The sequence below is a fragment of the Lolium perenne genome, chromosome 1 (assembly GCF_019359855.2).
Source record: "Lolium perenne isolate Kyuss_39 chromosome 1, Kyuss_2.0, whole genome shotgun sequence".
NCBI classification, from domain to species: domain Eukaryota; kingdom Viridiplantae; phylum Streptophyta; class Magnoliopsida; order Poales; family Poaceae; genus Lolium; species Lolium perenne.
Window position 1 is genome coordinate 156,493,064 of NC_067244.2, and position 72,089 is coordinate 156,565,152.

Consider the following 72,089-nt stretch of genomic DNA (forward strand, 5'->3'; position numbering starts at 1 on the left):
AATTCTGCCATTTGGTACCTCGAGGTTTCACATAGGTTTCATGTTTTACAATAGTTTCATTGAGGTTTGGTACAAGGTTATGTTGGTTTCACTTAGGATTCACTCGTCATAGATGGTTTCACAAAGTAGGTACATCGTTTGGTACAAGACATTCTGTTGTTTGGCGCATCGAGATTGCACATAGGTTTCATGTTTGACCATAGATTCATTAAGGTTTGGTATGAGGTTATATCGGTTTCACGAAGGATTCACTCATTTATAGACGGTTTCACAAAGTAGGCGCATCATTTGGTATGGGAAATTAAGTGTTTGGCGCATCATTTGGTTTCACTTATGATTCACTCGTTTATAGATGGTGTCTCAAAGTAGACGCATTGTTTGGTATGAGAAATTCAGTCGTTTGGTGCATCAAGGCTTCACAAATGATTTCATGTTTCACAATAGTTTCAGTGAGGTTTGGTACAAGGTTATATTGGTTTCACTAATGATTCACTCGTTATAGACATGTTCACAAAGTAGGTGCATCGGTTGGTACCAGAAATTCAATCATTTGGTGCATCGAGGTTTCACATAGGTTTCATGTTTCACAATAGTTTCATTGAGGTTTTGTACGAGGTTATACCAGTTTCAAGAAGGATTCGCTCGTTTATAGGCAGTTTCACAAAGTAGGCGCATCGTTTGGTATGTGAAATTCAGCCGTTTGACACATCGATGTTTCATAAAAGTTTCGCTCATGTTTGGTACAAGGTTATATTGGTTTCACTTATGATTCTCTCATTTATAGACGATTTCAATGAGTAGACACATTGTTTGGTACGAGAAATTCAGTAATTTGGCGTATCGATGTTTCATAAAGGTTTTCATGTTTCACAATAGTTTCATTGAGGTTTGGTACAAGGTTATGTTTGTTTCACTTATTATTAGCTCTCATAGATGGTTTTGCAAAGTAGGTGCATCGTTTCGTATGAGAAATTATGCCGTTTGGCACTGGTTTCAGATAGGTTTCTTGTTTGACAATAGTATCATTGAGATTTTGTATGAGGTTATATCGGTTTCACGAAGGATTCACTCATTTATAAACGGTTTCACAAAGTAGGCGCGTTGTTTGGTATGAGAAATCCAGTCGTTTGGCGCATCGTGGTTTCACAAAAGTTTCATGTTTCTCAATAATTTCACAGAGGTTTGGTACGAGATTATGTTGGTTTCACTTATGCTTCTGTCTTTTATAGATGATGTCACAATGTGGACCCATCGTCTGGTACGAGAAATTCAGTTATTTGGTGGATCGAGGGTTAGCAAAGGATTTCATCTTTCAAAATATTTTCATTGAGGTTTGCTAGGAGGTTATATTGGTTTCACTTATGATTCACTCGTTATAGACAGTTTCACAAAGTATGTACATCATTTGGTACGATAAAGTTAGTCGTTTGGTGCATCGAGATTTTACATAGGATTCATGTTTCACATAGTTTCATTGAAGTTCGGTACGAGGTTATACGGTTTCACGAAGGATTCACTCATTTATTTACGGTTTCACAAAGTAGGCGCATCGCTTGGTATGACAAATTTAGACGTTTGCCATACCGAGGTTTCACATATGTTAATGTTTCACAATAATTCAATTAGCTAGGTTTAGTACAAGGTTACATGGGTTTCACTAAGGATTCACTTGTTTATAGATGGTTTCACAAAGTAGGCGCATCGTTTGGTACGAGAAATTCATATGTTTGGCGCATCGTGGTTTCACCAAAGTTTCATCCTTCACAAAAAATTCACTGAGGTTTCATCCGAGGTTATATTGGTTTCACTTATGATTCATTCGTTATAGACGATTTCACAACGTAGACACATCATTTGGTACGATAAATTGAGTCAATTGGCGGATCAAGGGTTAGCAAAGGTTTCCATGCTTTATTGATGTTTTGTACGAGGTTATATTGGTTTCACTTATGGTTCACTCGTTATAGACGGTTTCACAAAGTACGTGCATCGTTTGGTACAAGAAATTTAATTATTTGGTGCTTCGGGGTTTCACATAGGTTCGAGGTTTCACATAGGTTTCATGTTTCACACTATTTTCATTTAGGTTTGGTACGAGGTTATATTGGTTTCACTTATGATTCAGTCGTTTATTGACGGTTTCACAAAGTAAACACATCATTTGGTACAAGATATTCAGTCGTTTGGCACATCGAGGTTTTATAGAGGTTTTCATGTTTCACGATAGTTTCATTAAGGTTTGGTACGAGTTTATACCGGTTTCACTCAGGATTCACTCATTAATGGATGGTTTCACAAAGTAGGCGCATCATATCGTATGAGAAATTCAGCCGTTTGGCACATCGAGATTTCACAAAAGTTTCATGTTTATCAGTAGGAATTCAGTCATTTAGCGCATGGAGCTTTCACAAAGGTTTCCATGTTTCTCAATAGTTTCATTGAGGTTTTGTACAAGGTTATATTGGTTTCACTTATGATTCACTCGTTATAAGCGGTTTCACAAAGTATGTGTGTCGTTTGGTACGAGAAATTCAGCTGTTTGGTACCCCGAGGTTTCACATAGGTTTTATGTTTCACAATAGTTTCGTTGAGGTTTGGTACAAGGTTATGTCGGCTTCATGAAAGATTCACTTGTTTATAGACGGTTTCACAAAGTACGTAGGAACATCGTTTGGTATGATAAATTCAGCCGTTTGGTGCATCGAGGTATCACATAAGTTTTTACATTTCTCAATAGTTTCAGTGAGGTTTGGTACGAGGTTATATTAATTGGTTTCACTTATGATTCACTCGTTTAGAGGGTTTCACAAAGTAGACACATTGTTTGGCAAGAGAAATTTAGCCGTTTGGCGCATCGAGGTTTCACAAAGAATTTTATGTTTCACAATAGTTTCAACGAGGTTTGGTACAAGACTATATTGGTTTCACTAATGATTCACTCATTATAGACGGGTTCACAAAGTAGGTGCATCGTTTGGTACGAGAAATTCAACCATTCGGTGCAGCGCGGGTTCACATAGGTTTCATGTTTCACAACCGTTTCATTGAAGTTCGGTACGAGGTTATATCGGTTTCACAAAGGATTCACTCGTTTATAAGCGGTTTTACAAAGTAGGCGCATCGTTTCGTATGAGAAATTCAGTCATTTTGCTCAACAAGGTTTCATGAAAGTTTCACTGATGTTTGGTACAAGGTTATATTGGTTTCACTTATGATTCACTCATTCCTAGACGGTTTCACAAAGTAGAGGCATCGTTTCGTACGGGAAATTTAGTAGAGGCATCAAGGTTTCACTACGGTTTTCATGTTTCACAATAGTTTCATTGGGGTTTGGTAAAAGGTTATGCTGGTTTCACTTATGATTCAATCGTCATAGATGGTTTCACAAATTAGGTACATCGTTTGGTACGAGAAATTCTGCCGTTTGGCGCATCAAGGTTTCACATAAATTTCATGTTTGACAATAGTTTCATTGAGTTTTGGTACGAGGTTATATCGGTTTCACGAAGGATTCACTCATTTATAGATGGTTTCACAAAGTAGGCGCATCATTTGGTATATGAAATTAAGACGTTTGGCGCATCGAGGTTTCATAAAAGTTTCACGTTTCTCAATAGTTTGAGGTAGGTTTGGTAGACGGTTATATTGGTTTCACTTTTGATTCGCTCATTTATAGATGGTTTCACAAAGTAGATGCATCGTTTCGTACGAGGAGTTCAGTCATTTGGCGCAGCGAGGTTTCAAGAATTTCATGTTTCAAAATATTTTCATTGAGATTTAGTACAAAGTTATATTGGTTTCACTTATAATTCACTCGTTATAGACGGTTTCACAGATTAAGTGCATCGTTTCGTACGAGATATTCAGTCGTTTGGTGCATCGAGATTTCACATAGATTTCATGTTTCACAGTAGTTTCATTGAGGTTTGGTACAAGGTTATATCGTTTTCACGAAGGATTCACTCATTTATAAACGGTTTCACAAAGTAGACGCATCGTTTGATATGAGAAATTTAGCCGTTTGGAACATCGAGGTTTCATAAAAGTTTGAAGTTTCTCAATAGTTTCACTGATGTTTGGTACGAGGTTATATTGGTTTTACTTATGATTCACTCCTTTATATACGGTTTCAGAAAGTAGAAGTATTGTTTGGTACGAGAAATTCAGTCATTTGGCGCATCAAGATTTCACAAATGATTTCATGTTTCACAATAGTTTCATTTAGGTTTGGTATAAGGTTATATTGGTTTCACTAATGATTCACTCGTTATAGACAGGTTCACAAAGTAGGTGCATCGGTTGGTACAAGAAATTCAATCATTTGGTGCATCGAGGTTTCACATAGGTTTCATGTTTCACAATAGTTTCATTGAGGTTTTGTACGAGGTTATACCAGTTTCAAGAAGGATTCGCTCGTTTATAGGCAGTTTCACAAAGTAGGCGCATCGTTTGGTATGTGAAATTCAGCCGTTTGACACATCGATGTTTCATAAAAGTTTCGCTCATGTTTGGTACAAGGTTATATTGGTTTCACTTATGATTCTCTCATTTATAGACGATTTCAATGAGTAGACACATTGTTTGGTACGAGAAATTCAGTAATTTGGCGTATCGATGTTTCATAAAGGTTTTCATGTTTCACAATAGTTTCATTGAGGTTTGGTACAAGGTTATGTTTGTTTCACTTATTATTAACTCTCATAGATGGTTTTGCAAAGTAGGTGCATCGTTTCGTATGAGAAATTATGCCGTTTGGCACTGGTTTCAGATAGGTTTCTTGTTTGACAATAGTATCATTGAGATTTTGTACGAGGTTATATCGGTTTCACGAAGGATTCACTCATTTATAAACGGTTTCACAAAGTAGGCGCATCGTTTGGTATGAGAAATCCAGTCGTTTGGCGCATCGTGGTTTCACAAAAGTTTCATGTTTCTCAATAATTTCACAGAGGTTTGGTACGAGATTATGTTGGTTTCACTTATGCTTCTGTCTTTTATAGATGATGTCACAATGTGGACCCATTGTCTGGTACGAGAAATTCAGTTATTTGGTGGATCGAGGGTTAGCAAAGGATTCATCTTTCAAAATATTTTCATTGAGGTTTGCTTGGAGGTTATATTGGTTTCACTTATGATTCACTCGTTATAGACAGTTTCACAAAGTATGTACATCATTTGGTACGATAAAGTTAGTCGTTTGGTGCATCGAGATTTTACATAGGATTCATGTTTCACATAGTTTCATTGAAGTTCGGTACGAGGTTATACGGTTTCATGAAGGATTCGCTCATTTATTTACGGTTTCACAAAGTAGGCGCATCGCTTGGTATGACAAATTTAGACGTTTTCCATACCGAGGTTTCACATATGTTAATGTTTCACAATAATTCAATTAGCTAGGTTTAGTACAATGTTACATGGGTTTCACTAAGGATTCACTTGTTTATAGATGGTTTCACAAAGTAGGCGCATCGTTTGGTACGAGAAATTCATATGTTTGGCGCATCGTGGTTTCACCAAAGTTTCATCCTTCACAAAAAATTCACTGAGGTTTCATCCGAGGTTATATTGGCTTCACTTATGATTCATTCGTTATAGACGATTTCACAATGTAGACGCATCATTTGGTACGATAAATTGAGTCAATTGGCGGATCAAGGGTTAGCAAAGGTTTCCATGTTTTATTGACGTTTTGTACGAGGGTATATTGGTTTCACTTATGATTCACTCGTTATAGACGGTTTCACAAAGTACGTGCATCGTTTGAGACAAGAAATTTAATTATTTGGTGCTTCGGGGTTTCACATAGGTTCGAGGTTTCACATAGGTTTCATGTTTACCAATATTTTCATTTAGGTTTGGTACGAGGTTATATTGGTTTCACTTATGATTCAGTCGTTTATTGACGGTTTCACATAGTAAACACATCATTTGGTACAAGATATTCAGTCGTTTGGCACATCGAGGTTTTATAGAGGTTTTCATGTTTCACGATAGTTTCATTGAGGTTTGGTACGAGGTTATACCGGTTTCACTCAGGATTCACTCGTTAATAGATGGTTTCATAAAGTAGGCGCATCATATCGCATGAGAAATTCAGCCGTTTGGCACATCGAGGTTTCACAAGAGTTTCATGTTTATCAGTAGGAATTCAGTCATTTAGCGCATGGAGGTTTCACAAAGGTTTCCATGTTTCTCAATAGTTTTATTGAGGTTTTTTACAAGGTTATATTGGTTTCACTTATGATTCACTCGTTATAAGCGGTTTCACAAAGTAGGTGTGTCGTTTGGTACGAGAAATTCAGCCGTTTGGCACCCCGAGGTTTCACATAGGTTTTATGTTTCACAATAGTTTCGTTGAGGTTTTATACAAGGTTATGTCGGCTTCATGAAAGATTCACTTGTTTATAGACGGTTTCACAAAGTACGTAGGCACATCGTTTGGTATGATAAATTTAGCCGTTTGTTGCATCGAGGTTTCATAGAAGTTTTTACATTTCTCAATAGTTTCAGTGAGGTTACGTACGAGGTTATATTAATTGGTTTCACTTATGATTCACTCGTTTTGAGGGTTTCACAAAGTAGACACATTGTTCGGTAAGAGAAATTTAGCCGTTTGGCGCATCGAGGTTTCACAAAGAATTTTATGTTTCACAATAGTTTCAACGAGGTTTGGTACAAGACTATATTGGTTTCACTAATGATTCACTCATTATAGACGGGTTCACAAAGTAGGTGCATCGTTTGGTACGAGAAATTCAACCATTTGGTGCATCGCGGGTTCACATAGGTTTCATGTTTCACAACCGTTTCATTGAAGTTCGGTACGAGGTTATATCGGTTTCACAAAGGATTCACTCGATTATAAGAGGTTTTACAAAGTAGGCGCATCATTTCGTATGAGAAATTCAGACGTTTTGCTCAACAAGGTTTCATTAAAGTTTCACTAATGTTTGGTAAAAGGTTATATTGGTTTCACTTATGATTCACTCGTTCCTAGACGGTTTCACAAAGTAGAGGCATCGTTTCGTACGGGAAATTTAGTAGAGGCATCAAGGTTTCACTACGGTTTTCATGTTTCACAATAGTTTCATTGGGGTTTGGTAAAAGGTTATGCTGGTTTCACTTATGATTCAATCATCATAGATGGTTTCACAAATTAGGTACATCGTTTGGTACGAGAAATTCTGCCATTTGGCGCATCAAGGTTTCACATACATTTCATGTTTGACAATAGTTTCATTGAGTTTTGGTACGAGGTTATATCGGTTTCACGAAGGATTCACTCATTTATAGATGGTTTCACAAAGTAGGCGCATCATTTGGTATATGAAATTAAGACGTTTGGCGCATCGAGGTTTCATAAAAGTTTCACGTTTCTCAATAGTTTCAGGTAGGTTTGGTAGAAGGTTATATTGGTTTCACTTTTGATTCGCTCATTTATAGATGGTTTCACAAAGTAGATGCCATCGTTTCGTACGAGGAGTTCAGTCATTTGGCGCAGCGAGGTTTCAAGAATTTCATGTTTCAAAATATTTTCATTGAGATTTAGTACAAAGTTATATTGGTTTCACTTATAATTCACTCGTTATAGACGGTTTCACAAATTAAGTGCATCGTTTCGTACGAGATATTCAGTCGTTTGGTGCATCGAGGTTTCACATAGATTTCATGTTTCACAGTAGTTTCATTGAGGTTTGGTACAAGGTTATATCGTTTTCACGAAGGATTCACTCATTTATAAACGGTTTCACAAAGTAGACGCATCGTTTGATATGAGAAATTTAGCCGTTTGGAACATCGAGGTTTCATAAAAGTTTCAAATTTCTCAATAGTTGCACTGATGTTTGGTACGAGGTTATATTGGTTTTACTTATGATTCACTCCTTTATAGATGGTTTCACAAAGTAGAAGTATTGTTTGGTACGAGAAATTCAGTCATTTGGCGCATCAAGATTTCACAAATGATTTCATGTTTCACAATAGTTTCATTGAGGTTTGGTATAAGGTTATATTGGTTTCACTTATTATTCACTCGTTATAGACGTTTTCACAAAGTAGGTGCATCATATTTAGCCGTTTGGTGCATCGAGGTTTCACATAGGTTTTATGTATCACAATAGTTTCATGAACTTCATGATTTGTCCATGCTTACCCCATGTACATTCATGTTGTTTTACATTTTACGTTACTCCCACTTAAGAATAAATTTCATGAACCTACATCCCTCTTTCGTTATGCTATGCAAACACCAGTGAATCATTATATTTTCATTTATCGAACAAAATAGTGAAATATGCATGTATTCGTAGTGAACCATAGACCATACATTATAGAAACCTATGTGAAACTACTGAAACTTAGATCAGCCATTTTCTATAAAAAAAAGGGAAACACTCAACAACAACTAGTGAAACCTAAATCATCCTATTTCAAAAACATATTGAAACATTTATCATCCATTATAACCGAAAATAATGAAACTTATATGGGAACAATGGGTAACATAGGCCATTCTTTTTTTAAGCAAATGGAGACATGCCAAGAGCACAATGGAACATACACACTCGACACTCCGACGAAACATGATTGAGCAATATCTACAATTGGTACTTAAATGAAACATGAATTTTGCTTAAAAACTTAAAATTTTAGAATTATTTGGGTTTCGCTAATGTCGCACCCAAGTTTGTGGTATGCCCCATCAAGGTTTCACATTGGCTTCATGTTTTATTTAGAATTTCAATAAGGTTTTAGAGAAGTGATGGGTTCCACTATTGTTTTAGTGAAGTTTCTAGCTAGTTGGTTTCAGAATTATTTGGTATTGCTAATGTCTCACTATCAAAAAATAGTTGGTTTTCAGTTTTAGAAAAAATATTTGTTTCACCTATGCTCTAGTGAAGTTCCTAATTGGTTTCGCTAGGGTCTCGCATAGGAGTCGACACAAGCGGGGAAAAATATGTACTCAACAGGCAACTAGGATAAATCGTAGCTCGATATGTTATTTGCACAAGCAAAAACAGCTCACAAATAGACGTGTAGAGCACTTACATGATTCAGACCAGAATTGTTCCATACATATACTGACATGTGTTTCATAATTTCATAGAAATATCCAAGTACAGAAATGCACCAAAATAGTTCAGCTGGATGTCACAAAATGCAAGTGGTTGACACTGAAACTGAACCATGTTAACAACCGTTTCAGATAAGTCAAGCAAGTTCCCCGAAAGAATTTGTAAATGACAAAGGTTGAAACAACATTATGAAATCATACATAAAGCACATCTCGTGTTGGTGCTCAAATCTAGTTGCACAAGGGAAGATAATGCAAGAAAAACAATAGTGCAATCACCATACTATCATTTCTAATATATTCGCCACCATCTGTCGCCAAGATATCTGGGGCTGTCCTGGACACTCCTGGCTGCTTGCTCTTGTCGCCACGCGCTGAACATGACAAGTTGCTAGCCCAGATCTGTTGTGGTGCCATGCAACTTCCATGCATCGTCTTTAGCAACTGCACCACATTTAGACGCAACATCCTCATATGCCAATACGAAGTCTGCACCTTGCCAACGTTTTTTGCCTGCGGGGAAATAGAATCCGAGAACATGGCAATCGTAAATTCTAGGAAATCCGGATGTGAGAAATTGGTTTCACTTATGATTCACTCATTCCTAGACGGTTTCACAAAGTAGAGGCATCGTTTCGTACGGGAAATTTAGTAGAGGCATCAAGGTTTCACTACGGTTTTCATGTTTCACAATAGATTCATTGGGGTTTGGTAAAAGGTTATGCTGGTTTCACTTATGATTCAATCGTCATAGATGGTTTCACAAATTAGGTACATCGTTTGGTACGAGAAATTCTGCCATTTGGCGCATCAAGGTTTCACATAAATTTCATGTTTGACAATAGTTTCATTGAGTTTTGGTACGAGGTTATATCGGTTTCACGAAGGATTCACTCATTTATAGATGGTTTCACAAAGTAGGCGCATCATTTGGTATATGAAATTAAGACGTTTGGCGCATCGAGGTTTCATAAAAGTTTCACGTTTCTCAATAGTTTGAGGTAGGTTTGGTAGACGGTTATATTGGTTTCACTTTTGATTCGCTCATTTATAGATGGTTTCACAAAGTAGATGCATCATTTCGTACGAGGAGTTCAGTCATTTGGCGCAGCGAGGTTTCAAGAATTTCATGTTTCAAAATATTTTCATTGAGATTTAGTACAAAGTTATATTGGTTTCACTTATAATTCACTCGTTATAGACGGTTTCACAGATTAAGTGCATCGTTTCGTACGAGATATTCAGTCGTTTGGTGCATCGAGATTTCACATAGATTTCATGTTTCACAGTAGTTTCATTGAGGTTTGGTACAAGGTTATATCGTTTTCACGAAGGATTCACTCATTTATAAACGGTTTCACAAAGTAGACACATCGTTTGATATGAGAAATTTAGCCGTTTGGAACATCGAGGTTTCATAAAAGTTTGAAGTTTCTCAATAGTTTCACTGATGTTTGGTACGAGGTTATATTGGTTTTACTTATGATTCACTCCTTTATATACGGTTTCAGAAAGTAGAAGTATTGTTTGGTACGAGAAATTCAGTCATTTGGCGCATCAAGATTTCACAAATGATTTCATGTTTCACAATAGTTTCATTTAGGTTTGGTATAAGGTTATATTGGTTTCACTAATGATTCACTCGTTATAGACAGGTTCACAAAGTAGGTGCATCGGTTGGTACCAGAAATTCAATCATTTGGTGCATCGAGGTTTCACATAGGTTTCATGTTTCACAATAGTTTCATTGAGGTTTTGTACGAGGTTATACCAGTTTCAAGAAGGATTCGCTCGTTTATAGGCAGTTTCACAAAGTAGGCGCATCGTTTGGTATGTGAAATTCAGCCGTTTGACACATCGATGTTTCATAAAAGTTTCGCTCATGTTTGGTACAAGGTTATATTGGTTTCACTTATGATTCTCTCATTTATAGACGATTTCAATGAGTAGACACATTGTTTGGTACGAGAAATTCAGTAATTTGGCGTATCGATGTTTCATAAAGGTTTTCATGTTTCACAATAGTTTCATTGAGGTTTGGTACAAGGTTATGTTTGTTTCACTTATTATTAACTCTCATAGATGGTTTTGCAAAGTAGGTGCATCGTTTCGTATGAGAAATTATGCCGTTTGGCACTGGTTTCAGATAGGTTTCTTGTTTGACAATAGTATCATTGAGATTTTGTACGAGGTTATATCGGTTTCACGAAGGATTCACTCATTTATAAACGGTTTCACAAAGTAGGCGCGTCGTTTGGTATGAGAAATCCAGTCGTTTGGCGCATCGTGGTTTCACAAAAGTTTCATGTTTCTCAATAATTTCACAGAGGTTTGGTACGAGATTATGTTGGTTTCACTTATGCTTCTGTCTTTTATAGATGATGTCACAATGTGGACCCATCGTCTGGTACGAGAAATTCAGTTATTTGGTGGATCGAGGGTTAGCAAAGGATTCATCTTTCAAAATATTTTCATTGAGGTTTGCTAGGAGGTTATATTGGTTTCACTTATGATTCACTCGTTATAGACAGTTTCACAAAGTATGTACATCATTTGGTACGATAAAGTTAGTCGTTTGGTGCATCGAGATTTTACATAGGATTCATGTTTCACATAGTTTCATTGAAGTTCGGTACGAGGTTATACGGTTTCATGAAGGATTCGCTCATTTATTTACGGTTTCACAAAGTAGGCGCATCGCTTGGTATGACAAATTTAGACGTTTTCCATACCGAGGTTTCACATATGTTAATGTTTCACAATAATTCAATTAGCTAGGTTTAGTACAATGTTACATGGGTTTCACTAAGGATTCACTTGTTTATAGATGGTTTCACAAAGTAGGCGCATCGTTTGGTACGAGAAATTCATATGTTTGGCGCATCGTGGTTTCACCAAAGTTTCATCCTTCACAAAAAATTCACTGAGGTTTCATCCGAGGTTATATTGGCTTCACTTATGATTCATTCGTTATAGACGATTTCACAACGTAGACGCATCATTTGGTACGATAAATTGAGTCAATTGGCGGATCAAGGGTTAGCAAAGGTTTCCATGTTTTATTGATGTTTTGTACGAGGGTATATTGGTTTCACTTATGATTCACTCGTTATAGACGGTTTCACAAAGTACGTGCATCGTTTGAGACAAGAAATTTAATTATTTGGTGCTTCGGGGTTTCACATAGGTTCGAGGTTTCACATAGGTTTCATGTTTACCAATATTTTCATTTAGGTTTGGTACGAGGTTATATTGGTTTCACTTATGATTCAGTCGTTTATTGACGGTTTCACATAGTAAACACATCATTTGGTACAAGATATTCAGTCGTTTGGCACATCGAGGTTTTATAGAGGTTTTCATGTTTCACGATAGTTTCATTGAGGTTTGGTACGAGGTTATACCGGTTTCACTCAGGATTCACTCGTTAATAGATGGTTTCACAAAGTAGGCGCATCATATCGCATGAGAAATTCAGCCGTTTGGCACATCGAGGTTTCACAAGAGTTTCATGTTTATCAGTAGGAATTCAGTCATTTAGCGCATGGAGGTTTCACAAAGGTTTCCATGTTTCTCAATAGTTTTATTGAGGTTTTTTACAAGGTTATATTGGTTTCACTTATGATTCACTCGTTATAAGCGGTTTCACAAAGTAGGTGTGTCGTTTGGTACGAGAAATTCAGCCGTTTGGCACCCCGAGGTTTCACATAGGTTTTATGTTTCACAATAGTTTCGTTGAGGTTTTGTACAAGGTTATGTCGGCTTCATGAAAGATTCACTTGTTTATAGACGGTTTCACAAAGTACGTAGGCACATCGTTTGGTATGATAAATTTAGCCGTTTGTTGCATCGAGGTTTCATAGAAGTTTTTACATTTCTCAATAGTTTCAGTGAGGTTACGTACGAGGTTATATTAATTGGTTTCACTTATAATTCACTCGTTTAGAGGGTTTCACAAAGTAGACACATTGTTTGGTAAGAAAAATTTAGCCGTTTGGCGCATCGAGGTTTCACAAAGAATTTTATGTTTCACAATAGTTTCAACGAGGTTTGGTACAAGACTATATTGGTTTCACTAATGATTCACTCATTATAGACGGGTTCACAAAGTAGGTGCATCGTTTGGTACGAGAAATTCAACCATTTGGTGCATCGCGGGTTCACATAGGTTTCATGTTTCACAACCGTTTCATTGAAGTTCGGTACGAGGTTATATCGGTTTCACAAAGGATTCACTCGATTATAAGAGGTTTTACAAAGTAGGCGCATCATTTCGTATGAGAAATTCAGACGTTTTGCTCAACAAGGTTTCATTAAAGTTTCACTGATGTTTGGTAAAAGGTTATATTGGTTTCACTTATGATTCACTCGTTCCTAGACGGTTTCACAAAGTAGAGGCATCGTTTCGTACGGGAAATTTAGTAGAGGCATCAAGGTTTCACTACGGTTTTCATGTTTCACAATAGTTTCATTGGGGTTTGGTAAAAGGTTATGCTGGTTTCACTTATGATTCAATCGTCATAGATGGTTTCACAAATTAGGTACATCGTTTGGTACGAGAAATTCTGCCATTTGGCGCATCAAGGTTTCACATACATTTCATGTTTGACAATAGTTTCATTGAGTTTTGGTACGAGGTTATATCGGTTTCACGAAGGATTCACTCATTTATAGATGGTTTCACAAAGTAGGCGCATCGTTTGGTATATGAAATTAAGACGTTTGGCGCATCGAGGTTTCATAAAAGTTTCACGTTTCTCAATAGTTTCAGGTAGGTTTGGTAGAAGGTTATATTGGTTTCACTTTTGATTCGCTCATTTATAGATGGTTTCACAAAGTAGATGCCATCGTTTCGTACGAGGAGTTCAGTCATTTGGCGCAGCGAGGTTTCAAGAATTTCATGTTTCAAAATATTTTCATTGAGATTTAGTACAAAGTTATATTGGTTTCACTTATAATTCACTCGTTATAGACGGTTTCACAAATTAAGTGCATCGTTTCGTACGAGATATTCAGTCGTTTGGTGCATCGAGGTTTCACATAGATTTCATGTTTCACAGTAGTTTCATTGAGGTTTGGTACAAGGTTATATCGTTTTCACGAAGGATTCACTCATTTATAAACGGTTTCGCAAAGTAGACGCATCGTTTGATATGAGAAATTTAGCCGTTTGGAACATCGAGGTTTCATAAAAGTTTCAAGTTTCTCAATAGTTGCACTGATGTTTGGTACGAGGTTATATTGGTTTTACTTATGATTCACTCCTTTATAGACGGTTTCACAAAGTAGAAGTATTGTTTGGTACGAGAAATTCAGTCATTTGGCGCATCAAGATTTCACAAATGATTTCATGTTTCACAATAGTTTCATTGAGGTTTGGTATAAGGTTATATTGGTTTCACTTATTATTCACTTGTTATAGACGTTTTCACAAAGTAGGTGCATCATATTTAGCCGTTTGGTGCATCGAGGTTTCACATAGGTTTTATGTATCACAATAGTTTCATGAACTTCATGATTTGTCCATGCTTACCCCATGTACATTCATGTTGTTTTACATTTTACGTTACTCCCACTTAAGAATAAATTTCATGAACCTACATCCCTCTTTCGTTATGCTATGCAAACACCAGTGAATCATTATATTTTCATTTATCGAACAAAATAGTGAAATATGCATGTATTCGTAGTGAACCATAGACCATACATTATAGAAACCTATGTGAAACTACTGAAACTTAGATCAGCCATTTTCTATAAAAAAAAGGGAAACACTCAACAACAACTAGTGAAACCTAAATCATCCTATTTCAAAAACATATTGAAACATTTATCATCCATTATAACCGAAAATAATGAAACTTATATGGGAACAATGGGTAACATAGGCCATTCTTTTTTTAAGCAAATGGAGACATGCCAAGAGCACAATGGAACATACACACTCGACACTCCGACGAAACATGATTGAGCAATATCTACAATTGGTACTTAAATGAAACATGAATTTTGCTTAAAAACTTAAAATTTTAGAATTATTTGGGTTTCGCTAATGTCGCACCCAAGTTTGTGGTATGCTCCATCAAGGTTTCACATTGGCTTCATGTTTTATTTAGAATTTCAATAAGGTTTTAGAGAAGTGATGGGTTCCACTATTGTTTTAGTGAAGTTTCTAGCTAGTTTGTTTCAGAATTATTTGGTATTGCTAATGTCTCACTATCAAAAAATAGTTGGTTTTCAGTTTTAGAAAAAATATTTGTTTCACCTATGCTCTAGTGAAGTTCCTAATTGGTTTCGCTAGGGTCTCGCATAGGAGTCGACACAAGCGGGGAAAAATATGTACTCAACAGGCAACTAGGATAAATCGTAGCTCGATATGTTATTTGCACAAGCAAAAACAGCTCACAAATAGACGTGTAGAGCACTTACATGATTCAGACCAGAATTGTTCCATACATATACTGACATGTGTTTCATAATTTCATAGAAATATCCAAGTACAGAAATGCACCAAAATAGTTCAGCTGGATGTCACAAAATGCAAGTGGTTGACACTGAAACTGAACCATGTTAACAACCGTTTCAGATAAGTCAAGGAAGTTCCCCGAAAGAATTTGTAAATGACAAAGGTTGAAACAACATTATGAAATCATACATAAAGCACATCTCGTGTTGGTGCTCAAATCTAGTTACACAAGGGAAGATAATGCAAGAAAAACAATAGTGCAATCACCATACTATCATTTCTAATATATTCGCCACCATCTGTCGCCAAGATATCTGGGGCTGTCCTGGACACTCCTGGCTGCTTGCTCTTGTCGCCACGCGCTGAACATGACAAGTTGCTAGCCCAGATCTGTTGTGGTGCCATGCAACTTCCATGCATCGTCTTTAGCAACTGCACCACATTTAGACGCAACATCCTCATATGCCAATACGAAGTCTGCACCTTGCCAACGTTTTTTGCCTGCGGGGAAATAGAATCCGAGAACATGGCAATCGTAAATTCTAGGAAATCCGGATGTGAGAAATTAGGGAAATTAAGTTTCCTGTAATATTTCACGATACATTTCTCTGGGAAGTTTACTTCAGTTTAACATATAACTCAGTTTCACTAACTTTGTTTTTATCAAACTCACTTAGGTTTCACAGAAGTATTTTCAAAATATTCCTGAAAAAATAGCATACCAATTTAGTTTCTGTTTGTGGGAAATGTTACATATGTTTCACAGTTTTTCCAGTAGTACAATCTTTTTAATCTTTTTAATACGGTTCCCCTTTTCAACTGGTCCTAAAAAAAAGTAAAGAAAGATTTCCCAAACTATGAGATAAGTTCAACAGAACTGAACCATACAACAATGAGATTTAGAAGTCCAGAAATATTTTACTCGAATAGTTCAATCAGTTCACATGGAATCAAGTTCTAGTAATATTCCACACAAAATTTAAACGGAAGCAGATCAGAAATAATTGGAAGATTCCACAATGTTGTTTAGAAATATGCGTGTGAAGCTTCATTTATTGTTCATAAATCCATTCTCATACAATAAACTTTCATTTGTTTTAAGAAGTTTCAGTTCCAAAAATATTCAGATAGCAAGATCCACAAAACATGGATGAAGTTCTTTGGAAAAGATGAGATTAGAAGGTACGAGGAGCAACTAACAAAGAAAGTAGAGGACTTCAAAGAGAACTAAATATCTATTTCCTACCAATAATATATACGAGTGGACACCATAAATGAAATCTAACTTTCCCTTAATCTGAATTCTGAAAGTTGTTCATGGCATATCTGTTATACACTACACATCTCGACCTGCTTCGCCAAATCAAGAAAAAGTGCACATTATGAAGATCAGAAGGAAATCATCTAACTATTTCTTCGTGTGAAAAATACTGGTTCTGCCTATAAGTATACACATTCTCACAAAACAAACATCTGTTTAAACTGAACATCCTGGAACAGCGGCACTGATTTGGTGATATCTTTGGTACTTGTTTAGTGCCTAAATTCATCTGATAAACCAGTCGACTGCAGTTTCGAAAATAAAGTTAGTCATAAATCTAATCATGCATTTGATCCTCTGTGTCAATTTCCAGTTTGAGTTGCAACGGTAGAAACTAGATATGAATTTAACAGGCATTACATTTGCTGTATGAACTTCTTACATCAAGGGCCCCCTTAAATCAAAAGGAGCAGGAAGCAGTCGCCTCCAAGAACTGATCATCTGCATGAGAGCTGAACATCGAAGGTGGGGCGTACATAACGGACCAGGGTTAGGTAGCGATGAAGTGAGACCGGGGGTGTTTTGAGTCGGGGATGCCGGATCTGGAGGTGGCCGGCGCCGCCGGTAGGATATATTTGACCCCGGGACGCCGGATCCGGAGGCTACCGTCCGGATCTCGAGGGCGCTCGCCGCCGGAACCGGAGACTACCGGTCGGACCAGCAGGGGCAGACGACGGGCCTGGAGCATCCATGTAGGAGGCCCTATCTTCGCTGCCGCGGACGGTAGAGGGTGGATTTCCGCCGCCGCATGCTCAAGATCTCTCCAATGGCCAGATGAACGAGAGTCACAGAGTAGACAACGGATATTTTCAATGGAAGGGGGCGTGGATCGGTGGATGGGCCCAGATGCTTGGCGTATCTGACAGGCGTCAGGTCGTCGCTGTCAGTATTTGCTAATTTCTCCCACAGTATCGAAACGATAAGCAGTACATCCCATTATACCAGAAAACGGAGCGCGGATCTAAAAGCAAAGCTGGAGGGTCGATGTGACGCCGGCACATACCGGCGCCGGTAAAATCGCCGCTCTCCTGCGCTTAATCAAGGCTCCGTCTTTCCCCGTACGTACATTCCGAAGTGATAAGCCACGCACACCAAGATGTCAAACTAATTAGTTGCATTGGATCTGATTGTTGATTGATCGCGTGTCGCTCGTGTGGGGTAAACCAAACCTTAGCCAGCAAGGCCCTCCCCCACCCCTTCTTTCCCTCTCAGCACCGCTAGAAGAGCCCATCAGAAACCGGTGTTTGGCTGCCAAGGACGGTGGCGACGAGGACCTTGATGCTTTGACTTCCTACGAATATCGTCGGCACTTGGTCGTGTGGGCGGCAAAGGGGCGGAGCTAGGTTAGGGATCGCAGCGCAGTGGCGCCCAGTCGACTTCGGCGCAGATATGGAGACAACAACCTTGAGCCGCGTTGGTTCCACCCTACTCGCCAAATCGTGGCGTCCTCGTCGGGTCTGAAGCCTAGTTGGGATGTTGGGTCGAGGGCTTGTCGGGAGAAATCTCTGGTTGGCGGTGGCGGTCACAACATCAGTGACCTTGAGGACACCATTTTCCTCCTTGGAGGCGCCGTCTTGGGAATGCGGATGGTGGACGTGTGGCGTGTGATTTGTGGTGTGCTTGCAGCAACACTTGTCGTGTCTTCTTGTGGTGATCTTGTCCTAAACCTTGTGTCTTCCCGGCTGGCCAGTGTTGTGGCTGGCGGTGACGTTCGTGGGGTCTTGCAACGAGGTGTTCTATTTGGTTCGGTCACTGGCAAGTCGCATGCACATCCGTGCTCTTGGGGAAGCTGCTCTATATCTGACAATGTGGCGCCTTTCGATCCGGGTGAGAAGGCATGGGCTTTTTCGGAGGTGGAGGTGGATGTCCACAGGGCTACAACACACCCGGACCTAACGAAGGCGAGATCTTGGTGGCATGCTTCCTGGTGTTTCCCTTGCACACATTATGACTGTCCCAGTGGATCAAGCCCTCGAAGCTCAAGCTCCGTTTCTTTGTCTCTTCTACATTGCTTATTGTCCGCTATCTTGTTACGTAGATTTTCATTACATAAGATTCTATAAATTAATAAATACAATAAGAATATGATAGTAGTACCACATAATGCATGCATCGCGGAGATAAAACCATAGTAGTCCAGTCCGTATGGCCGTACCTGCTGAGTCCAAGGAGTGGCGAGCACCTACACTGCCGCTGGGCCCAGCATCTGTGGTCCCACGTGCAGCCTCAGGCCACCGCCGAGCCCGTGCCGTATGGGCGGTTGATACAGGTAGGCGAATAAATACCAGTACTACAGTAGAGGACACGGACAAGTGTACTAGTGAGAGCAAACAGAAGCAGCAGCCAGCAGAGCGTTCGTTGCTCAGCCTAGAGCTGAACCGACACACGAACTCTCTGTCTGTCACGGTGGAGCCTACTGCCGCTGAGCTGAAAAAGCTACTGTGATCAGTGTATAGTGCACTGCACTGCACACAATCCATGGCCGCTGACCTGAAACGTCTGATGCGTTGGCATTAGGCGAAATGACATTGTGACCAGCAAACTCTTCAACTGTTAAATGGAAGCTTGTTGGTCCTAGCTAGTAATTCTAGGGAGTATGCTGTTACAATTTACAAGTTACAAGCACCGTGAAGTTCAACCAAGGAGAGCTTTATGGGACGTGTTAAGGAGATACTCCGTCTCAGTTTACTAGTCTTCTCCGTATTTCTTCGTATCAGTTTACTAGTTTTTCCCGTATCTATACGTCACCAATTTAACCTATATAATTTAAATTATATAATAAAAAATTATACCACTAAAAAATAGAACATCTAAACTTTCTAATGAAATAATTTTTATAACATATAACTAATGCTAATTTAATCAAACTGGCGACCTAGGGGGACTCAAATGATGGATATGCAAGCATGATAACTTATATGTTGTTCTATATCTCCATGAATTTAAGAACTTTTGCTTGCATTGTATTATTTGGTCTACGTATCGGAAATGATAATATTCGAGATTATGCAGGATTATACACGAAAGATTCTTTTTTGGCTCTCTCTTTAGCCCTATGTCTCTTATCCCTAGGAGGCCTTCCTCCACTAGGTACACATACACGCCTAATAAATTGTGAGAGAAGTAATAGTAAATACAATGTAGAAACGCATGAGAAGATGTTGAAGTTGACATTTGCAATGACGAGTTTGTTTTTGTTTTGGGGGCATAGACACTAACGACATGTTTCTTTACTCATTGTCCGGTCCGCAGATGTTGTGTGGTGCTTTTGATCTTCGCGATGTATATCTTCGGTAGATTTCTGTTTATAATATTGAAATAAACATGTATGCATCACTTTGATACAGATGCTGGGCTCCGTTCGATCTCTTTTGGAAAAAAAAACTCACATTTGCTTTTTCCGAATGAATAAATATTGATTTTCAATAGATAAGAGAGCAAAAATGTACCATTCGTCTGTTCGGCTAATTCGGTTCTACTACTACGTACCAATCACAACAATGTATTGTAACCGGAAGTTTAAGCAAGAAAAACGAAGAGATATTTTTTATTGCTGAACTGTTCTTCACCAGAATCTTGCACGGACGCAGAGCCCTTACCTCGGATCCATCCTTGCATTGCATGCACAAGCTGGGCTGCCAATTCATGAGCTCAAGCACATCTTGTGATCGATCTAGAAGACGGCACGGCCAGATCAGCTGATGATCTCACTGCCTGGTGCTGCCGAACTCGGCGTCGTACACGGCGGAGAGCTCGAAGTCGTCGTCGAAGGCGACCGGCACGTTGAGGTCGAAGGGCCCGAAGCTGTCGCCGCATTTCGCCGGAGAGGGCGCGCCCGCGCCGCCGAACGGCGTGTGCGCACGCTTGTGGCCGCCCAGGGCCTGGCCGGACCCGAACACGCGGAAGCAGAACGGGCACTCGTGGACGACCGGGGCGTGGGCGTCGTAAGCCTGGCCCGCCGCCGGTGGCACGCAGCCGCCCTTGCCCTTCTTGACGCTGGCGCGGTGGCCGCCCAGGGCCTGGTACGACCGGAACACCTTCCTGCACGCGCCGCACTGGTGCCTGCCGCTGCGCGGGCGCGCGGCCGTCGCCTTGCCGTAGCGCGCCTTGCCAGCCACGTCGTACTCCTCCTCGTCCAGCAAGTTGACCCTGCTGTCGTCTTGCTCGGCCTCCCAGCTCGCCCTGGCCCAGTGGGGCTCTTCCGGCTCGGATCTGGACCGCGTCCACGAGTCCCGAGACAGCATCACCAGCGACATGGCCACGTCCTCCTCCCGCGTCGCGTCCGACACGCTGCTCGCCGGCTCGGGATCCGGCGCCGCGCGCCGGCGCGCACGCTTCGAGCGACGGCGGCAGACGCCGAACCCCGCGCCGACGCGCGGGGACTCGGTGTCGCTCTCGCCGTCCTGCACGACCGACGACTCGCCGGCCGCCGCGGCGACCACGGAACCAGAGAACTCAGGTGCGCCTACCTTGGGATCCTCCCGCAGGAAGCAGGACAGCCTGCTCGGCTGTGTTAGCTTACCATCAATGTCCGTCGACGAGGTGGAGGCGAAGGAGACCGGCGGGGACTGCTGCCGCTGCTGCTGCGGTGGCGAGTACGCAGCGGCGGTGGCAGCGGCGGCTGCCGCCGCCATGACATGGGAGCGCATGTGGCCGCCGAGCGCGCGGCCGTTCTGGAACCGCCGGAAGCAGAGCTTGCAGGTGTGCCTGTCCATCGCCAACCAAAGCAAAGGCGATGGAGCAGCAGAGATCAGACGCTGCAATGCTTGCAGCCGCGAGCAGCCGATCGATCGCTTTGCTTGCTTGTGTCCTCCTCACTTGCTTTTCTTGCTCGACGCTGGCTTTCGGTTGATCCACCGGAATAGATTTATGGGAAAGATGGAGGTAGAAGAAGCGTGAGAGGCGGAGGCAGTGGGGGAACTTAAAAGGAGTAGTAGGTGACAAGCATGCCTCCCTCCACCTCCGCCAAGAAGAAGAAGAGGAAGAAACAAGTGGGGGAGGCGGTGAGAAAGTTTGCTTAAGCAGCACACTTAAATACGCAGCAACTGCAATGCAATGAAGCAAAAAAATGGCAGAATTTGATGGCATTTCACGTTGCAGAAGAAGGCCTTGATGAGGATTAGTGAACTGAAGATCCGCAAACTTAACTGCTGAGACCAGAACGGCCCACCTGTAAGCGCCACATAATCGAAACGAAAAGTTGGATTGTAAAACTGGCAAGATCAAGAAGATCGTCAGCTTTTGGAAGATCTTCAAGTCACACAGGCCTTGGGAGTATGTATATTGCTGGTGGGAGTTACAGTACGCCCTTAACAATTCCATACGTTTGACCTTTATTTTAGCAGGGAATTAAGGAGTGATAGGCTGTCAAACGCACCTTCATCACTGAACAAATTGGGCCTAGTTATTGATTAGTTATTTTTAGGAGAGAAGTTACTTATTCGTTGTGTCGTGTGGAGTACTCTACATTGCTGTTTTGCAGGTGCATTGGATCTGACCGGGATTTGTGTTATGCTGCCATCATGGCGAGCCAGAAACAGAGCGGGGTTAATCCTGGAGATGCTGACATGCTGTCAAATCTGAAATCGTCCAATTCAATTCCTTCTCCATTTGCTCAAAATGTCTATCTTGGTATCACGATTTGGCTACATATATTGATTTCCTTAAAATTGTCAGGTTCTGCTTCTCTTTGTGTGAGGCATGCTTGCGGAATGGGTAAAGATCACCGCGGCATGTGGCTGTACACAGCTGCACATCCTCTACTACTGCAGATCGATCCAATGTTGCTCATGATGCACTGCTGGTACAGGCAGGGCATACAGACTACTATAGTCGATACACATATACAGTTACTTACATCTGAACTGATGAGGTCTAAGACCCAATTTGTGGCCCAATCTTGCGAAATCGACCCAAAATCAAAAGGGGAAAAGTGGAGGAACGAAGAACGAGACGAACACGATGAACACACACGCACCCAAACCCGATACAATCGATTTACACTCCCATGGCTCGACAAACCACGCCGGTAGAATCACACTAGGAGAGACCAAGAGGTTGAATCCCGGTGTGAGAGATCGGTGTTGTAGACGAACACTTGTGCGGGAGAGAGAGTGGTTAAACTAGAATCTCACACACAACTATTAATCTCAACAAGAGTAGCCTTGATGAAACACAGGAGATAATCCCCAATATGAGCTAAGCTCTAAGAATTATCCAAGTCTATGTCTAACCCTAGCAAATGAGGAGTACGGGGATACAAATAGCTCAGATCTGAGTCAAGGGTAATTTGGGCAAAGGCTAAATAAGTTACAACTGCTAGATAGCGAATGGACGGTTCAGATTTGAAGACATTCGCGCACGGGCGGTACCAATGGGCGGAGGTACCGGTGGAGGTACCGGAAAAACGTCCATTTCGAACCAAAGTTTCCAGGGTACTTGGACCCTGAGGCGGTACCGGCCGGTACCTTGGCCGGTGGTACCGGCCTCCTCATCCTTCCCGCGGGGCAGCCTTGGAGGCTCCGCTCGGCGCCCGCCGGTAGTACCGGCCAGGAGGGGCCGGTACTACCGGTCTTCCCTCCACGCGCGCGGCCAAGGGTGGAGGCTCCGGCCCCTCATGGCCTGGAGGCTCCGGCCTCCTTCTCCCTGGAGGCTCCACCCTCCTCTTCTCTTTCTCTTGTTCCTTTCTCTTCCTTTCTTCTTCTTCCTTCTTTCTTTCTTCTTCTTTTAGTCCATAAGCTTTAGCTTCTTCTCCCTTGATGAATGGTGTCTCCTCTCCCTCGTATCCTTGATGATCTTGTACCTAATAACACATAGAGTGTCGGCATGAGGTAGCATTCCGTCCAACGGTGTGTCAAGGTCAAGAGTAGCGAGGATAGAGTTCACCTTATCGTGTAGCGCTTTAACTCGGGCTCGTGTCATCGGTCCACTTGGGGGACTTGTTGGTCTTGGTGTAGCGACGTCGGTGACCGGGGCTACATCATCTCCCCCCCCCCCTTGGGAAAGAGTCGTCCTCGACTCTTGCATCTCCTCATCTCCATGATAGGGTGACAAGTCCGAGACGTTGAACGTGTTGCTCACCAAGTACTTGGATGTCGGTATGTCGATGACGTAAGCGTTGTCGTTGATGCGTTTGAGGACTTTGAAGGGGCCATCTCCTCTTGGCTTGAGCTTGGAGTTGCGCTCATGAGGGAACCGTTCCTTCCGGAGGTGGATCCAAACGAGGTCTCCTTCTTCGAATATCCTTGCCTTCTTCTTGGCGTTGATGCGGTTGGCTTGACGAAGGACATGTTCTTGTATGGTTGCCCTTGTCTCTTCATGTAGTTTCTTGACGGCGGCGGTGCGCTTGTCGAAGTCCATGTTGATGCGCTCGTGGAGGGGAAGCGGAAGTATGTCGAGTGCCGTGTAAGGTTCGAAGCCATAGATGACCAAGAAGGGGCTCCTTGACGTAGTCTTGTGCTTGGCGCGGTTGTAGGCGAACTCCGCGTGGGGAAGGCACTCCTCCCATGACTTCAAGTTCTTCTTCACGAGGATGCGTAGGAGGGTGGAGAGGCTTCGATTGACCACTTCCGTTTGGCCGTCCGTTTGCGGGTGCGATGATGATGAGAACAAGAGCTTGACTCCAAACTTCGCCATGAGCGACTTCCAAAGATAACTCATGAACTTGACGTCTCGATCCGACACAATGCTTTGTGGTACTCCATGTAGGCGAACGATTTCCCTGAAAAACAATGAAGCAATGTGTGAAGCATCGTCGCTCTTATGGCAAGGTATGAAATGAGCCATCTTAGAGAATCTATCCACTACAACAAATATGGAATCATGACCATGCTTAGTGCGAGGCAAGCCTAGAACGAAATCCATGCTAATATCGGTCCATGGTGCATAAGGAATAGGCAATGGCATGTAAAGACCATAAGGGTTGGAGGTAGACTTAGCTTGTAAGCATGTTGTGCACCGACGGCAAAGGCGCTCCACATCTCGCTTCATCTTTGGCCAATAGTAGTGGGTTGAGAGCATGGCATATGTCTTGTCACGGCCAAAGTGGCCCATAAGACCTCCTCCATGAGACTCTTGCAAAAGCAATTTTCGAAGCGAAGACTCGGGAATGCAAATCTTGTTAGCTTTGAACAAATAGCCATCATGCAAATAGAAATCATCCACTCCTCGCTCAACGGAGCACTTCTCAAAAATGGGAGCAAAGAAAGAATCGGAAGGATAGAGTTCTTTGATCTCTTCAAGTCCCAAAACATGAAAATCCAAACGAGTTAGCAAAAGGGTGTTTTTGCGGGAAAGAGCATCCGCCACAACATTGTCCTTGCCCTTCTTGTATTTGATTACATATGGGAAGGACTCAATGAACTCGACCCATTTTGCATGTCGTTTGTTCAAGTTGTGTTGGCTCTTCAAATATTTCAAGGACTCATGGTCGGAATGAATGATAAACTCTTTTGGCCAAAGGTAATGTTGCCAAACTTCAAGAACACGAACCAAAGCGTAGAGCTCCTTGTCATATATAGGATAGTTGAGGCGTGCGCCATCCAACTTCTCACTATAATATGCCACGGGTTTGCCCTCTTGCATAAGAACGCCGCCAATACCAAGCCCACTTGCATCACACTCAATCTCAAAAGTTTTTGCAAAATTTGGAAGAACAAGGAGGGAGCTTCGGTAAGGCGTTTCTTCAACTCATCAAAAGCATTTTGTTGGGCCTTGCCCCAAACAAACGGAACATTCTTCTTGGTAAGCTCATTCAAAGGGCAAGCGATGGTGCTAAAGTCTTTCACAAAGCGGCGATAAAACCGGCAAGTCCATGGAAGCTTCGGACTTGGCCAACATTTGTAGGGGTAGGCCAATTATGGATGGCCTCCACCTTGGAAGAATCAACTTCAATCCCATTAGCGGAAACCACAAAACCAAGAAAAACCAATTTGTTTTGAGCAAAGGTGCATTTGGGGAGGTTAGCATAAAGCTTTTCATTGCGCAAGATGCACAAGACCTCTCTCACATGTTGCACATGGTCCTCGAGGTTTTTGCTATAAATAAGAATATCATCGAAGTAGACAACCACGCTCTTGCCAATGAGAGGACGCAAGATGTGATTCATGAGGCGCATGAAAGTAGATGGTGCATTGGAAAGACCGAAAGGCATAACGAGCCATTCATAGAGACCAAGTTTGGTCTTGAATGCCGTTTTCCATTCGTCACCAATAGCCATGCGGATTTGATGGTAACCACTACGCAAATCGACTTTAGAGAAAATCGTGGCACCACTAAGTTCATCAAGCATGTCATCTAAACGCGGAATGGGATGGCGGTAACGGACGGTAATGGCATTGATGGGGCGACAATCCATACACATCCGTTGCGTCTCATCCGGTTTAGGCACGAGGATCACGGGAACCGCACAAGGGCTAAGGCTTTCACGGACATACCCTTTGGCGAGGAGATCTTGAATTTGACGGTTGATCTCCTTGGTCTCTTCGGGGTTGGTGCGATAGGCGGCACGGTTTGGAAGCGGAGCGCCGGGTATGAGGTCGATGCGGTGTTCTATGCCGCGGAGTGGTGGTAGTCCATGAGGGAGCTCGTCGGGGAAAACGTCTTGAAATTCCTGCAAAAGAGACAACAAAGACGGAGGAATGTTGGTTAAGTCGTTAGTTTCCGATGACGGTCCCTTGCAAATTAGCACGTAGTGCAATATGGTGGATGGGTTTGCTTGTACTTCTCTCCACTCGCTTTTGGTGGCTAGGAGGACGCTCGTTCGCTCACTCATATATGGCTTGTGGCGCTCACTCTCCATTTGGTGGGTCGCTCCCTCACCTCTCAACTCACTATGGTGGGTGCGGAGTTGTGCCCTCGCTAAAGCCTTCGCATTATCCGCGATGATTTGGCTAGGAGTCATCGGGCGCAACTCGAACTTTTTGTCGTTGACCTTGAAGGTGTAAGTGTTGGAGAGTCCATCATGTATAGCCTTCTTGTCATATTGCCAAGGGCGGCCAAGCAACATGTGGCACACCGTCATGGGTACCACGTCACACTCGATGGTGTCCTCATAAGGGCCGATCTTGAAGTTGACGGTGACGGTATGTTGTATCTTGACGTTGCCCTTATCACTCAACCATTGGATATGGTAAGGGTGAGGATGCTTGCGGAGAGTGAGGTGGAGCTTCTCACACAACTCGGTGCTCGCAAGGTTGTGGCAACTTCCACCATCGATGATGACCTTGATAGACTTGCCACCAATTCCGGCACGGGTTTGGAAGATGTTGCACCGTTGTTCTTCCATATCATGAGGTTGTGTGGTTAGCACCCTTGTGACCACAAGTGAGGGACTTGGGTCATGCTCACATAAGAGAGGATCTTCTCCACTTTCTTGCTCATAAGCTTCTTCACTTTCCACGGCGGCTTGCACAAGGGCTTCATATTCATCCTCATCAAGAGTCTCGATGTCACCATTCTCCATAGTGATCATGACCTTGGTGTTCTTGCACTCAAACGACTTGTGACCTTGGGTGCCACACTTGAAGCAAGTGACACTAGAGGGTCCCGTGGATGCCTTAGAGGAAGCGGTGGAGGAGACCGTTTGCTTCATTCGACTTTGGATAGTCGTCTTCTTGGAAGGTGTAGAGGATGCGTCGGCCTTGGCACTTGTAGCATAAGGAGTTGATGTAGTAGGAGGAGTCGATGTAGCGAGCTTGGAGGAGAAATAGGACTTGGCCTTGGAGTACTTGATGTCCTCAATCACTTGGCGCTCGGCCTTCGATGCTTGGTGGACTAACTCAACCATGTTGGAGTAGGGTTGGAACTCGACAATCCTCTTGATAGGATAAGTAAGGCCATTGAAGAAGCGAGCAATGGTTTGCTCCTCGGATTCTTGGATGTTGGCTCGCATCATAGTGAGCTCCATCTCCTTGTAGAACTCCTCAACGGTCTTGGTGCCTTGCTTCAACTTTTGGAGCTTGTTGAAGAGGTCGGTCATGTAGTGTGCGGGGACAAAACGAGCATGCATCTCCTTCTTCATATCTTCCCAAGTGTCAATGGGAGGTTCACCCTTCTCTTCTCGGAGAGTGAGGACTTGCTCCCACCAAGTGTTGGCGTAGTCTTCAAACTCGAGTGATGCCATAGCCACTTTCTTGGCACCGGAGTAGTTGTGGATGCGGAAGATCTTGTCCACCTTGAGTGCCCATGAGAGGTAAGCTTCGGCGTCGTCTTCACCTTTGAACTTGGGCATGTTGAACTTGAGCTTGCCATACATGTTCTCTTCATCCTCCAAGTTTCTTCGGCGAGGACGGATGCCTTCATCTCTTGCGGCTTGAGGTGGGAAAGGAGGTCTTCCCCGGCCAACCATAGCATTGGGTTGGCGTTGATAATGGACGCTAGCTTCACTTGGTTCACGGCGATGGTGTTGTGGAAGATCTTGTCGAGGTTGTTGACGAGGCTCATAGTTGGCTCTTTCATCTTGATCATGTTGTGGGTCTCCTCTTCCACGTTGGTCATGGCGAGGATGGCGTCGGAGATCTTGCCGAGGTTGAACTTGAGGACCTTGGTCTTGGGGTTGGTCGTCACGCCCATGGTGGGCATGGCGATCCGCTTGGTGACGATCTTGTTGTAGGACTTGGTCTTGTGGAGGACGCTCATGTGGACGAGCATGGCGATGTATTTCGCCGCGCCTAGAGTTGGAGCGAGAGTCTTCATGACGAGCATGTGGGCGATGAGGTCGATGATGGTCTTCATGCCTTGAAGAAGAGCTTGAGGACGAAAGGCCACCATGAGAGTAGTAATCTTGCGGCGAGCTTGATGATGATGAAGTAGAGCGGTGTCGGTGATGACGACCCAAGTTGGTGATGGCGCGCTCGAGGCTATCCATGCGCCGCTCCATGTTAGCATCATTGGCCACCATTTGGCCATTCAAGTTGTCCGTAGCTTCACGAAGGAGAGCCAAGTCTTGGTTCACGGCGGAGAAGTTGTGAGCCACTTCATCGTATTGCTCATCGATGCGCGTCTCGAAGAGGGCTAGTTGCTCCTTGAACTCTTGGCGTTGTGTCCATAGGTTGTGTTGAGTAGCCAACCTCTCGGTGTTGCGGAGTACTTCTCCATCCCGTGATTCATCTCCGTTCCTATCCATGATGGCAAGACAAGAACTATGTTGTGTATGTTAGTGGAAGGAGACTACCTCACAATCTTACCGTTGTGTGATAGTATCGAGGTGATCAATCAAACCGAGAGCGAAACCAATTGTATCGGGCACACACACAAAAACACACGCAAAAGCTAGCAAATATGGTGGTAGGTGAGTATGGTGGAAAGCCAAGAGACGAAATCCGAAATCAAGTTTGTTGTTAAGAGTGGGTAAAATCCAAATATCGAATGTCAAAGCGATGATCACTAAAACACGGAAAAAGATGTGGAACACACACACGAGATGAAAGGGGTTAGTGCGACCAAGGAATGAGCGGAAAGATGTAAGAAGCCCTTAACAAGGGTGCTCGGTGTCACACTAACACAATGAGAGACAAAGCTTTGGTTGCAACGGAGAGACAACAAGATTTACACGCGGCCTCTCTTCTCTTTTCTCTCTTTTGCTTAAAAGCTTTCCTCCTTTGTATTTGGTGGCACTTGACACTCGTTTGTATTTTGTGGCACTTGCACTCTTTTGCTCTTTTGTGTTTTGGCGGCTTTTGTCTCGCACTATGTTAGCTTAGCTTCGCCTTTGCTACTTTGCCACACGAGTTTTGCTTAAAAGCTTGACTCCACACTACACACACACCTCACAACGGGGCCACGTGCAATGTCTCGCAACACTAGTCAAGCAATGCCCGGGAGGTTAGATCGCAAAAGGGAAAAGGATTTGCAAGTTATACCTAGATGGGGCGTAGGCGGTGATGAACACTCAACTTGCAATATGGTGGGTGGATCAAGAGTACGTTTGCAAGCTCGGGGTGCCGAGAGTGTCGTCGCTTGCTTCGGAGCTGCGGGTTAGTGTTACACAAAAGGCACTCAAACCGAATAAGCAAACACAAGGTAGGCGAGAAAAAGTTGGGTCAAACTAGCTTGGCGGTGGTGGTAGTGGTATGCCGGTGGTCTTGCGGTGGCGTTGGTGGTGGCGGTGGTGGTGGCGGTGCCGCGGCGGTGGTTACCGGTGATTTGGGGGAACGGCGGTGTTGGCCGGTGGTGGAGAGGGGGTGGTGGTGTTGGTCGGCGGCGGTGGGAGGAGGGGAGTGGTGGCCGGCTTGGGGAGGCGAGCGGTGGTGGCGGCTGAGTGGTGGGCGGTAGTGGTGGGCGGTAGTGGAGGCTGGAGCCTCCACCCGTGCTCCCGCCTGGAGGTACCGCTCGGTGGTACCGCTCACGCTTCTTCCCCACACGTGAAGTTGCCTGTTCTTCCCTTTTCTCTCTCCTGTTCTTGAGGAGCTCAAACCAAATCAACCCAAAACGAAGGAAACGATGAAGTTTGTGGATAGAAAGTGGAGGAAGTAGTAGATCAACACTAATAACACCGAATCAATGGACCAAAACCACTCAAAACTCAACAAAATCGCAGATCGGTCAAAAGGCAAATTAGGGCTATTTTTTTGGGGATTTTTTGGGAAAATTTTTAGAGACGAAATTGGGTGGGTGGGGGGTCAAATTCGCGGTAACCTTGAGCTGCTGATACCATATGATGAGGTCTAAGACCCAATTTGTGGCCCAATCTTGCGAAATCGACCCAAAATCAAAAGGGGAAAAGTGGAGGAACGAAGAACGAGACGAACACGATGAACACACACGCACCCAAACCCGATACAATCGATTTACACTCCCATGGCTCGACAAACCACGCCGGTAGAATCACACTAGGAGAGACCAAGAGGTTGAATCCCGGTGTGAGAGATCGGTGTTGTAGACGAACACTTGTGCGGGAGAGAGAGTGGTTAAACTAGAATCTCACACACAACTATTAATCTCAACAAGAGTAGCCTTGATGAAACACAGGAGATAATCCCCAATATGAGCTAAGCTCTAAGAATTATCCAAGTCTATGTCTAACCCTAGCAAATGAGGAGTACGGGGATACAAATAGCTCAGATCTGAGTCAAGGGTAATTTGGGCAAAGGCTAAATAAGTTACAACTGCTAGATAGCGAATGGACGGTTCAGATTTGAAGACATTCGCGCACGGGCGGTACCAATGGGCGGAGGTACCGGTGGAGGTACCGGAAAAACGTCCATTTCGAACCAAAGTTTCCAGGGTACTTGGACCCCTGAGCGGTACCCCGGCCGGTACCTTGGCCGGTGGTACCGGCCTCCTCATCCTTCCCGCGGGGCAGCCTTGGAGGCTCCGCTCGGCGCCCGCCGGTAGTACCGGCCAGGAGGGGCCGGTACTACCGGTCTTCCCTCCACGCGCGCGGCCAAGGGTGGAGGCTCCGGCCCCTCATGGCCTGGAGGCTCCGGCCTCCTTTTCCCTGGAGGCTCCACCCTCCTCTTCTCTTTCTCTTGTTCCTTTCTCTTCCTTTCTTCTTCTTCCTTCTTTCTTTCTTCTTCTTTTAGTCCATAAGCTTTAGCTTCTTCTCCCTTGATGAATGGTGTCTCCTCTCCCTCGTATCCTTGATGATCCTTGTACCTAATAACACATAGAGTGTCGGCATGAGGTAGCATTCCGTCCAACGGTGTGTCAAGGTCAAGAGTAGCGAGGATAGAGTTCACCTTATCGTGTAGCGCTTTAACTCGGGCTCGTGTCATCGGTCCACTTGGGGGACTTGTTGGTCTTGGTGTAGCGACGTCGGTGACCGGGGCTACATCATGAACTGTCGCCGTCCAGATTAGACATTCTTTTTCTTCAAGGAAATAGAAATGTGTTAGGGTTAAAATCTACGCAAGTAACCTATTCCTGCTGTTCATCCTAACAAATGGGCGGCTACAATTTTTCTCCCAAGAGCATAATGCTCCTGCAAGTGGAAAATTAATTTTATGGATGTTAAAATTTTTTAGACATGTACTGTATATGTTTGTGTTGGTTGGTTGTTTGCAAATTTCTATGGAGAAAACACAAGTATTGTGACGCGTGCTAACAAGACAATTGAGCGATCAATTTGTTGCTTGTTTAGAGCACAAAACTTTGTCTTATTTTATTATGGAAACATGCATGTTGATTTTTCGCATGAAAACTTACACAAACACGGAAAATAGTAACAAAAACAAGTACACAGAAGTTTAGGATTTTTAAATTTCTTTTTATTTTTTCAAATTTACTATTCATCGAGAAGAAATGCTCCCAGAGCAACAACTCCATGCCCCATATGGACGGCTACAATTTTACAAGAGTAACTTTGATTGATGATATATTAACTTGGCCAATGGGAGTAGTTTTGTACATCTTTCTGAGAAGTCATAAATCCAACATGTAAAGTGGCTTTCGGGTGCGAATACGGCCCAAAACAACCTTCCTTGTTGTACATTGTGTCATGCTCGCATATACAAGACATGTATTTAGAAGAAATTCCAGCCGTACGGGACTATATATGGGAGGGGTAGAACATAGAGTAGATGCATGTCATCTCGAGGAGGGAGAATGATGGTGCATCAATCATCGTATTCTTCCATACACGTGACATGCCATGTGGGCATGTGTATGTGGGTGCCTTGTTGTTCGGAAAATCTTGTGAAGGCTGTCATCACATTTGGAGGATCCCAAATGCAGCTACGACTAGATTGAGGACTAGCGATCGCATTCGGGCTCGGCGAATGCGGCTTGAGAGGGATAAATGTAGAGGTAACAATTAATGAGAATATTGGTTCTCGTAATCTGTTTGTTTCTCTATAGTGAAGATTTATTAGACGAAGATGCTAGTGATCATCCGTTTGGTAGTGTAAAAGTGTCCAGACATCATCAAAAGGAACTTTATGTTGGTTCTATTGTTCGTAGGAGCACTAGAATTAACAAAAATAATAAAAAGATTCTAATGCAAGATTTGAAACGAATGATTTGAAATAGTGGGTTTTGAGGAGCTTGACAAGCATCTATTTGTTCAGGAAATGAGGAACAATGTTTGGTCTTTATTGTCTTATTGGAGACAGGAGCTCAAACTTTGATATTCATTTTCTCAAGCATATTGCTTCACATCGTATTGTTTACTACTCATGGGAGGTTAGTCACAAACACAACAAACCTCCAAATAAAACAGGTTGATATGGGAGACTATTGTGTTATATCTCATTTGCGATCTAGACATGATGGTATTTAGTGGATCTTGGTTCCAATATTTGGTGCAACCCAAGATTCACAATACGCAGAATTTCTATCAAAACTAGTAGGAACGTGTGAATCAGAATCACTTCCCATGTTGGTGGGAGAGAACTATAATATTATATGGAATAGAATAGGAAAAAATAATGATAATTTTAGTGCCTATTGGCCTTTTGTTTTAGCTCAATCATAGAAAGCCTATACCTAAGGAAAATAGTTCTCACTGGAAGGGAGTTCACTTGGGCCAATCACAAAGAGACTCCTACATATGAAAAACTTGATATTATTCATGTCAATGTGAAAAGGGAATAAAAGTTTCCATTAGTTTTAGTGTGTGCATTAACCCACTGGGGTCAGGTCATACACTGATACTTATCAGCTGTAGCCAACACCCTCATCTATGTAACAAGGCCCATTTTTCTTTTGAAATGTTCTGATTGCACCAAGATAGTTTTTATGAGATGTTGACATCTGGAGGGCTATTGTAACAACACATGATACACCTACTGACGGAGGCAAAAATAATATTAGACATGTCTCTCATTTCCTAAGGGGTTGGACAAAATCTTAAGCGGAAACTTAAAAAAAGTAAAAAAAAAGAGAGGTTGTTGGTGATCATTCATGAGTTAGACCCCAAGGCATCCGAATGGGATGCGATGAGGGACGCTAATGAGCATGTGACTAAACTTAGACGTGACGAAGAGACTAAGTGAGCTCAACGAGATAAGGCTAAACATGTTTAGAAAGGTGGTAATAATACAAAATATTTTCGTTGCATTGCTAATTAAAAGCAGAGAAAGAATCAGATATTTTAACTATAATAAGATGAAGGAGCCATAGTTCAAGAGCAAAACTTGAAAGATATGTAACCTACCCATTTCTAACTCCAATATTGTTGTTGCATGTGTTGTTAGCGAACTTCATGGCACATGCATGCTTCTCCGTCGCCCTCTCACAATCAATTTTGAGTCGCCCCATTGGTTTCTCAATAGAAGAGCAAATGTGTTAAAGGACCCAACTAAGAATATTTTGCATAGCTAATGAATTCAACAAAAAAAAGTAAAATCCAACAATCAACATGTGAATGACCAATATTGTCTGTCTCGTAGTCGTAGTACGCAGTGATGAGTCATTTTCACTACATTTATTGGTATAGGCCATGTCTATTCATTACTTTTAAGAAAAAAAAAATCAAGAAGTTGTAATAATGTGCTCCCACTTAACAAGTTGGGGGCCATAAATGTAATATACACATCTCAAACAAGAAAATTAACCACGGACACGATCTTAGGGATGGTACCAATGAAAAGTTGATGTTGTGTCTTGTTTTAATTCCTTCCTTTCCATCTTTCATTTTGGTTGGATTGAACACACCAGAAAGACGTACTAGGACATGAACGAATGAAGGGAGGTGCCATCTATTTCCAGAGCCACGATTAATTAACATAATCTTCAATAAAGTCAATATAGGACGTGTTTGGATCCTTTTCACTCCTGGAAGACACTCCCAGAGCGGGAGGGACCTAGCTATGTTCAGGTTTGTAGAGTTGATAAAACCGAGATCTTCATCGCTCCTTGGATTTCAGTATAGCGAAGGCTTTCCGAATGGACCCATAGTCAGGCCATGATCCGAGTATTCCTCGCCATCATCAAATTCTTCTTTTCCACGCGTCTCCCCGGTCCGTAGTTCCAACTGATAGAGGTGGCCACGTACCTATTTTTTTAGAACATGTTCGTTAAAATATTATTAACTCTTGGTATGTACATACGTGTGCGAGAGTTTAAACACTTCTGATTGTGTGCCTATTGCTGCAGTAATTTCCATTGTTCTTTTCAAGGGTAACTTTCTAGATTTTCTTTGAAGAGGAGGTTGAGCTGCATCGAAGAGATGCACACAACTTTCTATTATTGGGTAACTTTGTACAGTAAAAAGAATTTCAGGAAAGAACGTTGAGCTTGTGGTCTCACCCATATTATTTTCGGTAACTTTGTAGATGAACGGAGAAATAGTTTTTGATTTGTGGGATGCAAATTATTCGTGTACAACACGAGCAGTGGGGGCTGGCTGCTGTTTTAGACTGGGCCAAGCGCACAAGGCATGCATTACCTGCTCAGTGCTCACTGCCGTATGCACAAGAAATGGCCTGGGCCCATGCAGAAGTCTCGAACATTCCCTCTGCCAGCGGCAGCGGTACCCTCGTACATCACCGCCGGACGCCGCGCCCGCGGTCGTCGTACGTAGGTGCGGGGAGATATGAATGCGAGTTGACAAAAAGTGTACTGTACAAATTATATATGGAACACACGATTTTATATCACTACGATCAGATGGCCGAGTTGGTCTAAGGCGCCAGATTAAGGTTCTGGTCCGAAAGGGCGTGGGTTCAAATCCCACTCTGGTCAATTCTTTTTTGTTGTTGTTTGCAAAAGGTGTTTAACAAGCTATCCATACAGTCATACCTGTAGGGCTATAACGCTCCTATTCTGTAAACACCGATTCTTTTTTGTTGTTGTTTGCAAAAGGTGTTTAACAAGCTATCCATACAGTCATACCTATAGGGCTACCACTCTGGTCAATTCTTTTTTGTTGTTGTTTGCAAAAGGTGTTTAACAAGCTATCCATACAGTCATACCTGTAGGGCTATAACGCTCCTATTCTGTAAACACCGATTCTTTTTTGTTGTTGTTTGCAAAAGGTGTTTAACAAGCTATCCATACAGTCATACCTATAGGGCTATAACGCTCCTATTCTGTAAACACCGACTGTTTTATCTTTTTTATATAAATTGTAAAAAAGAAAGTCAAGAACAATTTGTAAAAAAAAAGACGTACGACGCTCCTATTCTGTAAGCCTTTTGCCTTCACATCCATTCGTTCCATCTTCCTCCCTAGTCTCTGTCCATCTCTTTCACTTGCCCCTGCGCCTAAAGGAATGGCGTATGTCAGTTTTATTGCTTAGAACTGAAGAAGAGGTACACAAGGCACATACAGGTTCTTCCAACATGAAGTTCTTGCTAATTACAAGCACAAGTATGGAGTATAACTACTATACTATTTGGGAACAAACATCTTTTTTGTAAGAGTTTTGAATTATTTTTGAGATTAATGTGGAGGTAACACGTATGCTATTTGATAGTTTTATTCCCGTAGGGTTTCTTCTAGGTGCAGTTTTGGTGCCCTGTAGAAATTTTTTTCTAGGTACGATTTGGTCAGATCTCCTCCTTTTTGCTTTAGCGCTGTGTCCTATTGGTAGACTTAGGCATGTGTCTTTTGCTGTTTGGGATGGGTCCTGATCAGATTCAGGTTTTGTCTGGTATTACTCACCGCTTTGACCTCTTTTCTGACCTGTGTCTCTATGCGTGTCTCTCTCCTGATCCCCCCGTATTATCACGCCTCGCCGTGTTCTGCCTAAATTCTTCCCGGAACGAGCCCTTCCGTGGCCGGCGGCGCGCCACCGCTTCTTCCTCGGCGACTCCGCATGGTGTCCGCTTTGGCTCCGCCTCCTTCCTCTCTAGAATTCGTGTATGGAGGTCTCGAGCGCCGCTTCCTTTCTCCCTCCTGGCCTCACCTTTTCTCACAAGCATGAGAGGACGCCCCAAGGACAGAGACAACCCGATTCCGCGACGAGGAAGACCATGCGCGCTTGACAGGTACGCCTGCCTCATCCCTACATCGTGTTATTCTTTCTCCCCTTCTAATGTGCTTTGTTTCGCTCCCAGAATCGATGCCTGCTGCTCCTGATCGGTGAGCACTAACTTGCCTCCGGACCGCCCTGCTACCAAGGACGACGCCATGGGCAAGGTGGGGCGCACGGACGGATGAGGTCCCGGCGGCGGCCCTCAGGCTTGGCGCTCCATGAACGGGTATTCCTCCCGATGGGGATATAGTGGGAGTGGCTATGGCGGGCGTCTGGCCGCCGCTTCTCTGCCGCGACTTCAACCAGGGGTATAGTCGTTTTATCCAGGAGAGAGAAGAGGGGAGGCGGGGGGCATAAGGAGGGCGCTGTGTTGGCGAACAGAAGGATAATTCGCGTCCCCGCCCGAGTTTCCCCAATCCCCGACCTCTTCTATCCGAACCCGGAGATCTCAACTGCACAAGTAGCAGTGATGGGAGCAGCACACTGACAGGAGCGACATCGCGCCGAGTTTCCGAAGCCAGCCAAGGCATGGCGGCGGCGCGCCGACCTGGCCACCGCGCGACCTCGGGAGGAAGTTGGAGTGGCGGGTGGCGGCGATGCTGTCGGCACTGAGACCAGACGGCGAGTAGGGAGCAGCGACCTGGTTTTCCTAGATTGCATCTACACGATTCTCGCCGTGTCGCCGTGGTCGCCGTCGCTTCAGGGCATGTGGGTTACCTCCAATGCAGCGGTCCTACAATAGTCTCTTATCTCAGGTACACGTCGCCTCTCCCTTCCTCCACTATCCGCCTCTCCTTTCTCTGTTTTTCCCCTTCTTACATCCATCCATCAGGTTGCAGACGAGCAAGGAAGCGGATGCGGGCACGATGACGGGCTCCATCCACAAAGTCCCTGTCGACACCTTCACCATCCTCCCCCCGTCCTGAGTTGCTGCTTACCCCAAAATCTTCCCCGCCGGATCTCTCCCCTGCCGTGAGAGCCCCCTGGCCGGCGGCCGTGGCATCGGTCGGGTCCTCCTCTGTCTCTGAGGCTCTCCTGCCGTCCCGTGCTCTGGCTTCTCCCATACATCTCCTCACCTGGACGGCGGTCTGCGACCTGCTGGTTGGTTCGCTATGTGGGGACTGGATGGCCAGCAGCGCCGCCGCCTGCTCTGAGTCTGGGGGCGCGGCGTTTTGTCATTGTGTGGACCACCCGGACGACGACCAGGAGTCCAGGATGCATACAACTCTGTCGGCGAGGTGGTGTGCGAAAGACTCATGGCTGAACCGGTGGGTACGTGTATCACTGCTAGGACAATTCAGATAATTCGCGTAGCTAATACTTACTGGGATAACGATGGTCAAAGCATTGAGGCCCAGCGAGTGGCGGAGCTCCTCATGTGCTATTTTCCTTTACAATGTTTTACTATCAATGTGTGGAGAATAATTATTTATATGACATTCATTATTGATCCAAAACATATCTGATTTTGTAGATTCCATTATTTAAGTTGAATATGATTTAAAAAAAAACTATTTCTATCCTATACTTGGCTGTTGTAAATTTGATTATGTTCTTTTTGCATGTTGTGGTGTCGTATTTTAGACAACACAGAACATTTAACTTCCATTGTCTAAACGTGTTAACAATATATTGTATGCAGTTCGGTGCTAGGAAAAAAATTTAAGTACATGTGGATATATTTTCTATTAAACCCGCTGAGCATTATTGTATATGTATCACTATTTTTGTATGCAAGTTCTATGCTAGGAAAAAAAGCCTTCATTACAGGTACACATACTTGCTCTACTTCAAGATAGCTTTCCATTTCTCATCCAAGTTACTTTGTTAACTCATCTCTAGCTGAAGTGTTTGGGAGAAGCAAAAGAGTGTAGTCCTTGGAATTTTGATTGTCGGTTTACTCAAAGGACTTAATTCCTAAGTGTTTTCATGCCTTAGAACACTGAATGCATCATGTTCTCACATATGAGTTATTTGTTCAAACCAAGTTAGTTGTAGCAAATTAGCAGAAAGGGATACATTTACCTCAGATAAGTTTTCTTCAGAGTCCATTGCTATTCTTGCTATCCGGAGTAGCAACATGTTATCAAAATATTTTTTCGGGTGGAAGCTCTAGCTTTGTGTCCTCAAGAACAACATAATACTTGCAAAAAATAGGCAAAAACATCTAATATGTCAGCTCCCCCTGTACGCCTCTTTTCGTGGATCAAAAGGAAGTTGTAAATTTCCCGTTTTCATTAGCTAGATAAAAGTATATTGGTTCAACAAATAGCAAGTGATAAAAAGTCTCTCTTTTTTGGTCAAATAAATTTCTAAGTTCACGAGTTATTGCTTCTTTGGTTGCATTCAAAACCTGAATTTCTATGGTTTGACCTGCCTTTGGATATGCAAACAGCCTTCCTCAGAATTATGTCAAAGCATTTGAAAAGACAGAGATCAAAACACTGGACAACTTACATAAGAATTAGGTTTGGTCATATAGGCTGCCAGGTATATATTATACAGAACATCTTTACTCTAATTTCCATTTTTTAAATAACCACCGTTGTTCGATCAACTCACTACCCCACCTTTATGTCCGCATGGTCCAATCTTAGGTGTTGCACATGAGTGCTGCTGCCAAATCTGCTGCTGGCCATCTACTTGCTCTGTCATGGTTAGACTGTAACTGGGATAGATAAAATTATACAGCGCGGGAAATGTCCTGCACCGTGCTATTTGTCACATGTGATGCTATTGGGTAATATCTATCCCGGTTATAACTTCAGATATGCTTACACAATTGCCTATAACTTAGAGATTCAGTTAACTTGCAATTGCCTGTATATATATACGTTTTTATGTTCAGTTACTTTAACTACTCTGTCCAAAAATGTGATACTTTAGTCCCCTCCTTTTATAGCCATTACTTTGCATGGAACTTTGCAGTTATCCTCGCTGTCTCTTCCATCACGTGTTACAGTTTGAATCAACCATATCGTGCCATATCATCTACTCCGTATTTTGCTTACTAAGCTATGCAATCTTTATTCATACAATTAAAATGGAGGGTTGTGTGCCAGGTAACCATAATCGACCTATCCAGTCGATATATGCATCATCCCTGAAGCACGAAGAAAGACCCAATAATTTATTATGCATCCTGCCAATTTTTCAGTGTTACTACAATACATAACCGTTTGCACCTCTGGCAGCACACGTTGGAGATAATACTCTTCTTTCAGGGTACTTATCTAACATGACATACGATTTATTATCTATTTCATTTGCATTCTTTGATTATTTCATACCGTATTTCATTACCATTTTTGATAATTTATCTAAACTATGGAAATAACCATACTTGCAAAGTTATACTAGCAGCTAAATGTATACTCATTGTCCACAGTGCAGGAAATGAGAAGAAAACTTCAAGTGAACTATTCCCAGCTAAATAGATCACTGCATCTTGCGAGGTAAATTTGTTGGGACAGATTTCAACTGAACAGTATAGGCTGCGGTAGATCAAATAAAATTAATTCAATCCTCTTTCCCTTGCAGCAAATATAATTAATCTAGATCAACTGAACTCCAGCTAAAGGTCAAACAGGCAAGGGCCCAAATTGATGAACCAAGTAGTTTATGTGAAAAAATATATTTTGTCTCAAGGTGTGCCCACAAATCGTGGTGTAAAATATTAATCACCTATCTGCCGCTTTAGCTGGGTATGAATAGCACACAACTAATGTATTTGTTCATGCCCTAGCAGTGCCAAAGAGGGAAACAATCATCATCTTCTTTTTTGACGAGGACAGTGACACAAGGCACATACAGGTAGCAGAGCTGGAGAATAGCTAGATCACCTTCCTTCTGTTATCGTAGTGTAGGTCAGAAATATTAGATAATCTCTCCCCTTCCAATATAAATCCATCTACGATATAATCCAGTAAACAGGTGTCCTCTGGCTTACTATTGCTATAAACTAATGTGTGTCCCATATATGCATCAGCTTTGTTAATGTTTTTACTTATATCATCTGCTCATATTACCCCTGCAATAAGTTCAAGTTGTACAAAATATGCACACTCAAAAAGTGTAGCACCACGGGCGCGGCGTGCCGCTGCGCCATAAAGATGCAGTTTGGTTCAATGGATTGTAAGAGCTCATTGAACTCCTCGCATTTACGGATTGTTTTGAGCTACATTATTTTTGTCTTCTTGCTCAAAGGTCAAAAATGTTTCTTATTTTAGATTAAAATTGTCTTATTTCGATAATTTATCAGTCAATATTTGCAAGAGTTGCTCACTATGTATATGCTCTGGATCAGCTAAGGTAGTTATGTAATGAATAAACTTTTATTCGTCCAAGCCCTTATGATGATGCTCTTAAATTTAAATGCAGCAATTAGTTCCATATTTAGTGGAAGTGTATTTTTGAATGATCCTCACAACTGATGTTGATCAAGCAGTAGTAGAGTTAGCATCTTAAATTTTTTATTCTACAAATAGGAAACACAGTCTCAGTATCTTCGGTTTGTTCAGCAAAATATCTGAAGATTAATGTATGCCTATTTTGTAACATATAGAAGTGACTTATTTCCATTTCAAGATAAGCTTTTCCCAAAAGGTAAGATGCTAGGAGGTGCTACTTTATCTCATGTGTTGCTTTTCACGGTAAATTGCTTGCGGTGTTCAGTGTGCTTGCTGCCTCATCGGTAGAAATTTGCCTACCGTCCATTGTCTACTTCATAGAGAAATCATAGAGCGCTTGCGCTGCTTCGGTCAAAATTTGCTTCCCATCCATTGCATAATTGTTTCTGTAGAAACCACAGAGTGCTTATTATTGCCATACTTGCCTTTCTTCTGAACAAAATCTGTAGGCAAACAAAAATGTCATGCCTTTTCTTCTTACTCAGAATGGTGTATCCAGGCTAAAGTATTTGTTACTCAAAATTTGTAGGCATTCTATCCTGAATGGCAGGAAATAATGCGACTTCTGTATGACATTCACGTCGGCCATTTTTGTATTTGCAACTCCAGAAAACAATTAGTTATGCTATTTCATACATGTTAGAAAATGTTGATTTGTCACACTCTACCTGTTCCTATTTAATTTGTTTGTCCCTGATGTTTCCAATTCGATTGAAAAGATTTTTCCAGGCTGGAGCCCAATTTTTTCTCACAAATGCAAGTAATTGCTTAGGTAAAAATTATTCTTCATGGCTCAAATAGAAATAACATATCTTCATTAATTCCTGATATCATCATACTAACTGTCCTTAGAAGCTGAGAACACGAAGGCGTATTGTAACTTGAGAAGATGCATCTCTTGGCAATGTTATGCACTGCTTGAGATACAGTCGTCACCACTTATTTGTCTCACATGAATAACATCTATTGGAAAGTAAAGTCGGGAGAGAAACTTCTGCAACGGAGTTTTTTTTTTGCCAATTGCTGAATCCGGTATATATTTTGTCAACTGTTCTCCAACCATTTAGTGCCATGTCATTCTGCAATTGGATCCAAGTGGTTCATAATAAGCTCGACAAGGTGCTTTCATACTAGATAGCTATCCTTTCATTAGTTCAATGTCTCTGCCACATGTGTACCCCATAGATGAAGTTTCGGGAACTGTGACAACTTAGTTCTCTAACAACACATCAGCGTCTTAAGAAAGTATCTAGGAGGCTTTTTTCGAGGGAGTATGATAGTCAACCTAAACTAAAAAATAATTAGAACTACTTAACCCATCCTTGAAAATACAGTGTTTTCTTTTAAGTTGGGATGCTTGCAAGTTTATCCCTGAATTGGGCCAGCCGACTGTTTAGACTATGTGATTGATCATTTTGATTTATATGATCCCCAAAAAAGCTACATATCAGTGGATCATTCTTTTCGGATCTGCTTTAGTCTAAAGATTGTTCTAGCAGAGGTGGTGCCACCGCCGGAGAACTTTCCTTTGTTCGCCTATACTGCTCTCCCATTTAGCATGTTATTGCATCGCATCGATCGGAATATAGTCAATATACTTCTATCTGGTGAGAATGTGACCGCTTTGGTGCTTGGTTTATTTTATTGTGTCATCTGTATCCTTAATACCATGTGTTTTATGTTGTGATAATTTGATTGCTCCATGTGGATTTGTAGACGTTGTTGGATTGGTGAACAAGGTCACTTGTGTTTTGCCCCCTTCTGGTAATGCTAGGAGCCAGAAACGTCAAGTGTATATCACAGATGTTAGGTGTGTGTTGCTGCTACTTTTATATCTACTTTTCCAACAACATACTTGCCTCTTTTGATTGTTATCTGATTTATGTTTATGTTGCTTCATGAAGCGAGCTTGCTATTGTTACCCTTTGTGGGGAGCACGCTGATTTGTTTGATGCTGATGGGCTGATAGAGGCATCGGATGAGGAGCCTATTATCATTTTATTTGTTGGCATGACAGTTAGTCATTGCTCAGGTGCCGCACTCTCTCTTTCTAGCACTATTTTCTGTTATCTTTCGCTTTTTTATTTGTTTCCTTTCTTTTTGGTCTATGCAAACTGTAGTATTTATTGCTCTGCAGGTTTATAGGCCTTCAAGTGTACATCTGTTACAAGATGGCATGTTAATCTGCCAATTCTAGAGATAGCTGATGTTCGGGAGAGGCATGTTTATCAAGGAATCAGTTCCTGCTGCGTGTCAGGATTGTTGTTTGTTTGGTGACATGTGTATTTTCCGTGTGTTACAGATCGAAACATCTACCGTGGTGCATTGAGCTGCACAGTGCAAATCAAAGTCGTTCTAAGCCGACCGTATCATCAATCGAGGAGATAGCGGCCTTTGAGCCGAATGATATCATGGTATGTTCAGAGTACTATGGTGAATATTTTTCTCCCCTGCATTCTCTGGTTAAATCTGTTGTTAATCGTGTTTAGGGTGAGTGTTATAAGATATCCAGTATAATTACCGATGTTTTCATAACCAAGGGTTGGTATTATATAAGCTGCAAAGAATATTGGAAAATGGTTACTTTAGAGGATGGAGTATACAAATGTCCTTGGTGTCCCACTATTATACATCTGCCCAGGTATAGTGCACCTGATTTCCATGTCCTCCGTTTTTCGTGATGTATATTGCTTACTTTATTTTACCCTTTTTATGTTCTGTTTGTTAGACACTAATTCTTATTTTTTTATGTCATTGCTCTGCCAGGTATAGGCTCATTGTTGGAGCAGTTGACACTGGTTCTACAGATCCTCTCGCTGCCAAATTTACGGACCTTTATTTGTTTGGGCCTCGTGAGGAAACGGTCGTCCAAAAAGAGGATCTTCATTTGTTTGGACCTCCTGAGGAAACTGTCGTCCGAAAAGAGGCGTTGCTGCTTGTGTCAAGTGTAAGAGGACTAACTAATGCAGTGCCCAAGTTTTTACTTGAGAATTCAGTGTTGTTCTACTCATAGACGTGAATGACTATACTCATTGCACAACTACCTCCAGGTACAAATTGTTGAGCCGATTGTCCATGCCAATGTTGTCTTGCGAGAGGGAGTGAATTGTTCAGCTGTAGGTCAGGACAATGTTGGCATCCCTGCTCCTGAAACCCCAAAGCATGTTCCAGATCCTGCTGAGACATCAACTCTGCCACTGTTCATGGATCTCACGCCACAGACTGCACGCAACATATTCAGCTTCCGTTATTGATGAGGTATAATTGTACTGTCTTTGCAGGACATCAGTGTTTTTGCGTTTCTGACAGGCGATGTATTTCTATTGTAGACTGCCTCCGATTCCATTGGGAGAATGAAGCGCAACAATCCCGGTGATGGCGAGCACCCAGGTCGAAGAAAGGGTTACATTTTTCGGATGCTGATGACTAGGTTCCTGGGCACGTGTTTGTGAGCTTAACGTGAAGAGCATGGTGGTTCTATTGTCAGCGATTTTTTTTATGCTGGTGTTTTTACTGTCTACAAGCTACTATTTGGCTGGTGTATGCAACAAGGTTGCTTCGCTATGGCCCCCGGTTCTGTTGTTCAAGGCTCATATGTTTGGGCCCCGAGTCCTCTTCTATCTTTATACATCTTGGGACAGTCTGACTGTTTAGACTATGCCTTTTTCATTCTACTTTTAGACTATGGCTATTAAGATGTACTCTATACTAAACTGGATGCAACTAACTCTCCGCAATATCTTATCTCGGCTAAACTGTCATGTGGACTATGTAATGGGACATGAATAAAATTAGCGCGCTCTTTTGTTTTCCCGCTGTATGTAACAAGGGCCAAACATAGTGAACCTCTACCCCACACCGCTTTATTTCATAATTTGCAAATATTTATATTGCCTCAAGGGGGTATAACATGTTGCACTCAACATTTTTTTGAACAAGAGAAGGGTCCAAACGACCAAGAAGCTTCAATAACTGTGGTTGGACAACTTTAGAAGCAGGACCCTAAGCATTACAGAAAGTACATAATGGTTCCCACACTTGGCAAATAGAATGTTGAAATAAACTGAGAAAAGCGACCCAGCCTTTCTCCACCGTTGGTGCTTCAGAGCTTCGAAGCAATGGTCATGCTTAAACTGAAGTTCCTCTGCTTTGGCACGGCTGCCTGGAGGAAGAAAACCCATGGGCGCAAGTAGCACCGATGCTTCAGAGCAAAATTGTTGTCGTTGATGACCTCCACCATGTGAAGCTTTAAGATCTTCTCCAACGGCTGTTGAGGTAAGATTGCAACCCTCAGTCCACCTCCATGATGGACAGTTCTAGCAGAAACCGCCAACATCCGTGACGCCCCGAGCTTATTCTTGAGACCGATGCCAGATCGATGCTCTACTACCATCCTCCACCATGGAGATCCGACAGGAAAGCACGCCGGACGACCTAGGTCGCTGCTCCACCGCGACCAAGATCATCATCCACAACACGACATAACGTCAAGATGCCATAGCGGCAAACCAAACCTACAACCTAACATATTGTACAAAGGAGAAGGCCGGCCACCCCTCTAATCCCTACTCCAGCCGGTAGAGCCGCCAGAGGAGGATGGGAGAGGTGAGGGGAGTATCTGCGCAACTCTCAAGAGGAGGGAGAAGACTAGGACAAAATGAGAGCCCGCCTTAAAAGTTGCAACTACTCATAAGTTTTGGTTCCCCGTTATAAACTTGAGAATATTAGAAAATGTAAAATTTTAGTGTCGGAAGTAAGATGTAAACATTGGAATGTACTCTCCCTCACCGGGTGTCATAAATTTGATTCTACAGTAAATAAATAAAGATGGTTGACATTTTAGGAATCGCATATAAGAAGAGAATGAAAAAAATTGGGATCATGTATTTATTTTTTGCATCTGAATCCCGTGCAAGTACAGTGTCACTACAAAAATTACCATCAACCATCCACCATATGGCGCGGCGTGCCGCCGCGCCTTTCATTGCTAGTAGAAGATTATTCCGCCATGCATTGGATGGCCTCTTTCCAGTGTGGTCTGTAGCTGGAAATCCATTTTGGCTCATAGGTGTAGATGCACGTATTACTGAAAAAACATACTTCAAAATGTCTAAAATTGTCGAAAAAAAATTAGGGGTGTACTTCCACATATTTTATGCCTGCACACAAAGTGTCGCGAAAAAATATTATTTTATATGGCATGTGCAAATAACATAATTTCTGATGCTCTAAACAAGTTTTTTACGAGACATTCATTTGTCTTTTTTACATAGGCCACATAAAATATTTTTTCCCCACAAAAATTTCATCAGGTAACATAGGATGTTCGGATGCACGATAAGGAATTTTATTCAAATTTCTTAACATTTTAAAATAATTTTTATTTTTATTTTTCCTAATAGGTGTATATACACCTATGAGCCAAAACGCCTTGTCCGGTCTGTACTCTGTAGCCTTTTAATTTGTTTGTGTTAGTGAGCCTCACAAAGCGCAATGCAAATTGATAGAGTAAGAAGAAATACGGTGTCGGTTCCTCTAGTTGTGTGTTTCTTTGTCGTAAAAAAAGTTTTCTTGGACAGTCTAATCAGATCAACAAGGCAGAGAGAATAGAGCATGAAGAAGGACTTGCCGGCTAATTGTCAAAAAAAAAATTAAGGTCCCTTTTGTTTATTTGGCAATGGATTGTTAAAATTTGCACCTCCCCGCTCCATCCACCGCCTCCCCTCTTGTGTTCTCGTGCTTTCTGGTACATGGAGGCACTGAGGCTCGTGTTCTTTGTTGATGGTGGTTTGGCACTCCTTGCATATGACAGAAGCTTGTCTTTGGGGATTTGCAATTTCGCGTCTTCTTCTGCATGGTGCCTAGCGGCAAAAAAGGGTTAGCATTAGCCTAAAGTTCGAAATTTTGGTTCGCCTTTTGATCTCTCGCCTAGATCTGCTAACCATATATCTTCACTGATTACCAGATTTTATATCTAACTATGAAACATGCTAGTGTGTTTCCACATATAACCTCAACAATAAGGGTAAGCACTTAACAAAACCTTTTGTAAATGATACACTGCAATTACTAAAGTTATGCACATTGCTAATTGAGTTATTGGCGAATAAGTTATACTTTAAAATTGTGGGGATATTTTTCAATGGCTTTTCATAGAATGGTGTTCCATTGAACCAAGGAACCCCTATGAAAATCTTCAGCTTTTTTTCTTGTGAACTTTGAACCTCCAAATATTGAAATACACGATAAGTCGCTTTGAAACAGAAAAATAAAAAATGACCAGTATTACCTGGCTCAAAAGTAGGCAGGCCAACTTCCTCTCTCTCCTTTCCACATGCAGCCCAAACCACCCGCAGCCCAGCCGAGAAGCCGGCTCATCCAGGTCTCCTTGGAACAGCTCGCTCCCGAGCGCAGCACAGAACCGCCGACGCCATGGCGCTACAGCCGTTTCCGTTTACCCCTTCTCCACGTGATTCATAGTTCCATACGAAATACGGTAACTATATATATCTTATTCTGTCCGTTTTCTATCCATCCGTTACCGGATTTTTGTCTAAAATTCCGTATCCATAGATCCATATAATCTGCGATAAATCGCGACCCTCATGACAAGTGCAATTCCAGTTTAGATCATACGCCGCCACTCCCGAAAGCTACCTCGATCCCAACGAAAGAAAGGAAAATTTCAGCAACATGAACTGCTTGACTTCTCTGGCCCGCTACACAGCCTCGCGGCGCCGAGATGCCCTGGGCGCCATGCGAGGACTCCTTTTCCGGCACGCTGCAGCGACTGTGTGTCGAACGCCTGCTATAGCGCCGGCGACTACACCACACCTTCGTCACCCCATCCGGGGTCTCTTCTTTCAGCACATTAATCGTGTCAGCAGGCACTACTGCACCTCCACCCAGAGGTACTCTCGGTGGTACTATGACCCACGGAAGGTTGCTCTGGCAACGGTGCCTCTGCTCGGCATCGGCATCGGCATCGGCGATGCGCTGATTCCAGACTACCACGGATACATTGAGACAGTGCCCTTCACCAATCGCACTCACATTGTTCTCCGCAGTCCGCACTCCCCGGCAGGAGCGCGAGCACAGCGAGACCCGCTTCGCCTGCCTCAAGGAGAAGCACGCCTCCATCATACTTGACCCGCACCACCCAGATTGTGTTCGCCTCAACAACATCACCTCGAAGCTTGTCCGCGCCGTCCACACCCACCTCATCATCAAGAGCCATGATACCGCCATGCTCGAGCTCGATCGTGGCAATGCCGCCTCGGTGGTGGAGGTTTTGAGGAAGAAGCTGGGAAGCGCAGGGAGAGCACAGCCAGCGACTGGGCATCTCGATGGGCTCAACTGGGAGGTGATGGTGGTGGAAGATAAGCGCGTCAATATGTGGTGCTACCCCGCTGGCAAGATTGTAGTGCCCACTGGATTTCTACAAGTTTTCAGGACAGATGCTGAACTTGCCACTATGATTGCTCATGAGGTAGGTTTATTTGCTCAATGGGCTGATGCATGTGTGCTTTGGGATTGTTCTCCTGAGAATTCAAACCAACTTATTGTTTCTCTTTTTTCATTCTTAAGGTCGGGCACGTCGTTGCGAGGCACTGGGCAGAGAAGATCATCTACAGGAAGTGTCTTCCCAAACCCCTCAGGGTGCCCTTCTTCCGAAGGTATATTCACTTGTATATACATCAACTTTCTTTGCTGGCTGTCAAACACAAGGAAAAAAACATGTCAAACCGTAGTTATATTCCAAGTATGTTGAACATTCCCCTCCACGACAGTGCCGTTCTGAATTAGCTCGTGTCTTCTGTAGTTTCTTTCTTGTTTTGCATTATCGATCCAATGTAAGTATTTCGTGTTATAACTTATAAGCTCTTCTGATGATGCTCTCACTATGCAGGGCTGAGAGAGAGGCAGATCAGATTGGGTTGATGATACTTGCTGCAGCTGGTTTTGATCCTCGCGTAGCCCCACCGGCCTTTCAAAAGCTAGGACATAGTGGAAGATTCCTCTCTACTTATCCTTCGAGTAAGAAAAGAGCACAACTGTTATCAGGAAATAAAATTATGGAAGAGGCGCTCAAGTTGTATAGAGAAGTTAGTCCCAATCAACACACTGAAGATTCTCTCTGAGTTTTAGATTTTGAAACTGTCGTGCAGCAGGTTAGTTATGTTCTAGTGCTCCACACAAATATGTTAGCTACCAGATAGTTCTCTAGATTGATAGGGAGGATCAGTAGCAATATTCGGTTACATTCGAGGATTTGCTGGAAAAGGAAATCTAAACTACGCGGAGAGACAAACTCCGGTAGCCAAAATTTTCGAGACGAACAAAATGAGCAAAAGTGGACCACCAGGCGGTTAACAGACTGGAAAAGAGAGAGGGTGGCGTGGCCTCCCCCTCTGGCCGCGCCACTAGGCCTCTTTCAGCCCTCGAGCGTCCGTTTCGCATCATCTTTTCGTGAACCGACTTGTTTTTCCCTAAAAATTACTATATATAAGACTTCGGGGGTTTTCATCGAGGCAACGACAGCGTAGATCAAAAACACAGAAACACAGAGTTAGCAGGCCGCTGCTGGCGGAGATCGGATGTGGGAAACGCTGCCGGAATCGCCTCCGGTGGACTACTCCCCCCTCAGGTGAAGGCATTAGCACCATCTTCATCATCTTCATCAACATCTACAACAACTCTTCGTCATCCCCCTCTGCAATCTCTTGGCAAACATGATCTATGATGCAATATACTGTTTTTCCATGATCTATTGTATCTCTACGTTGATGTTTGAGTAGTGAATTGTTCATGGAAATTGTTATATAGTTTATTGTTGGTTGCATACAAGTATTTGTTATATTCTATGATGGTCTTATGTATTGATATATGAGTGCACACATATGTCAAGGGGATGCATAAGGTTATCACCGTTGCATGTTGACATGATGAGGGATAGTGGGAGCGACAGAAACCCGGTCCCGATTCTTAGATGCATGTTAACGGGGAACCAATTATGGGGACCTTTAAACTTACAACGGTGGTTGGACATTCTTAGATCCATGTCTTAATAATTCATTTGTTTGCTCTTGAAAATGGCCTTAGGATCAATCACTAGGGGTCTACTTGCACATGTATATAGCTACACATATTGTTGTGAGTATACTTTATGGGTATTGCCAACAACATGGTCTAGATCCGGCAAGCTCGTGTGGCCTACAGATGGTGATGGTGGCATATGGCCCGTCGGGCGGCCCAGTTGTTGCTGATAGAAGATGGATGAAGTCCAGCTCAGGAACAGGAGCCGGATCCCGACCAACCTACAAAGTAGGCGGATCCATGGAGGCTCATGAAGTATCCGGATCCATGACGGCAGGATTAGATCTAGGTGGATCCTTGACGTGCACGGCAATGTATATTCCATACTTAGGCATCTTGTATTCCGGCTAGGACTCTCCGTGTAAACCCAAGATCACGGCGCCTTTATAAGCTGGATCCTAGGAGCCCTAGAGGCACAACCACAACTCATTGTAACAACGTGAAAGCGCCCAAATAATTCCAAATAAGCAGCAGTAGGTACTATCATCGAGCATGTGTCCGAAGTTGGGTAAATCGCGTACCACCGTCCCGAGGACTCTCCGTCCGATGGCCCCTACTTCTTCTTCCCTCCATGAGGATCCCTCCTCTGGAGTACCATCGAATAGGCAACGACACCTATCTATGGCTCCTCCCTGGAAGAAGCACTAAAAAGACTACAATGAGCTTCACTAATTATGATAACCACACAAATGAAATAGCAATTTGCCTGAACACTTTCTCTCTTGAGTTACTCACTTCATCTCATTGCATTTTACTTTATTGCACTTTACTTATTGTTGCACTAGTTTTACTTCTTGCATTTTAATTTCAGCACATATATATATAGTTTTTAGTAAAACCTCTTCACACACACATCATATCTCCTAGCTTTGCATAGAAGGCCATATAAGTGGGTTATAGGGATTTAGAGAATAGATAGTTACTTTCAGCTCCTCGTGGGTTCGACACTCAAATACTTATCGAATTGTACTGTGTTGATCCCCTGCACTTGGGGGTTATCACACCCCGACAAAATGTTTGACCGCACCCTCTGGGACACGTCGACCGAGCCGACAATGCCGCTGCACTAGCTGAACAACATTGTCACCCAAGCCACACTGAGAGGCGATCCAACCTCATAGGTACACAACCCACGATAATTCCTGAGTCCGCCGCCTCGATGCACAAGGAAAACCTCTTGGGGCCGCCTCCCCAACGTCCACCACGTCATCGACAAGCGAGACCAAGCAAGCAACCACATGCCAACTCTCCAAGGCGATGCCTCCAACGACATAGTGGCATATCTATCACGATCGCCCGCTTTGGCAATCCAAAGCTAGGGATTTCTCCCAGGCATCCATAACCCCACGATGGCAAGAAACATAGCTCAACAACAATGCCTCCAAGGAGGCAAACAACGCCAGGGCGCCGTCGTTGTCGGCCTCGACCAAATGCCGAGGCTAGGCTTGTTCCAAAGCTCATCCACACCCTTGTTGATGGGTGTTGGGGATATACCAACTAGGTGTACCACAACAGGGCTTTGATTCCGGCAAGATCGGGTGTCCCACGGATGGCGGTGAAGCTTACGACCTAGTTTTACTTTCATCTCCTATAAAACTCTATTTCATAACCCTTTTAACAATAGCAATAGGAATTTGATATTCCACTCCGGGTTTAGGGGGTTTATCAACCTTGTTTTTGACAAATTTAATATAATTATATAAAGAGAGTTTCATATTTTCATGACCTAAGAGAGCCATGATAGAATAAAATAGTAGACAGTAGAAACAGTTTTCAAGTTTCCTTACCAAGCAAACCTACCAATAGGAAGACGCTTCCCGGCTCCATAAAAGTATCTTGATGTCTTCCAAGTTCAGGAGATCTATTGTAGTACCTTTCAATAAGAAAAGTTAGTCGAACCCACGAGGATTTGAAGGTATTGGTTAGAAAATTTGACAAGTAAAACAATAGAAGATGAGCGAATTTGGATTTGTAGGTTGCAGTAGTATAAATTGCTGAAAGTAAATTGTGATGAGTGGATGCTCTCTATGAGAGAAAGCGCAATCCTCTATGCAGGAAGAGGATGGGCTCAAGTGTTTGTGTACTTATATGTGATAAGTGTTTCCAATGGCGGCATGGATTTACTCAGCATGAAGATTTTTCTAACAATATGGTAAGTATCTTGTCAAGTTTTATTCTTAGTGAACTGAGCCTAAATTAGGTTCAGCCAAGTGAATGAGCAAATATACCCATTATGATGGGTCCTATGACCATTTTCATGAGCAAACATAGGAATAATTAAGACATAGATGTCCCACCATATCAGTAAGTTCAAGGGTGCCCGATACTAAACCCTCTAATGCAACTCAAATCATTGGAATATGATTTCTGTTATTCCGTCCCTTCCAACATGTTCATTACATTAAAGTGCAGCCCTATGAGACCATATAGGTGAAGTAATATGCAGTCGATATTCACATATCACCGTCATAGAACCACAGACAAGATAAAAATTTGACCAAATACTCTTTTCATATTAAATGTAAATCATTGTAAATTCATCCTATGCCAACATGAACATGGGGATCTACTCACAACGGTGAAACATGGTATGGATTAGTGGCATATGGATTACAAAACAATTTGAAAACATAATCTCACCATCAAATAGAGACAAGTTGATAATCACAATCATGCAAATAACACTTAAACAATACAGATGGCCCGACCAATCACAATCTATGAGGGGAACAAGGTGGATCTTGGAGATGGAGATCATGTTGATGTTGGGGATTATGTTGATGTTGATGGAGAGGCCTCCCCTACATCAAGGAGGATTTGTGATGACAATGGCTTTGATTTCCCCCTCATCAGAGACTTCGGAGCAGCAGGATCTGCCCTCTCTCGGAGTAGGAGAGGACTTTCGCCTCCGCCGCCTCTACAAATCGTGGGAAAAATATGGAGTAGGTTTTTTTCGCGAAACAGAGGCATTTTTTAAAAGGAAGAGGCGAGGTGACGCTCGAGGTAAAAAACGAGCCTAGGTGGCGTGGACTACAGGTGGGCTCATGCCACCTGGGCTCTTTTGGACTTCGTGGCTCCCGCCGAGTTCTTCTTCATCCCATAGTCCTTATCCTGATGAAAAATTTCGTGGTATTTTCTCCCGAATTGTTTGGATTCCAGAAGGTCTCTGAAACAACAAAATACGAAAAAGGAGGTTTCCTACCTCCCAAAAAATAACTATAATGAAGGGGACTTTATAGGAAAATCCCACAAATCAATAAAACTACAAAAATAATGGTATATGAATGCAAATATCATTCTAAAATGATCATATATATTGTTATTATAATGATACAAAATGCACGTATCAGCAGGCCACCCTGGTGGAGCGTCAACCAAGATCCGGGGTCACCGCCCTAGCGTACGCTCGTTGTGAGGACCAGCAGACGGCCCCAGCCACATCCACCACCCTCCAGCGGCCCCAAACAAAGAGGGAGATGAACCCCCGCCACCTTTCGCAGAGGGCCCCGCTACCACCATGGTAGAGCCGTCGGCAGCGGCGGTGCGGGTGAAAGAGCAAAGTCTAAACCCCGGGTTTTGTGTGTTTGATGACAACACTTGAGTAATCTCACCGTGTGCCTTGAGTATCATTGTTAGATTTGCAAGTGCACGGTGACCTCGCTGGACACGTCAAGATCGGAAGACTGAAGCGTAGTTTATAGGTTTTCTGGTTTTGTGTGTTTATCGCGAGGTGACATGGCTGGAGAGAAAAAGGGGAGAAAACCAATTTTTGCCAGACCGGTACTACCGGTACTTGTAGCGGTAGTACCGCTACCCCTACTAGTACCGCCCACGGTACCGCTCTGAAGTTCTGCGCTGATTTGACCCACAGTACGAGTTACAGTACCTCTGCGGTACCTGAAGCGGTAGTACCGCTCACGAGCGGTACTACCGCCCATGGTACCGCCCAAGTACCATAACTAGTTACGGAAGTACCGCTCTGGTACCGCTCCGGTACCGCTTCGAGTCCAGTAAGGTTCTGACCCTATTGCGGTACCTCGAGCGGTGGTACCGCTCTGTGTCCACGTGGACCAGATCTAGGGGATTTCGAACTCAGAGCGGTAGTACCGCTTACCCAAAGCGGTAGTACCGCTTAGGCAAAAACTGGACATAACGGTTGGATTTGGAGGAGCCTATTTAAGGGGCCCTTCTTCCCCAACTCGTTTTTATCTCCCCTCTCTCTCTCTCCTCCATTGTTGCTGAGCTTAAACCTTGAGGATCTCCCCAACCATCCAATCAATCTTGCCCAAACTTTGAGGAGTGGTGGAGGAGACCCCGATCTATAGTTCTACGAAGAGAGATTTCACCAATACTTTCTATTCCTTAGTGGATCTTGGTGGTAGGGTTCCTATGGTGGGACATTGGAGAAAGTGCAGCTATGGAGGCTAGCTTGGTGTGTACTAGCTCCATAGGGTGTTGGGAGCCTCCTTGTGGTGTGGAGCTCGCCCCAACCTTGTGAAGGAATCACCGCCTCGACCGGTGCCTTAGTGGAGAAGGGGGAGCACCTTCGTGGAGCTCTCTCTCGAGGAAGAAGGTGAGGCCTTCCTTCGTGGTGTGGCCGTCTTGACTCTTGTGTGAGGCTAGCACCTCCTCAACGCAGACGTACTCCCTTTTGTGGGAGAAACTGCGGGAAACAAACCTCGCCTCGTCTCCGCGCCCTCCGGTTGTCTCGCTCCTTACTCTTACTATCTTGTTGATTCCTTGCTTGTTGCATTTGGCCTAGGATCATTGTAGGAACGCCGCTATCCCTAAAGCTATCATCTTTACCTTCCGTTGCACTAAAACTTGAAAAAGTTAAAACCTGACGTAGCGCCATTCACCCCCCCTCTTGTTCGCTACGATCCATTCAAGTGGTATCAGAGCAAGGTTTTTTTGCTCGGGATTTACCGGCTAAGAAATGGCCGAACAAGAGACGGTTGGGAATGGGTCACCTTCCCTTGTGCCACCTGCTCCATCATCTCCCATCGATACCACAACGGCTACGTTGGATGACCTCAAGAAATTGGAGTCATCCATCGTTAACCAAATGAAGGCGATGATGATGGAGTTGGTTGCTCAAAAACCGAACCCTATCGTAGATCCTAAAGCAAGTGCTGAGGATCCCCCACCAAAAGCTAACCCATTTTCTCTTGTTGATTTTGTCGCGCAAACGACAAAAGATCCACAAAAGGAAGGGCTTGGGGAGACCGGCACTTCAACAAAGGGGAAGGATGAGACACCGGTTGCGGAACGTCTAGGGGGTTATCATGAGGTGCCACCACCAAGTGATTACACCATAAACGTTCCAATACCTATGCCACATATCTTGTCGCATGGTTCACCACCGTTACTTGAGTCAAATAACTTTGAAAATTGGCAATTTTTAATGCGTTCACATGTGCGCAGCGCATCTACCGAGCTTTGGCGTATCATCGAGGAAGGCTACTCACCAGGAGACCCAAAGAACTTGACAAGAAGAGATGTTGTGGATGACCAACTCAACGCCACCGCCATCAACATGATTCACATGGCTGTCACGCCCAAGGACCGCGCTCATATCCGCTCGCTCAAGACCGCCAAGGAAGCATGGGATAGACTCGACAAGCTCTTCCTCGGAAATGCGAGCATCCAAAGCTCTCGTTTCGATGAAGTGAACAACATGGCCGACAATTTTGTCATGAATGAAGGAGAGTCCCCCGAAGAAATGTATCGGCGCCTCATCTCTCTTGCCGTGCAAATGCAAGATCTTGGAGCAACATTTGTGGATGACCATTGGATCAATCGCAAGTTCTACAACGCTCTCCTCCCTTATGAGGAAGTGAAATTGACGGCCATCCGCCAAAACGCCTCCTTCCGTGCTATGACATCCGATGAAGTTCTTAGCGAAGTCATCGCTTTGGACATCTCCAAGAAGAATGCGGAGGATCTTGTTGCTCGCGCCCACAACACCCGCAAGCCCAACCTTGAATTGAAGATGAAGGTACATGAGGCTAGTGAAAGCTATGAGGTTCCCATTGAGTGGGGACCGGATGATCTCAAGATCAATTATCATGAGCACATGGCTCTCGCTGCCAAGAAATTTTGGGATGGAAACAAGTCCTGAAGCACAAGACCAAGAAGATCACGTGATTATCCAAGAAGTTTCTCCAAGAGCCCAAAGGAGGGGCAAAGGGGGAGAACATGCTACAATTGCGGCGACAAGAATCATTTTGTCGCGGATTGTATGTTTGAGAGAAGATAAGATAATGGTGGAAGGCTTATCCGCAAGGAAAAGTTCAAGTCATTCTCCAAAGGATTCTCCAAGTTTTCCTCCAAGCCCGATGACGACAAGGTCTCCTTCACCAAGAAGCCTAGAGCCTTCATCATTCGAGAAGAGTACTCCTCCGATGAGGATGAAGAACATGAGGACAAGAGCTCCAACAAGGAAGGAGAGGGAGTGGCCGCCATCGCCAGTACCACTCCCTCTATCTCCCTCTTCGACTCTCCTAATGAGAACCTCGTCACCAACAATGCTCGTTGCCTTATGGCAAAGGTATCCACGGAGGTAGAACCCCCTTCCAAACTCTCATCTTCAACTAACGCTTTATATATTGATGATGCCTCTAGTCTCACCATTAAGCGTGAGATTATGGGTTTGGATTCTTTTCTCACTAACATGAAAGGGGATACCAAGACTTATGTTGGGGCTCTCTTGAGCCAACTTGGTGCGGCACAAGATCTTATAGAGGAGAAGGAGAGGTTGGAAAGGGAAGCGGCAAATGAGATTGCCTCTCTCAAAGAAGAGCTTGAAGATGAACAAAATCTGCGCATGTCTCTTGAAGCTAGTGTCATCGTCCTTGAAGACTCCAACAAAGCTATTGTCTCTCAACTCACCAAGGATCGAGACCATGCTCTTGGTTTGATGGGTGAGCTCAAAAAGAAGATGCTCTCTCTCGAGGAAGCTAACAAAGAGAAAGATGATGAAGACCTGATACGTCTCAAATGTATCTATAATTTCTTATGTTCCATGCTACTTTATTGATGATACTCACATGTTTTATACATACTTTATGTCATATTTATGCATTTTACGGCACTAACCTATTAACAAGATGCCGAAGAGCCAGTTGATGTTTTCTGCTGTTTTTGGTTTCAGAAATCCTACAAAGGAAATATTCTCGGAATTGGACGAAATCAATGCCCAGGGTCTTATTTTTCCACGAAGCTTCCAGAAGTCCGAAAGTGATACGAAGTGGGGCGACGAGGCGACGCCACGCCAGGGCTGCGCGGCCAGGGCTTGGGCCGCGCCGCCCTAGTGTGTGGGTCCCTCGTGACGCCCCCTGACCTACCCTTCCGCCTACTTAAAGCCTTCGTCGAGAAAACCCCAGTACCGAGAGCCACGATACGGAAAACCTTCCAGAGACGCCGCCGCTGCCAATCCCATCTCGGGGGATTCAGGAGACCGCCTCTGGCACCCTGCCGGAGAGGGGAATCATCTCCCGGAGGACTCTTCATCGCCATGATCGCCTCCGGAGTGATGTGTGAGTAGTTCACCCCTGGACTATGGGTCCATAGCAGTAGCTAGATGGTTGTCTTCTCCTCATGTGCTATCATTGTTCGATCTTGTGAGCTGCCTAACATGATCAAGATCATCTATTTGTAATGCTACATGTTGCGTTTGTTGGGATCCGATGAATATGGAATACTATGTTATGTTGATTATCAATCTATCATCTATGTGTTATTTATGATCTTGCATGCTCTCCGTTGCTAGTAGAGGCTCTGGCCAAGTCATTAATTGTAACTCCAAGAGGGAGTATTTATGCTCGATAGTGGGTTCATGCCTCCATTAAATCTGGGACAGTGACAGAAAGTTCTAAGGTTGTGGATGTGCTGTTGCCACTAGGGATAAAACATCAATGCTTTGTCTAAGGATATTTGTGTTGATTACATTACGCACCATACTTAATGCAATCGTCTGTTGTTTGCAACTTAATACTGGAAGGGGTGCGGACGCTAACCCGAAGGTGGACTTTTTAGGCATAGATGCATGTTGGATAGCGGTCTATGTACTTTGTCATAATGCCCAATTGAATTTCACACTACTCATCATAATATGTATGTGCATTGTCATGCCATCTTTATTTGTCAATTGCCCAACTGTAATTTGTTCACCCAACATGCTATTTCTTATTGGAGAGATACCACTAGTGAACTGTGGACCTCGGTCCATTCTTTACATCGAATACAATCTACTGCAATACTTGTTCTTACTGTTCTCTGCAAACATCATCATCCACACTATACATCTAATCCTTTGTTACAACAAGCCGGTGAGATTGACAACATCACTGTTACGTTGGGGCAAAGTATTTTGGTTGTGTTGTGCAGGTTCCACGTTGGCGGCGGAATCCCTGGTGTTGCGCCGCACTACACTCCGCCACCATCAACCTTCAACGTGCTTCTTGACTCCTACTAGTTCGATAAAACTTGGTTTCTTACTGAGGGAAACTTACTGCTGTACGCATCACACCTTCCACTTGGGGTTCCCAACAGACGCGTGTTGTACGCGTATCAAGACCCCAACTCTTGCCATGACGAGCTTGTTGATCAAGTTGCTTCCTTGAGGAAGCACAATGCTCTTCTCTTGGAGGTCAATGCTCTTCAAGAAGAAGCCTTGGATGAATATTATCGCTTGTGCAAGGAGAAGACCTCATTTTGCAACCATGAAAAAGAAATTGCCACTCTTGAGACCACCAAGGCCAAGCTATTGAGTTTGAGTAGCATGCAAGAAGAGTCTTTGGTGGAATGTCTCCGCATGAGCAAGGAGAAGACCACTTGTTGTGATCATGAGGAAGAAATAGCCGCCTTGAAGAGAAGGGAAGCCAAGCTCATGGAGGTCAATTCCATGCAAGAGGAAGCTTTGAAGGAGTATTTTCCTTTGAGCAAGGACCGTGCTTGTTGCACTAATGAAAGTGACATTGCCAAGATGGAGAGTGACAAGCGTTTACTCATGAAGATGAACGCTCTCCAAGAAGAAGCTTTGATGGAACACTTCCGAGTGAACAAGGCAAAGGAAGTCCAAGTGTCTGATATTTGCCACCCTCACCCGGAACATGAAGATGAGGTCAATCGTTTGAAGGCCAAAGTTGATAGACTCCAAGTTCAAGCCAAGTACTTGGAAGGGGTCATTGAAGCCAAAGATGGAGCCAAAGAGGGCTCTTGCAATGAAGGAGGAGTGGCTACTAAGCCAAAGAGGAAGAGGAGTAGGAGGACCAAGAAGAATAAGAACAAGGAGAACATGGAGATCAACCTTGAGGGGAGCGATGCCAGCTCAAGAAGGGATGGAGTATCCAACTCCGCCTCGAAGGGTTTCACTGGCTCTAACAACCCTTCTCATGTTCTTTTCGTTGATTACTATGGACATATTCGTGCTTGCTTTATTGGTCCTCAAAAGGACAATGTTGATTGGACTATTTGGGTTCCCAAACCCCTTGTTACTAACATTCTAGGACCCATTGAAAAATGGGTACCTAAATCCAAGACTTGATTCCTTGTAGGACTATGCTTCCGGTGGCGCTAAGTGGGTGGTTGATAGTGGAGCCACAAGTCATATGACCGGAAGCAAGAATATTGTTGTCGACCTCGAGCCTTCTCACTCTACCGTATCATATGGAGACAACACGTGCTCTAAGGTATTGGGTCTTGGCAAGGTGGTGGTAACACCCAACATCTCACTTGTGAATGTCCTCCTTGTCGAGACCCTTGGTTACAATTTACTCTCCGTTCATCAAATTGCTCGTATGGCTCTATGTACTTTCTTTGATGAACATATGGTGGTCCTCTTGTGGAGCAAGACACTCCGTGTAGCTTTTGTTGGATATGTAGAGAACGGATTGTATGTTGTCGATTTCTCCGGAAAGACAACATCTTCCGCTCTTTGCCTATTCGCCAAAGGTGACAAGGGTTGGTTATGGCATCGCCGACTAGCCCATGTCAACATGAGGAATTTGCAAAGTCTCCACAAGGGTGGCCACATTCTCGGACTAAAAGAAGATGTCTCTTTTTGTAAGGATCGTGTTTGTAGGGCTTGCGTACAAGGAAAAATGCATGGAGCTCCTCACAAGGCCAAGACTATCATCTCTACCACAAGATGCTTGGAGCTCCTACATGTTGATCTCTTCGGTCCACCGTCTCATGAAAGTCTTGGAGGAAAGAAGTATTGCCTCGTCATTGTTGATGACTATTCACGCTATTGTTGGGTATTCTTCTTTAAGTACAAGAGTGAGACTCAACGGACCATGATGGAGTTCCAACCAAGTTCAACGCAAGTACGACAACAAGATCCTCATAATAAGGAGCGACAATGGAACGGAGTTCAAGAACTACACCTTGGATGACTTCCTCGGCGAAGAAGGAATCCAACATCAATACTCCACGCCATATACTCCCCAACAAAATGGGGTCGCCGAAAGGAAGAATCGAACCTTGATCGAAGCCGCTCGAACCATGATGATGGAATACAAGTCTAACTACAATTTTTGGGCGGAAGCTATCTCTATCGCATGCCACGCTACTAATCGTCTCTACTTTCGCAAAGGTCTTGAGAATACACCATATGAGATCCTCACCGGCAACAAGCCAAATGTGTCATATTTCAAGGTCTTCGGATGCAAATGCTATGTGTTTGTCAAAGACACACGCCTATCTAAGTTTGATTCAAGAGCTCAAGAAGGAATTTTCGTTGGCTATGCTACGGATTCTCACGCCTATAGAGTCTTCAACAAGTCAAGTGGGCGAGTTGTAGAATCTTGTGATGTGACATTCGATGAAGATGATAGATCTTTGGAGGAGCGAAGTGCTTCTTGTGAGAAAGGAGATGTAATTCCCCCGGATACCATAGGAAGGATGGGTGTTGGCATTCGCCGACATCAAGAGCTACCTTCTATGAGTACCGGGGAAGGACCAAGTTCCACCCAAGTGGAGCCATCTACACCACAAGGCCAAGCTTCTTCCGTTGATCTTACAAATGCAAGTCAACCTCTACAACAACCTCAAGTTCAACCTCAACCTCTACAACAACCTCGAGTTCAACCTCAACAAGCTCAATAACAATATTCACCGCAAGTTCATCTACCACAACAACAAACATCAAGTGACCAAGGTCAAGCTTCAAGTTCTTCTCCGAGTGGTTCGGGGATGATCTTTATGGACAATACTATTCCTAGTACCCTCGAGTCATCCGGCTCTCATAATGATGATGCCTCTTTAAACAACAATGGACGTCAAGGCGAGGACCTAAACCGTGATGAAGGCCAAGAGGACCCACAAGAATCTTCTCCTTTAGCCGACACTCACCATGAAGATCCTACTACAAGACACTTGCGTCTCAAGTCTCATTCCTTGCGTAATATCATTAGTGATCTAGAGAGCAAAGTAACCACCCGGAGGCAACTAGCAAACTTTTGTGAGCACTACGTCTTTGTCTCTATGGTGGAACCACTCAAAGTTAATGAAGCTCTTGAAGATCCCGATTGGTTGAATGCAATGCAAGAGGAACTCAACAACTTCAAGAGGAATGATGTGTGGACTTGATACGTCTCCGACGTATCGATAATTTCTTATGTTCCATGCCACATTATTGATGTTATCTACATGTTTTATGCACACTTTATGTCATATTCGTGCATTTTCTGGAACTAACCTATTAACAAGATGCCGAAGTGCCGATTCTTTGTTTTCTGCTGTTTTTGGTTTCAGAAATCCTAGTAACGAAATATTCTCGGAATTGGACGAAATCAACGCCCAGGGTCCTATTTTGCCACGAAGCTTCCAGAAGTCCGAAGAGGAGACGAAGAGGGGCCACGAGGGGGCCACACCCTAGGGCGGCGCGGCCCCCCCTTGGCCGCGCGGCCCTGTGGTATGGGGCCCTCGTGCCGCCTCCTGACCTGCCCTTCCGCCTACTTAAAGCCTCCATTGCGAAACCCCCAGTACCGAGAGCCACGATACGGAAAACCTTCCAGAGACGCCGCCGCCGCCGATCCCATCTCGGGGGATCCAGGAGATCGCCTCCGGCACCCTGCCGGAGAGGGGAATCATCTCCCGGAGGACTCTACGCCGCCATGGTCGCCTCCGGAGTGATGTGTGAGTAGTCTACCCCTGGACTATGGGTCCATAGCAGTAGCTAGATGGTTGTCTTCTCCCCATTGTGCTTCATTGTCGGATCTTGTGAGCTGCCTAACATGATCAAGATCATCTATTTGTAATTCTATATGTTGCGTTTGTTGGGATCCGATGAATAGAGAATACTTGTTATGTTGATTATCAAAGTTATGTCTATGTGTTGTTTATGATCTTGCATGCTCTCCGTTACTAGTAGATGCTCTGGCCAAGTAGATGCTTGTAACTCCAAGAGGGAGTATTTATGCTCGATAGTGGGTTCATGCCTGCATTGACACCGGGACAGTGATGAAAGTTCTAAGGTTGTGTTGTGCTGTTGCCACTAGGGATAAAACATTGATGCTATATCTAAGGATGTAGTTGTTGATTACATTACGCACCATACTTAATGCAATTGTCTGTTGCTTTGCAACTTAATACTGGAGGGGGTTCGGATGATAACCTGAAGGTGGACTTTTTAGGCATAGATGCAGTTGGATGGCGGTCTATGTACTTTGTCGTAATGCCCAATTAAATCTCACTATACTCATCATAATATGTATGTGCATGGTCATGCCCTCTTTATTTGTCAATTGCCCAACTGTAATTTGTTCACCCAACATGCTGTTTATCTTATGGGAGAGACACCTCTAGTGAACTGTCGACCCCGGTCCAATTCTCTATACTGAAATACAATCTACTGCAATACTTGTTCTACTGTTATCTGCAAACAATCATCTTCCACACAATACGGTTAATCCTTTGTTACAGCAAGCCGGTGAGATTGACAACCTCACTGTTTCGTTGGGGCAAAGTACTTTGGTTGTGTTGTGCAGGTTCCACGTTGGCGCCGGAATCCCTGGTGTTGCGCCGCACTACATCCCGCCGCCATCAACCTTCAACGTGCTTCTTGGCTCCTCCTGGTTCGATAAACCTTGGTTTCTTTCTGAGGGAAAACTTGCTGCTGTGCGCATCATACCTTCCTCTTGGGGTTCCCAACGAACGTGTGAGTTACACGCCATCAAGCTCTTTTTCTGGCGCCGTTGCCGGGGAGATCAAGACACGCTGCAAGGGGAGTCTCCACTTCTCAATCTCTTTACTTTGTTTTTGTCTTGCTTAGTTTTATTTACTACTTTGTTTGCTGCACTAAATCAAAATACAAAAAAAATTAGTTGCTAGTTTTACTTTATTTGCTATCTTGTTTGCTATATCAAAAACACAAAAAAAATAGTTACTTGCATTTACTTTATCTAGTTTGCTTTATTTACTACTGCTAAAATGAGTAATCCCGAAGTTGAAGTTCGTACGTTTAAGCAACGAGCGGGAGAATGTTTAAGAGATGCTTGGTATAGAATCAGTGATGCCCATAATAGGTGCACTAAGAAACACTCCACCACTATCTTACTCAGGAATTTTTATGTTGGTATCTCTAGCTGGAATAGGTATGTTCTTGATAGTCTCGCAAAAGGTAACTTCCTAAGTACTCCTGCATTAGAAGCTAGTTGCATTGTTGAGAGTCTATTTGGAATACCTCCTGTTGATGAAGTTAAAACAGAAATCTCTCTTGAAGATGTTATGAAAAAATTGGAAACCATAGAGAAAAATTTTCCAAGTATTGAAACTAAATTGGAAATGTTACTTGATAAAACTGATGAACTTGATAAATCCTTAGAAGGAATTGATGAAAGAATTAGTGTCCTAGGAACTTGTGTTGTCCATGATGATCAAACCAATAGGATTGACGAACTTGAAAAAGCTATGGGAACCTTGGGTTCAACATTTTCTTCTCTTAAATATAAGGAGAAAGCTTATGTGGGTAAGGAGCAAAAGTTTATGTATGTCTCTAAGGTGCCTAAACCAAAGAAGTATTATTATAGGCCTAAAATTGACAAAGCCCTTAGTACCACTACGGATGGGGGAGCTCATGATAACGATGCTTCATCTCTTGATAATACTTGATACACACTTTCTGCGCCTAGCTGAAAGGCGTTAAAGAAAAGCGCTTATGGGAGACAACCCATGTTTTTACCTACAGTACTTTGTTTTTATTTTGAGTCTTGGAAGTTGTTTACTACTGTAGCAACCTCTCCTTATCTTAGTTTAGTGTTTTGTTGTGCCAAGTAAAGCCGTTGATAGAAAAGTAAGTACTAGATTTGGATTACTGCGCAGTTCCAGATTTCTTTGCTGTCACGAATCTGGGTCTACCTCCCTGTAGGTAGCTCAGAAAATTAAGCCAATTTACGTGCATGATCCTCAGATATATACGCAACTTTCATTCAATTTGAGCATTTTCATTTGAGCAAGTCTGGTGGCCTAATAAAATTCGTCAATACGAACTGTTCTGTTTTTGACAGATTCTGCCTTTTATTTCGCATTGCCTCTTTTGCTATGTTGGATGAATTTCTTTGATCCATTAATGTCCAGTAGCTTTATGCAATGTCCAGAAGTGTTAAGAATGATTGTGTCACCTCTGAACATGTTAATTTTTATTGTCACTAACCCTCTAATGAGTTGTTCTAAGTTTGGTGTGGAGGAAGTTTTCAAGGATCAAGAGAGGAGTATGATGCAACATGATCAAGGAGAGTGAAAGCTCTAAGCTTGGGGATGCCCCGGTGGTTCACCCCTGCATATATCAAGAAGACTCAAGCGTCTAAGCTTGGGGATGCCCAAGGCATCCCCTTCTTCATCGACAACATTATCAGGTTCCTCCCCTGAAACTATATTTTTATTCCATCACATCTTATGTGCTTTGCTTGGAGCGTCGGTTTGTTTTTGTTTTTTGTTTTGTTTGAATAAAATGGATCCTAGCATTCACTTTATGGGAGAGAGACACGATCCGCTGTAGCATATGGACAAGTATGTCCTTAGTTTCTACTCATAGTATTCATGGCAAAGTTTCTTCTTCGTTAAATTGTTATATGGTTGGAATTGGAAAATGATACATGTAGTAATTGCTATTAATGTCTTGGGTAATGTGATACTTGGCAATTTTTGTGCTCATGTTTAAGCTCTTGCATCATATGCTTTGCACCCATTAATGAAGAAATACATAGAGCATGCTAAAATTTGGTTTGCATATTTGGTTTCTCTAAGGTCTAGATAATTTCTAGTATTGAGTTTGAACAACAAGGAAGACGGTGTAGAGTCTTATAATGTTTTCAATATGTCTTTTATGTGAGTTTTGCTGCACCGGTTCATCCTTGTGTTTGTTTCAAATAAGCCTTGCTAGCCTAAACCTTGTATCGAGAGGGAATACTTCTCATGCATCCAAAATACTTGAGCCAACCACTATGCCATTTGTGTCCACCATACCTACCTACTACATGGTATTTTCCGCCATTCCAAAGTAAATTGCTTGAGTGCTACCTTTAAAATTCCATCATTCACCTTTGCAATATATAGCTCATGGGACAAATAGCTTAAAAACTATTGTGGTATTGAATATGCACTTATGCACTTTATCTCTTATTAAGTTGCTTGTTGTGCGATAACCATGTTCACTGGGGACGCCATCAACTACTCTTTGTTGAATTTCATGTGAGTTGCTATGCATGTTCGTCTTGTCTGAAGTAAGAGAGATCTACCACCTTATGGTTAAGCATGCATATTGTTAGAGAAGAACATTGGGCCGCTAACTAAAGCCATGATCCATGGTGGAAGTTTCAGTTTTGGACAAATATCCTCAATCTCATATGAGAAAATTATTAATTGTGGTTACATGCTTATGCATAAAAGAGGAGTCCATTATCTGTTGTCTATGTTGTCCCGGTATGGATGTCTAAGTTGAGAATAATCAATAGCGAGAAATCCAATGCGAGCTTTCTCCTTAGACCTGTGTACAGGCGGCATAGAGGTACCCCTTTGTGACACTTGGTTAAAACATGTGCATTGTGATGATCCGGTAGTCCAAGCTAATTAGGACAAGGTGCGGGCACTATTAGTACACTATGCATGAGGCTTGCAACTTGTAAGATATAATTTACATGATACATATGCTTTATTACTACCGTTGACAAAATTGTTTCATGTTTTCAAAATCAAAGCTCTAGCACAAATATAGCAATCGATGCTTTTCCTCTATGGAGGACCATTCTTTTACTTTTATTGTTGAGTCAGTTCACCTATTTCTCTCCACCTCAAGAAGCAAACACTTGTGTGAACTGTGCATTGATTCCTACATATTTGCTTATTGTACTTATTATATTACTCTATGTTGACAATATCCATGAGATATACATGTTACAAGTTGAAAGCAACCGCTGAAACTTAATCTTCCTTTGTGTTGCTTCAATACCTTTACTTTGAATTATTGCTTTATGAGTTAACTCTTATGCAAGACTTATTGATGCTTGTCTTGAAGTGCTATTCATGAAAAGTCTTTGCTTTATGATTCACTTGTTTACTCATGTCATATACATTGTTTTGATCGCTGCATTAACTACATATGCTTTACAAATAGTATGATCAAGGTTATGATGGCATGTCACTCCAGAAATTATCTGTGTTATCGTTTTACCTGCTCGGGACGAGCAGAACTAAGCTTGGGGATGCTGATACGTCTCCGATGTATCGATAATTTCTTATGTTCCATGCCACATTATTGATGTTATCTACATGTTTTATGCACACTTTATGTCATATTCGTGCATTTTCTCGGAACTAACCTATTAACAAGATGCCGAAGTGCCGATTCTTTGTTTTGCTGTTTTTGGTTTCAGAAATCCTAGTAACGAAATATTCTCGAATTGGACGAAATCAACGCCAGGGGTCCTATTTTGCCACGAAGCTTCCAGAAGTCCGAAGAGGAGACGAAGAGGGGCCACGAGGGGCCACACCCTAGGCGGCGCGGCCCCCCCTTGGCCGCGCGGCCCGTGGTGTGGGGCCCTCGTGCCGCCTCCGACCTGCCCTTCCGCCTACTTAAAGCCTCCGTTGCGAAACCCCCGCACCGAGAGCCACGATACGGAAAACCTTCCAGAGACGCCGCCGCCGCCGATCCCATCTCGGGGGATCCAGGAGATCGCCTCCGGCACCCTGCCGGAGAGGGGAATCATCTCCCGGAGGACTCTATGCCGCCATGGTCGCCTCCGGAGTGATGTGTGAGTAGTCTACCCCTGGACTATGGGTCCATAGCAGTAGCTAGATGGTTGTCTTCTCCCCATTGTGCTTCATTGTCGGATCTTGTGAGCTGCCTAACATGATCAAGATCATCTATCTGTAATTCTATATGTTGCGTTTGTTGGGATCCGATGAATAGAGAATACTTGTTATGTTGATTATCAAAGTTATGTCTATGTGTTGTTTATGATCTTGCATGCTCTCCGTTACTAGTAGATGCTCTGGCCAAGTAGATGCTTGTAACTCCAAGAGGGAGTATTTATGCTCGATAGTGGGTTCATGCCCGCATTGACACCGGGACAAAGTGATGAAAGTTCTAAGGTTGTGTTGTGTTGCCACTAGGGATAAAACATTGATGCTATGTCTAAGGATGTAGTTGTTGATTACATTACGCACCATACTTAATGCAATTGTCTTTTGCTTTGCAACTTAATACTGGAGGGGGTTCGGATGATAACCTGAAGGTGGACTTTTTAGGCATAGATGCAGTTGGATGGCGGTCTATGTACTTTGTCGTAATGCCCAATTAAATCTCACTATACTCATCATAATATGTATGTGCATGGTCATGCCCTCTTTATTTGTCAATTGCCCAACTGTAATTTGTTCACCCAACATGCTGTTTATCTTATGGGAGAGACACCTCTAGTGAACTGTGGACCCCGGTCCAATTCTCTATACTGAAATACACCCATCGCAATACTTGTTCTACTGTTTTCTGCAAACAATCATCTTCCACACAATACAGTTAATCCTTTGTTACAGCAAGCCGGTGAGATTGACAACCTCACTGTTTCGTTGGGGCAAAGTACTTTGGTTGTGTTGTGCAGGTTCCACGTTGGCACCGGAATCCCTGGTGTTGCGCCGCACTACATCCCGCCGCCATCAACCTTCAACGTGCTTCTTGGCTCCTCCTGGTTCGATAAACCTTGGTTTCTTTCTGAGGGAAAACTTGCTGATGTGCGCATCATACCTTCCTCTTGGGGTTCCCAACGAACGTGTGAGTTACACGCCATCAGGACTCTCATGAAGCGACCCGATCATTGCCGCAATGTTATCGGCACCAAATGGGTTTTCAAGAACAAGCAAGATGAAAGTGGCATGGTCATCCGCAACAAAGCAAGATTGGTGGCACAAGGCTATTCTCAAGTCGAAGGCGTGGACTTTGGTGAAACCTTTGCACCCGTTGCAAGGCTTGAGTCCATCTGTATGCTTTTGGCCTTTGCCTCTCATCATGGCTTCAAGTTGCAACAAATGGATGTTAAGAGTGATTTTCTTAATGGTCCTTTACATGAGGAGGTATATGTGAAGCAACCTCCGGGGTTCGAGGACCCCCATTTCCCGGACCATGTCTTCAAGCTCAAAAAGGCCCTATATGGACTCAAACAAGCTCCTAGAGCTTGGTATGAGCATCTAAAGGAGTTGCTTGAAGACCGTGGTTTCGAAGTGGGGAAAATTGATCCCACTCTTTTTACTAAGAAAGTCAATGGGGAGCTTTTCGTATGCCAACTCTATGTAGATGACATCATATTTGGCTCGACTAACACAAAATTCAATGATGAGTTTGCTATGTTGATGACAAATAGGTTTGAGATGTCAATGATGGGTGAACTCAAGTACTTTCTTGGATTTGAGATCAAGCAAATGTGACAAGGCACCTTCATCAATCAAGCAAAGTACCTCCAAGACATGCTCAAGCGCTTTGATATGAAGGACGCCAAAGGAATTGGAACTCCGATGCATCTCAAGTGTCAACTCTCCCTTGACGAGACCGGCAAGGCGGTGGATCCCAAGCTCTACCGTTCGATGATAGGTTCGCTTCTTTACCTTTGTGCCTCTAGCCCGGATATAATGTTAAGTGTTGGTATGTGTGCACGGTTTCAAGCGAGCCCGAAGGAAAGCCACATTGTGGCGGTCAAAAGGATCTTTCGATATTTAGTTGATACCCCACACTTCGGACTATGGTACCCAAGGGACACGGACTTTGCTTTGGTTGGTTTCACCGACTCCGATTGGGCGGGTGACAAGGTTGACAGGAAGTCTACATCCGGAGCTTGTCACTTTCTTGGAAGATCTTTGGTGTGTTGGTCCTCGAAGAAGCAAAATTGTGTCTCCGTCTCCACCGCGGAAGCCGAGTATGTTGCCGCGGCAAGTAGTTGTGCTCAAATCTTGTGGATGAGGCAAACCTTGCGGGATTATGGACTCGAGTATAGCAAGGTGCCTCTTTTGTGTGACAATGGGAGCGCAATCAAGATCGCCTACAATCCGGTTCTTCATGGAAAGACGAAGCACATTGAGATACGGAACCACTTCATCCGGGATCACATTACTCGCGGAGATATTGTACTATCCTTCATTGGTACCAACGAGCAATTGGCGGACATCTTCACGAAGCCCTTGGATGGGAAGCGTTTCATTTAGTTGAGGCATGAGCTAAATATCATTGATCCATCGAACTTTGCTTGACCGTCGTGCGCACATACCACTCCTAACCTTTATATCTAGATGAAAGGCACACATGAACATAGGGGGAGTGCGGTTTAAACTTATTGAGCTATCCCTCCCCCATAATGCATAAATAAATCCTAAACATATGCTATTTGTCAACTAAGTGACTAATGAGCTTCATGTTGAGTTGTAGCCGTGAGTCCTAGATACATCTACGCGACCTCACACTACTACACTCTTACACGGTGGCTTCGGCCACCAACCTCCTCTTTGAGGAGTTTTTCGGTTCTTAGTGTTTCTTTGTGACTTTCTTTTTTGTCCTTCTTCTTTGCCTTCTTTTTAGAACCTCTTTCAAGCTTGTTTTCCCTTTTGGTTTTTGCAAGCTTGGTTGTGTGTTCTTTTTCTCCATCCTTATAGTTTCCTTACCCTCCCTTTTGGGTGTTCCGATGCCAAAGGGGGAGAAGTTCCTATTTGGATGGGGACCTTTGTTGTTGTTTGTAGCCTTTTGGTCCTAGTTGCTTATCTTTTCTTGTGGCTACATCAACTCTATGGAGGCATCTTACGGTGAGTTTGGGTATTATCAAGGCTATGGTATGATAACTTCACCCAAATCTCCTTGCATGATCTTATGTTGCCTCCATATTGTGCATATGCTATTTGAATATGTCAATTATCCGTGTTGCATATGTGCTTGGTTTATAAAATCTAGGGGGAGTTATGCCTCTAGGACATGTGTATTTGTATTCAAATACATATTCAAAATATGCACATGTTTAGGGGGAGCTCCTTCGAGTTTTTGCAAATCTAAGAATCTCATCATAATATCATATGCTTTTTGAATAGTCTTGTGTTGTCATCAAACACCAAAAAGGGGGAGATTGAAAGAGCAAAGTCTAAACCCCGGGTTTTGTGTGTTTGATGACAACACTTGAGTAATCTCATCGTGTGCCTTGAGTGTCATTGTTAGATTTGCAAGTGCACGGTGACCTCGCTGGACACGTCAAGATCGGAAGACTGAAGCGTAGTTTATAGGTTTTCTGGTTTTGTGTGTGTATCGCGAGGTGACATGGCTGGAGAGAAAAAGGGGAGAAAACCAGTTTTTGCCAGACCGGTACTACCGGTACTTGTAGCGGTAGTACCGCTACCCCTACTAGTACTGCCCACGGTACCGCTCTGAAGTTCTGCGCTGATTTGACCCACAGTACGAGTTACAATACCTCTGCGGTACCTGAAGCGGTAGTACCGCTCACGAGCGGTAGTACCGCCCATGGTACCGCCCATGGTACCGCCCAAGTACCATAACTAGTTACGGAAGTACCGCTCTGGTACCGCTCCGGTACCGCTTCGAGTCCAGTAAGGTTTGGACCCTATTGCAGTACCTCGAGCGGTACCGCGAGCGGTAGTACCGCTCTGTGTCCACGTGGACCAGATCTGGGGGACTTCAAACTCAGAGCGGTAGTACCTCTTACCCAAAGCGGTAGTACCGCTTAGGCAAAAACTGGACATAACGGTTGGATTTGGAGGAGCCTATTTAAGGGGCCCTTCTTCCCCAACTCGTTTTTATCTCTCCTCTCTCTCTCTCCTCCATTGTTGCTGAGCTTAAACCTTGAGGATCTCCCCAACCATCCAACCAATCTTGCCCAAACTTTGAGGAGTGGTGGAGGAGACCCCAATCTATAGTTCTACCAAGAGAGATTTCACTAATACTTGCTATTCCTTAGTGGATCTTGGTGGTAGGGTTCCTATGGTGGGCATTGGAGAAAGTGCAGCTATGGAGACTAGCTTGGTGTGTACTAGCTCCATAGGGTGTTGGGAGCCTCCTTGTGGTGTGGAGCTCGCCCCAACCTTGTGAAGGAATCACCGCCTCGACCGGTGCCTTAGTGGAGAAGGGGGAGCACCTTCGTGGAGCTCTCTCTCGAGGAAGAAGGTGAGGCCTTCCTTCGTGGTGTGGCCGTCTAGCCTCTTGTGTGAGGCTAGCACCTCCTCAACGCAGACGTACTCCCTTTTGTGGGAGGAACTACGGGAAAAAACCTCGCCTCGTCTCCGCGCCCTCCGGTTGTCTCGCTCCTTACTCTTACTATCTTGTTGATTCCTTGCTTGTTGCACTTATCCTAGGATCATTGTAGGAACACCGCTATCGCTAAAGC

General features: G+C 43.4%; 3 protein-coding genes, 1 long non-coding RNA gene and 1 other non-coding gene across 5 annotated transcripts; 4 read left to right on the plus strand and 1 right to left on the minus strand.

Moving 5' to 3' along the window:
• Positions 1-20,278: 20,278 nt before the first annotated feature.
• On the minus strand, positions 20,279-21,897 carry LOC127309033 (zinc finger protein ZAT9). Its single transcript, XM_051340022.2, has one exon. It carries the CDS (start codon positions 21,576-21,578, stop codon positions 20,571-20,573), a length of 1,008 nt encoding a protein of 335 aa, XP_051195982.1. The 5' UTR covers positions 21,579-21,897; the 3' UTR covers positions 20,279-20,570.
• Positions 21,898-35,403: 13,506 nt separating this feature from the next.
• TRNAL-AAG (transfer RNA leucine (anticodon AAG)) lies at positions 35,404-35,484 on the plus strand. Its single transcript has one exon. It is a non-coding gene; the product is annotated as a tRNA-Leu (tRNA).
• Positions 35,485-36,469: 985 nt separating this feature from the next.
• On the plus strand, positions 36,470-40,040 carry LOC127309041 (uncharacterized). Its single transcript, XR_011743796.1, has 5 exons — positions 36,470-36,731; positions 36,801-37,473; positions 37,551-39,208; positions 39,316-39,458; positions 39,781-40,040. It is a non-coding gene; the product is annotated as an uncharacterized lncRNA (long non-coding RNA).
• A 790-nt stretch (positions 40,041-40,830) lies between these two features.
• On the plus strand, positions 40,831-44,947 carry LOC127334688 (uncharacterized). The gene is made up of 9 exons (XM_051361214.1): positions 40,831-40,852; positions 42,844-42,937; positions 43,032-43,143; positions 43,273-43,346; positions 43,430-43,541; positions 43,617-43,768; positions 43,894-44,074; positions 44,178-44,385; positions 44,457-44,947. Exons 1-8 carry the CDS (start codon positions 40,831-40,833, stop codon positions 44,379-44,381), a joined length of 951 nt encoding a protein of 316 aa, XP_051217174.1. The 3' UTR covers positions 44,382-44,385; positions 44,457-44,947.
• Positions 44,948-47,869: 2,922 nt separating this feature from the next.
• On the plus strand, positions 47,870-49,268 carry LOC127334695 (mitochondrial metalloendopeptidase OMA1-like). Its single transcript, XM_051361227.1, has 5 exons — positions 47,870-47,919; positions 48,015-48,156; positions 48,212-48,616; positions 48,715-48,803; positions 49,037-49,268. Exons 1-5 carry the CDS (start codon positions 47,870-47,872, stop codon positions 49,266-49,268), a joined length of 918 nt encoding a protein of 305 aa, XP_051217187.1.
• The last annotated feature ends 22,821 nt before the right edge of the window (positions 49,269-72,089 follow it).

What these genes read in the sequence shown, in the direction of transcription:
- LOC127309033 (XM_051340022.2), bottom strand. Translation starts at nt 21,578, where the DNA reads ATGGACAGGCACACCTGCAAGCTCTGCTTCCGGCGGTTCCAGAACGGC.
- LOC127334688 (XM_051361214.1), top strand. Translation starts at nt 40,831, where the DNA reads ATGCAGTTTGGTTCAATGGATT. An exon ending in TTTTATTTGTTGGCATGACA is followed by an intron (nt 43,144 to 43,272) that starts GTTAGTCATTGC and finishes GCAGGTTTATAG; the next exon opens with GCCTTCAAGTGTACATCTGT. An exon ending in ATAGCTGATGTTCGGGAGAG is followed by an intron (nt 43,347 to 43,429) that starts GCATGTTTATCA and finishes CGTGTGTTACAG; the next exon opens with ATCGAAACATCTACCGTGGT.
- LOC127334695 (XM_051361227.1), top strand. Translation starts at nt 47,870, where the DNA reads ATGCCCTGGGCGCCATGCGAGGACTCCTTTTCCGGCACGCTGCAGCGA. An exon ending in CCACTATGATTGCTCATGAG is followed by an intron (nt 48,617 to 48,714) that starts GTAGGTTTATTT and finishes TTCATTCTTAAG; the next exon opens with GTCGGGCACGTCGTTGCGAG. An exon ending in AGGGTGCCCTTCTTCCGAAG is followed by an intron (nt 48,804 to 49,036) that starts GTATATTCACTT and finishes CTCACTATGCAG; the next exon opens with GGCTGAGAGAGAGGCAGATC.